Raw genomic sequence first — 72,089 nt, 5'->3', positions numbered from 1 at the left:
CTCCCAACCCTCCTACTTTCCCAGTTTAACTCTTCTACCCCCCCCACACTAACTTTCTTCCACTACCAACTTAACTCTCATTACTATTCCCACCTGACACTCACCCAAAGATGTCCCTGGACAAATTGGTTTGTTCCCAAACCTCATTTATCTGTATGTGGTATTCAGCTAGCAAAACTTCCTAAGCTTTTGGAGATTAACACAGTTGTGCAAGATATCATTGCTATTGCTCTAAAATGTATCTGAAATAGATCTGCTGCAACGTTATGGGTCATATGTACTGTTCAGCTTAAAATCTGATATGTCTAACATAAATTTTACAGTCGAAAAATTATTAACGCTTACTATATTTAATTCTTAGCAGTTTTTGCCATCAGTCTGTTACATCCTCATGCTACAAGTCTTTAGATGTATTTTCAGGCTTTGTGGTGAGAACTTGTTTTCCTTTCTTTAGTACCAAAAATTATCGTTTCAAGTTCCTGTTCAAAAACTTGCAAGTTCTTTTGGATATACATGCATTTTTTCCCTCACACAAAGTGTCCTTTTCTGTGCTTATTGTTCAGGGTTAGTTAAATGCTGGACAATAGTTCATCTTGTTCTTGAAGCCACATATAGTAAAATCATTAATTAAAACAATGTGAGGACTTTGTTCTCCATGTCTATCTACTCTCCATCCTGGATACTCTATTGTAGAATATTTGCAGAACCCTTCCTTTATCAGATCTACTACTTTTACAGCACACACTCTCCTTCAATATAACTAGGCTTTTGAAACTGGACATCCCCCTCTGCTGCTTAACAACATGTGACAGTGGTTTAAATGTTATCCTGAGACCAGCCCCTTCAGGTCATGCTTGTGTAACTTGCTTTCTGAGCTTGACACACTGCATAAGTGTGTATCGCAAGGCTCCTGCTTCAGTCATTTACTATTTATACTCTTCATCAGTAACTTAACTAATGTCCTTCCACACCATAATATATTGTTGTATGATATGTTCATAGAATCCAGAAAATGTATCATATCTACAGCAACAATTCCCTAAGTACTTTCACTGTTCTATGCAAGTAGTCCCATACTAATCAATTCTTGATCAGTCCCAGTAAATCCAGCATCATGTGTTTTTTATTTTTTTGGCATAAGTCAGCAATTACGTAGCATCCACCCTGTTGTGATATTAGGGTAAAAAATGACAATGTTATGTTACCAAATAAGGTATTTGGGCTTGACCTTCATCTCCAGACTAACCTTTGCACAACATACTGATAAGGTTATCAGTAACACTCTGGCACAAATGAAGATATGTTACAGTATTTCCTCATCTTCTCCCATATGAATACGCTAGCAAGAAATTATCTTATCTCCAAAACTAAATATGACCTCCCTTTTGTAACGTTAAGTTGCAGGTCAAATATTCATAAAATATGGACTACTGAAAACAAAATACGTACATTTCATTTGCTTGCAGATTCATGCTTATGCATGCACACATGACTGCAGCCTGTTCAAAGGCTTTGACTGACTGCCTGTACACAGTAGACCCATATCATTCCTTAGCTCACTATCTTTCAGAATCCTTAAACAAGGGCAGTGCCTACCTTTAGATGCAAGCCTTCCAATCAGACAACAAGGTTGTGATAATCTGGACAAAGCCTTTATCCTCACTGATTTAAAACCACTACAGGACAAACAGTATTTTTTAAACTTAGCTCCTCCATTTCGAACCATCTGCTGACAGATGTTAGGCAGCAATAAACACTAGAGACATTCCCCAGGATTTACTAATCTTCCATGTAAGAATAGATTAGTCTTACATGGAAGCACCAGTCGAAGAGTATGACGGCAGTGAGCCATGCATATTAATGAGGGCATGCTGCCTCAACTCTAAAGCTTACACAGAGTGTGGACGAGTGTATGGGTCATGTCGGACTGCCGAGCTGTCCAAAAATTCATGCCCCTGCAATGAAGAAACACCGCAATGTCAAGTTACATGAGCGAGTCCGCTCATATGTGCACAATGTAACACTACACTCCCCCATATGTTAAACAACTGGCAAAATTAAAAATATAAAGTTTTTTTTTTTTTATTTCATCTGATATAGCTGCCTGTATTTGCACGTGTTTGCGTGGGTTTGCCCATTGCTTAGCTACAGTTAGCAGCTTAGACACCAAAAGAGGATAATAAGAAAAATATATGCAAATTAAGCAAAATAGCAATAGTGTAGTGGTTAGAGCCTTCGCACAAAGAGGAGGCATTCCCAGTTCAAGTCCCACTACTGCACATTCCATTTTCTGTTGGAAATCTGTATACAAAAATATTTCCTGACATTTTTTATGTATACGTTTTGTAAAAAGCATTGAAAGGTTAAATGTAGTAGTGAACAAATTATATATATATGAAGGTGAAATGGTTATGCATTCTGAGGCATGAGTACCCTATTTTAAGCAATATAAAGTACTGCTAAGCACATTTTACCAGTATTGAGCATATTTATATCCAATTGCTTGTAGCTGCACACTGCGTTAACCAGCGCAATGTCTTTGCACGTAGCTGCCAATGCACTAACCAGCGCAATCACAATGTATTTGCGCATAGCTGTGCACCATGCTAACCAGCACAATGTCGGACAGCATTGAGCAACGTTGAGCAACGTCGAGCAACGTTGAGCAACATTGGGCAAAGTCGGGCAAAGCTGAGCAAAGTCAGTTAAACACGGCCACACCTCCTTTGCTGTACCTTAACCAGTCAGGTCTGCCCAGTAGGAAAATAAAAAGCAGTGATAGGGCGCGAACTCAGGATACTGTGCACTATAGTCACAGTACTTAACCACAAAGCCATGACAGCATTTCATAAACATGCTCTTTCAACAGACACATATCTATCAAAGGAATTTTAAACATTGCCAACATCAGCTAAGCAGGCGTGCCTACAGCTGAGTATTTCCAAAACTGGCCAATCACAAATAAGTGCAGGAAATGAGGAATATTTAAGCTCCTCAGGCTGGAATACTTGCTATAACTGGTTGCAGCTTCCTTCTGCAGTCATCATGGCTGGTGTTGGAGAAGGAACTCAATTTAGAGTGCAACGCTGGGGCATTGAGGATTCCAAAGTAATTGTTTGGCTCCTTGCCCACAATTATGAGGAAAGACTCCTGTGGGGCCAGTACCAGGGTACCCAATATAAAACAGAGGCCTGGAACAGTGTTGCTCGTGATCTCACCAGTGCCACTGGTGTTCCTCGGACTGGTGAGCAGGTCAGGCACCATTATTCTGACCTGAAGCAACATAGGGAGGATCAACTGGACCAGTGGATCCAGGAATCCCGTGCGATGCCTAATGCCCCAGTACTGAGTAAGTAGCCATTGTATTAAGTAGTTAAGAATTGTTATGCTTGTCTATACTATGGATAGGTATATCTCAATATCACTGCATTTACTTCACAGCTGTAGGTGTCCGGGCTATGAACCAGCAAGCCCATGAAGATAGGCTGCGAAGGCTGCATCATCAGGCAGGTTAGTAATTGTTTTGCATGTACTGTTATATAAAATAAATGAGAGAGCCTTCAAAAAGTGTTTTAACCCAATAAATAAAGGTGTAATAATCCTTTAATAATTGTATAATTCCTACAGTGCGTCTGTGTCATTTTCTTTGATATGTTGTTGTACTGTTGCATTCTACAAATAGTAGTGTTATATTAAGCAGTGTGGCCCATATAACATGGATGAAGGGAGTACCAGTAGCTTTTATGCATATTTACAGCCCTCAAGTGTTGGTTCATGCCCAGCATGTACAGGTTAATCTGGCACATGAGTATCTTGGTATTGTATTTCTCAGAAATGTGAGTGTGCTGCCAGAAATGTAGGGAGCTGTTAACATACAACTGATATTTTCACCTGAACATATCTAGATAAGTATATGAAAGTAAAGCTGTCAGTGTACCATCTTAGCAGTAGTGTGTGTGAGCAACTCTCAAAATATGTTGCAGTAACATCTGCGTATTGGACAGTTTGTATGTAAGATACAGCTCATGTATATAATGATCTAGCAAAATCCAATTGCACAATATAAGGACATTGGGTAGTGTAATAATACATTTAAGGGACATATAACTGCAGTTAATAGGAATGTAATGAAAACTAGAAGGATATATAAGTTGTTAACTGAGCTATCTTTTTCCCCCCTACTGTATGTGCATAAAAATGCAATTCCACACATCAGTCGGTATGTCTAATCTCAAAACATTTGTTGGGACATATGTCCTATTAGTTTATAAATATTTGCATTTATTTCTATGTATGTGCCCTGTTAAAATATCACAATATTGGTGCCCTGTTGCCATCAATTCAACCTGCATGCTGTTGTAATGTCCACTATTGTTCTATATATGCATGTGTTATGCTTGCTTTTCAACTGTTAAAAATCTGGTGTGTTGGGTTAATGGGAATACTTCTGCATGCTGTTATAACTAATTGGGAATGCTGTTGACTGTTACTAACCCATATTGTTATTAAACTCTCCAAAACATAGTTCGTATGGGAAGGCCGGTCCCAGCGGGCACACCTGTCCCACCTCAGCTGGCCATAGCAGATCTGGTGACCAGCCTGGGAACTCCTCCTCCACTGGCCCTGTGCCACCTTTGGGTGGAAGCACTGCAGGGGCTGGGACTCGGCCCCACCGTGCAAGCATGGGCAGAGGAGGGGCACCTAACACCCTTCGAACGGTCTGGGCTGTGGTGCATAGAGAGATTGAATGTTCTGTTGCAGAACCTCTATGGCAGCTTGAGGCCCGCGTGGTGCATCTCCTGGGTCAGGCTGCCCCTCCTACACAGCCCCCAGCACAGCCACCCTCTGGGCCGTGAAGGTGCAATGGTAACTGCCCATGGGTTGGGACCTCAGTCTGACTGTTTCCATCTGGGGGCTCATGGGCTTGTGATTTCCAATCATCCCTCCCCATTAAAGGTGTTCACCCACCACATGTGTCATATACTGCCCCTGTATGCGTCTTTTTTGTCTTGTCTGTTTACCTCCCCAACCTATCTCCCCAAATATACCTACTTCCCCTACACCACATTCCACTCTCAACTGAAAAAAGGGCAATCTGCTCCCAAAAAACAAATTAAGCCCCATACATAACTGCCCATTTTGCACACATGTCCCTGGACACATGAAATGTTATTTAATTGGCATTACAACATACTTTGTTGTCCTCACCCCTCTCTCAGGGGTTGAAGGTTTCATATCTACCTCCAAATTTATTACATATGCACAGCTGTTGCATAAATGGGCAGCTATGGACCTTCCCTACACCCGTCCTGCACAGTCCAAGCTATTTTCCATACTGTCTTTCCCTCTTTGTGCACCTTTTTCACCACTTTCCTATCTCCCCATTTTTCTTTTCTTTCAAAGAAATGAGCTTGGGGGTTAGCGGGAGTAAGCACTATTAAGCAGTAGTTAGTGGGTTTGCGCGATTTTGCACTTGTTTGTGCTTGGCTAAGCAATGCACAGCAATGCGCAAACCCATGCAAACGCACTTACAACTGCTTAAAAGTGCCTTAGTCACTCTGTATGTGAGGGCCCTTGTTCTGCTCAGGAGCAAAATAAAACACCTGTATAAGTCTCGAACCCCGGACTTTGCACACAGTACACAACATAAAGTGCCACTAAGCCATGGTAGATATACATCAAGTTGTTGCTTAAATAAATATATCATGCATCAGAATGAGTGAATGTAAAGGAAAAATAGGAATACCATACCACACAACTTGTTCTGTGGATGTTGACCAACAGTTGTTGTGGGTTTACATTACATGACTGTGATAAGAGGAGCAGCCATTCTAGCAGGAAATAATGTTACACCATCACTTTACAACCCCACACAGTATCACAGCAGGACAAACACTGGCATATCTGTTTAGGGCACATGCCTCCCAACTGTCCCTAATTTTCAGGGATGTCCCTGATTTTGAAAAAAATGAACTCTGTCCCTCTGAATCCCTTCAAAAACTACTGAGTTTGGCCAGAAAGGTTGTGAATTACACTTAATGAATAATGACAACAATTAAGAGTTAGACACTTCTTTTACTTCAGAAAAGGTGTATTAATTCATATGCGCTGATTCTCTCAATGTCTCAACTTAATGGCACTAACATTTTAAAGGTGTCCCTGACTTTTTCTTTACTTTTCCCTGAGTTTGTTCAAATATGCACCTGAGTGGTTGAGAGGTCTGGCAGAGGCAGAAACACAGAGGCATATCAGCCTTTCTGCTGCTACACACTGTGCAAATAGCTTTAGAAGGAGTTTCGGAAGCATACCCTTATGTAGGAATACAACACTAAAATACAAATGGATGTAGCCATGTACTGGTAGCAACCAACTGTAAGAATGCCATTGCTCTATTGCTGAAAAGACCTGTGTGGTGCACAGACAAACAATAACAGGCTATTCTCTGGCTATCATGTGGATAGGTCCACAGTTGGGAGTTACACAGACAGACTACTTGCCTTGATAAACTAACTGTACACAACAACCCTGTAAGTCCAGCAAGATAAAATCCACACAATAGTATTTACAATCTCTGTACTTCTGCAGCCCTACCCAAATGTAGAATATACCTGTGTGTGCAGGGTCTACCAAGGATGTAGGTAAGCATACTCACAGTACTGAAATGTGTCCACTTTTTCTGAGCAGCTTGTGCTAATGTCAACACTAAAAAAGCACAGACTGTTTAGAACTGAGTAAATGAATATTCACAGTATAGCAGTTCACAAACAATTATTGTGCCAAAGGAATACATCTTAATAACTAGCATTGTATGGCAGTTAATTGTAACAGTTGAAAAGAAAGTACATCTTTCCATGTATCTTGGGGTAGCATTTTGAGGGGTGAGTACATTTCTACAGTGACAAGTGGGTACTGGAAGCAGCAACATTAGGTCTGAGTACAAAATGTAAATTTCTGGCTACACCCCTGGATTCTGATATAAGAACTATACCAACCTTCTATCTTAAACAATGATGTCCAGAGCAAACAAGGATGATCTCCATCTTGGAAAGCTGAAAGGACCACGCCTACATGAGTCAGCACATTTATAGTACTGGTTTGTTATGACAGTGATTACTGCAATTACTACACAGCAGGCTGCATGCAATTAGCAAATGGTGGCCATTAATTGGTGCAGAGGCCATCATGCTCATGTGCAAATTCCTACAAAAGCAGGCTGCAATCTCTGCCAACAAACTCAATCACTCTATTACAGAGACTGACAGAGAGAGAGAGAGAGAGAGAGAGAGAGACAGAGAAAAGGAAAAAGAAAAAAATATTATCAAATCCTACAAAGGAAAGGTATGTGACACATATGAATTTACTGGCATGTAGTAGATGTTATTGAAGAATAGTCTACATAATGTGAACCATTCATATGTGGCAGCAGCACTTCTTTATGCACATATGTCCTGCTTAACTACTGCTATGGACAATACTGTGTGTAGCTGTGGGCAGTGGGACATACCTGTGAAACGTGCAGCTCAGCAATAAATGTCAAAGATCTGATCCATGTTATCTGTGTTCTGTACAGTAGTGCGGCCAATGGCTGTTGGGGGATTAGCACTGACATTATAGTGACAGAACAACACATGCATGATAGTCATATTAAAGTGTAGCTTAGCATTGGCAACTGCTGTAGCAGTCTAGTATCCTTATCTAGCATCTGTAGCCATATATACCCCCCTAATGTTAGTGTGTGTTTATATGTGACACCTGTTTCTGTTGCAGCAAGGCCCAATAGTTCAGCTGTGAGGTCCAGGGACTTACAACAGTGTGGACATTGTGTGTGTAGGCCACACACATACAGAGAAATATATATGTGTCATATATATTCATATCTGTATATGTGCATAGAGCAGGGGACATATTGCAACTGTTTGTGAAGGGTGGAGATATATATGTTGGTGAAGGTTAGTATGCGCATATTTGTAAGTAGGTTTTAGTGTGTGACAAACAATACAGCATACAGTGCTGGTATATGGCATGTGGTGGTTAAACACTGTGGATGGTTTGTTCAGTTTGAAATGTTGAAGCCAGTAAGGCCTGCTAAAGCTACCTGGGCTGTGAACACCTTCAATGCATTTATCCCAAGACTGTGCGATTTTATTACATTACTGTACACCTTACATCCATTGTATAATTGATATTCTCACAATGAAAGTTGAAATGTATATGTGCCTACATATATATGTATATGTAGACCAATGGATGTGTATATGTATATATACATATATATAGAGTTATATATACTCATACACACCTACATCTACTTGTTGCAATAGATTCTCTGTACTGTTGACTGACTGTGATGGTCAATATGTTTGTGAATATGTCAAAGATGTGTATCTGTGGGATAGCTTAGTGGGAAACTGTTTATGGCATGGTATTATGGGTCCTTGTTTGATCCTAGCAAAAGCTGTGTATTCTGTTGTTAAGAAGAACAAGTGCTATTGCATACAGTGTGATTACGTCCCTTGGTTTTAACTAGGGTGTGTCATTGGAGACTAAAGCACTACATCTATGATTATTGATTGGTACCGATGTTGAATCCAAATCCTGTGTGTACTGTAGTACTACTTGAAGCTCTGGGCCTGTACAGCAAAGTATGGTGTATGTCCACATTGATTGCATCCACTGTTTTGTGTGGTCCCTGTATTCATCACAGATTACATTTCTCAAGATTAAGGTTGTGTAAGTACTGGCACACAGTACTGTATAGTACACACTGAAAACTTATCTGGGTTGTCCTACCTTGGTGTCCTGTAATTATGTCTGATGTGTGTGTGTGTGGGTATGTCTGTAACATGTCCTTTGACATATATGTGTAAAACATATAACTGTGTATCTAGCAACATTCATAGTGTACTACAGCAGTATGTGACCTATATTCCCAATTGTGCACATATTTTGGCCATGGGTTTGCCATTAACAAGTTGTGTGGTATAATAGTAATACATTTACTGGACCTTACACTGATTGTGATGGATGATATATTTATTTACACATCAGCTTGATGGATATCTGCTGTGGCTAGGTGGTGCATTGTGTTGCATACAGTGTGCCAGGTACTCTTGTATAGTCTTATATAGTGATTTTATTTTGTTGCTGTGCAGAACATGGTTCATTAGATAGAGAGTGAGCAAGGCACTTTCAAGCAGTTGTGGGGTGAACAGTGATAAGTGGCAGTTACAGTGTTTCACTCTTGGTTAGCTTATAGGTTGCTATATATGGCAGTCCAGTGATATCTGTACTGTAGTGCTGAAGATGATATCATTACTAGCAGTATGATTCAGCACTACCATCTCATGTTTTCACTAACCAGCCAGGACCAGCAGGAGCGTACTGCAATGTAGCAAGAAGTTGTCCGCAGGGTAAATAAGGTAGGCCTGCATAACTGGACATATGAGCAGGTGCGCCACCACTGCAGTGATCTTCTCAGACATGTAAGTCATCATGCTGCTGATGTGCGTAGACAACAGCTTGCAACAGGAGGTGGTGTTAATATCCAACCCCCCTCACCAGAGTAGAGGAGCTGCTCCTGAGCCTGGTGGCACCTGCCCAACAACAACAGCAGCAGACATACACCATGATGGAGGTTGGAGCCACCCAGCAAGCACACATGGAGTATGCAGGTAACATTGCATATCTGTAGACTACTGTTATCTGTATTGGTAGATCATGCATATGCAAGATGTGGAGTGTGTCGTTCAAAGATGTGGAGCCTGTTGTTGTGCAATACTGATCATTTGGAACATAATCTGTAGCCCTGTGAATGTAAACTGTTGTTGTACTGTGAGATTGCAAACACACAGTAGCAATGCCACAGTTGTGGCCACTGATAAACTGTCTCATCTCTATGTAGGTCCCTCTGGGGTGACATCAAGGCAGCGGTCAGATGCTGGTGAGTGTGTTCTACATTTATTATTGTAAATAAAAAGTGCATGTCATAGTTAAGGTGTAGGCCATGCACACATGTAACACACCTACCCATAATGCATGCTATGCATGTTTGGTGTAAGAGCACGCACATCTCACTAATGTGATTAGCTGCCTCAAACACATGCAATACCCAGACCATCTCAAACAAATGTGACTAGACTGTAGTGACTATTGGATAGGCAAGGTTGATACTCAACATGCACATAACATACTCATCTATGTCATACACAGAGCATTTTAACATTCTGCACATAAAGGATTCCCAAACCCTCCGTAAAGACACACTCCAGTATCCAAAATCTCATCCAGACATTACACATAATATACCTGAGGGTTAGAGGCCTATCATGGGGCATTTAAGCACTCTGCAACACACTACACATTCATGTCAGGGAATGCCCCTTAATGGCCTCCTTACAAACTCACGTAACAACTGGCTGTGAAATGGTAAATTTAGCCAAGGTAGTACAGTTCCAGCACAGCACGATTAGTGCTGGTTTGGGAAACATTTGTAGCCTTGAGTGACCACCTGATGCTTCATGATGATGGCCTATGGTGCTATACCCCATCCAGTTATTGTAACCACAGTACTACACATAGCTTTCATTGCTATACACCTTAATGTTGCGTGTCTGCACACATATGAACCTCTAAACAGTATGCATACCAGTCACCATTTGCACAACTGACACATATATGTCTTATGATGCTATTGAGTGGCTAGGTCATATGACACACATTGGGTAAGTGTAGTGTTTAAAAATGCAATTGTGTTTTAGCATGCCATGTCATGGATGAGACTGGCATGTCCACAATATGATCTACACTCACCATAAGTACCGTACATTGGTTATGTGGCCGAATGGTATTCCATCAATTATCCATGTACCACTGATGATGTTGTGTGAATACTCATCATGCATGTGCTAAAAATGTGTCCACTATTATTGCTAAAGACACAGAGGCTGTAATCAGCATTGGATACCTATCTGACACACAGATATACATCCAGCAATGGTATGTGCAACTGTGAGTTATGGTGCACAGTACATTACAGGGTTATGAATGCCAGCACAGCAATGTTGTGTCCATGTATGCTTTGTGTTCCAGGAGGAGGGCCATCACCTAATAACAAAACACATGCATCAAAGCCATGTATACTGTTAGTAACAAGGACTGACTACACTTGCACTGCAGGTTGTTGAGCAACACATGTCTTGCTTGTGATACTGTACCACACGATCACCTGCTATTGTGTATGTTCTGTGTGTCTGCTTTAGGGAGGAGTATATTTTTGTGTGTGTGCATGTGTGCATGTGTGCATGTGCACATGTGTGCATGTGTGGATGTGGTCTGAAGTCATTTTCAGATCTTAAAGTGTGTTTCCTGTTTTCCTCTCACAGGTGCTGAGGTGGGGCTAGTTCAGCACAACATGGAACCTGTGTCACTGAGACAGACAGTGATGATGAGGATAGGTGTGTTGAGGCACAGGCAGGTTTGTCAGGGTCTGTTGTTGGGCCACCAATTGACAGTACACAAGTTTCCACCCCATCCATGCACTCAGTCATACTGCCTGTACATCCATCATCACCATTGCCCTTAGCTGAGGGACATTGTATGGTTGGCACTGGCCAGGACAGAGTGGTATCTATAGAACATGTATCAGGACACAGCAGCCATAGCCAGATGTCTGGTATGGTACCACATAGGCAGATGCCCAGGGGTTCTCATCAGAGCACTGCTAGTCATCATGCCCCTGGCAGATGTGCCACTCCTCTTTCTACCACACACATGTTCCAGGCTCTCATGGAGGCACAGACATGAATGGAGCAGTACATCAGACAGGGACTAAGGGCACAGAGGGCTCATAACACCTCTGTAAATGACAGTATCTGTGACCTAGCAGGTGCCATACGTAACTACACTGAGGTCATTGATAGACGCTGGGGTGAGACATTGGATGTCCTCCACAATGTCATGTCCATGTGTCAGGACAGTGTGGGATGGTTGAGAAATCGACGTGGATGTATGCCAGCAACATCAGCAGCTGCAGGTTGCCATGGATGTCCACCAAGTCACAGCTGCTCACGTAGTGCCAGTACCAGCCCCAGCAGTGTTGGGGGGGGGGCTGTCCATAGACTGTTCTAGCAGACCACGTGCACATGGCTCACGCCAATCCCAGCAGGAACATGGATCCAGTGGACATATGTTAACCTCTTCGGATAGTACCCAATCTGGATTAGTACCTGATACTGTCTGTAGCACCTCTGACAGGCACACGTTCCGTATCCATGGCCAGAGACGGTGATCTGTAAAGCCTGCCAGGTACAGTCTGTAGCTGTTTCACAAATCCTTGTATATGGCAGCCACATGGTGGAACTGTGTCCATGCAGACACACACACATAAACCAGAAACCTAGGGCAAACACATACCCGCACACATTACATCAACATTGGCTCATAACAGTACTCATGGCCCTCACACACACACACACTCACACACACATGTCGATTGTATGGCTCAGTGTAGGCCTCTGGCAAACCAACAACACACCCTGTGCATATGATAAAACCTGTGCCACCTCCTGTCATCTGTAACATTGATGCAAGAAAAGGCTAACATGGTGCTGATGTATAGGGTGACTTTAAAAAAGTATAGCAATGGTTGGATGTGTATCATGTTGTCAGCAGTAAAGGGTAATGATATCCTTGAAGGTGTAGCTGAGCAGGCATGATGCACTAAAGCTGTAATTAGCAATGTTGTATTGTTTTCACCAGTGTTTATTCCAAATGTGTTTTGTTTGCCCATGTGCCACTTGGCAGATGTGTGTAGTTGTGTCAGCATGTGTTATACAATGGACAGTAAGTGTGGGGTGTGTGCAACACAGGTCTGCAGGTGTCCATTTGTGAATATGGTGGAGGTGCACTGTCTGCATGTACATGCATATTGGACACATGGGCAGAGTGACATGCCCTGTATTGGCCAGTGTTAACACTCCATAGTTTCTATTGGTGGCCAGTATGCATTGTACTGCACACATTTTGGAACTTGAGTACGCATATGTGTGTATGACATGGGTTGACACTGTGCTATGGGTGATGCTGTTGTTGCTATCTGTCATTGGTTTGCATTACTAAGGTTAACATTGTCCCAGCTGCATAATCCTTTAGTAATGCACACTGTTCACCTACAGGGTTGCATGGACCGTGCTATCACAAACACAAGAAATTCTCACTTATACAGTAAAAGTGCATTAGTCTCATGGACCCCTGCCATAAACTAAATATATTATAGAAGGTGTGAAGTTGTACCAAAAAAGAGTTACATACCAAGAAGGGATAACCTCTCTGGTCAGTATCATTGGGAAAATACAATCCCTCAATAAACATACAAGGCAAGCTTCAAAATACAAAATTGCAAGGATTCCAAAGACAACACTAAAGGTTTCTTTAGTGTTGTTTATAATATACAGGGGAAATCTCAGATCGGGTCACAGTTAATGTAAATGGTCACAAAGTACACTTATCTGACTGACATTACCAATTTCTTGTCAGACAGTTTGAATGCGGATTTCACCACCCTGTCGTTACACAAGGGCCACATTTTCAGACCTGAAGAATTTAAAACCTGATAATTCACAGACATCTCTTTACCAAAGTCCAAACCACAGTGGCAGTGGTACTGGACAGTGTCCCTGGCTGTGTCATACACAAGCTGACATATGAAGTCACCACTCACCTAAACACTCTATCCAGATGCAGCCTCTATACAGGTTACATACTTGTGGAATGACGCACGGTAATGGTGTTCACAGTCCACAAGGGTTGAGCTACAACTTTTTCTTCTTCTCCTTTCAGATGCTCCCATTAGGGGTCACCACAGTAGGTCATCTGTTTCCATTTCTTCCTGCCCTCTGCATCGTGCGCTGTCACACCATCCACCTGCATGCCCTCTCTCACCACAGCCATAAACCTCATCTTAGGCATTCCTCTTTTCCTGTTACCTGGCGGCTTCATCCTTAGCATCTATTTCACAATATACTCTGCATCCCTCCTCAGCACATGTACAAACCAACTTATTCCTGCCTATCTGGCTTGGTCTACTAACCTTCAAACCTGGGCGGACTCTCTAATGTACTTATTCCTAAACCTGTGCACCCTCTTCATGCCCAGTATAAATGTTAACATAAATTGATTAAGGATAGAACTACAACAGATCCTGGAAACTCTCACCCTATAAGCAAGACAAATGTTATCTGGAAGGCTATGGAGCACAGCATTATGGAACTCATTAACAGAGACATTATGAACCTGCAAACACTGCACCATACCCACTTAGGATCTCTAAAGGCCTAGATCTTGGCTCCTACTCCTAGTAGACTTCAAGCCAGTTAACAAGGCTATAGGTGAGGGAGGGGAGGTCCACACAGCCAAGCTATAGCTCACCAGCAATTCATCCCCATCCCACATTCTGGTATTATACATAACCTCAACAGACTGACCATAAACGATTGTTAGATAATGGATTGACAACTGATGCATAAATGTAGGACACACAGTAACATTTGCAGCCTCCATGTACTATTCTATGCCAGTAACAAGTGGTATTTACCTGCACTCAGTCCCGGGACCACTCCTGTTTGGCATATAGCTTTCTTAGGTACAAGCAAAAACAGTAGGGATATGTCTGCCCACATATGATGAAAATGCATATTGTGGGCTTACTTTATTCTCCAGATGACACACACATCCTCCAAAAGGGTATCATAGAGACAGATAACTGGTGTCAAACTCATGCTGTAAAGCTATAAGCCAAAGAAAGCATAGTTATCCACTTTTAGAAAACAAAGTATCCCCAGAGCACCACATAGGTAGTAGCCCCCAAAATGTGGAACAGGTACTAATGTATACATAGAGCCATGTGTTTAGTCATCTCTCCTTTGATAATCACATTACCAAAGGGTTTTGGAAATCTCGCTGTGGAGCACATAAGCAATAAAGGGTTTGCATGCAGATCCACAGAGGTTGTTGCACACCTATAATGATTAGTCATCTTTGCTTGCTTTGGAACAGGATTCAAATATATGTCAAGCATAAACCCTCACTTGCACTCTTCAATAGAAACCGTGATGAGTGGATGCGAAACAGAAGACGTAGCCCAGGGATCACTGCAGTGGCTAAGCTTGTCACAAGCATACAGAAGTGATCTAAGGTTTGGAAAGTGCCAGCACGCTCTGGCAAAGATAACAGATGCGTTCATGGAGAAAGCAGAGTACCCACCATTGAAATAATTGAGGTCACATGTATGTATATGGCTTTGCCCCACAGCTACCTTGCATGTGTAATGGACATACAGTTGTCATTGTGATATGTCATACACTAGAAAAATCAAATCCCACTCCACATTGACCAACGGTGTCACACACCTGGAACACACAGTCAGCAAGTGCGAGATTCAAACTCCTTCATAAGTACATTATGATACTACAGCACTATACATTTACATGATGCTTTATACACATTATTGGGATTTTACCTTTCCACAGGTATATTTGTAGGATGGTGACATCATCAGACTTGTCAAAGATGAGTATACCACTTTTAAGGGGTGTGAGTATTCTCCAAGAAGGTTGCTCTGCTCCAGGGAAACACGCACATACAGTTGGCAAGTGTGGGATTCAAACCCCTACCTAACTATATTATGATATTACAGCAATATGCATTTTCATGATGCACTATACACATTACTGGAGTTACTCCTTTCTGCAGGTATATTTGTAGGATGGTGACATTATCAGACTTGACAAAGATGAGTGTATACTTTTAAGGGGTGTGAGTAGTCTCCAAAAATGTTTTTCCTCCCCAGGGAGACATACACACTCACAAACAGTTAGCAAATGTAGGATTCAAGCCCCTATCTAATTACATTATGCTACTACAGCAGTACACATTTACACGATGTGCTGTACACATTACTGGGATTTCACTTTTCCACAGCTATATTTGTAGGATTGTGACATCATCAGACTTGGCAAAAATGAGTATTTTACTTTTAAAGGGTGTAAGTAGTCTTCACAAAGGTTGCCCCTCCCCTGGGAGACAGACACACACCACACACACTGTTGGCAAGTGCAGGATTCAAACCCCGACCTGACTACATTATGATACTACAGCAGTTAATCATTTACACGACATGCTATACACATTACTAGGATTTCTCCTTTCACAGGTATATTTGTAGGATGGTGACATCATCAGACTTGACAAAGATGAGTATACCACTTTTAAGGGGTGTGAGTAGCCCCCAGAAGGACACACACACTCGGCAAGTGCAGGATTCAAACCCGTACATAACTACATTATGATACTACAGCAGTACACATTTACACAACATGCTATACACATTACTGGTATTTCTCTATTCCACAGGTATATTTGTAGTATGGTGACATCATCAGATTTGACAAAGATGAGTATACCACTTTTAAGGGGTGTGAGTAGTCTCCAAAAAGTTGCTCCTTCCCAGGGGAAACACACACGCTCACAGTTGGTAAGTGCAGGAGTCGAACCCCTACATAACTACATTATGACACTACAGCAGTATGCATATATGATGCACTATACACATTACTGGGATTGCTTCTTTCCACAGGTATATTTGTAGGATGGTGACATTATCAGACTTGACAAAGATGAGCATACCACTTTTAAGGGGTGTGAGTAGTCTCCACAAAGGTTGCGCCTCCTGAGAGAGACACACACATAGTTGACAAGTGCAAGATTCAAACTCTAACCTGACTACATTATAATACTACAGCATTTACTCATTTACACAATGTGCTATACACATTACTGGAATTTCTCCTTTCCACAGGTATATTTGTAGGATGGTGACATCATCAGACTTGACAAAGATGAGTATACCACTTTTAAGGGGTGAGGGGGTGAGTAGTCTTCAAAAAGGTTGCTCTCTCCCCAGGGAGAGACAGACACACTCGCGCGCGCACACACACACACACACACACACACACACACACACACACACACACACACACACACACACACACACACACACACACACACACACACACACACACACACACAGTTGGCAAGTGTGGGGTTCTTAATCCAAACTAAGTACACCTTTACACTTCAGCAAGCAATATGGAGTTACAGGGTGCAATACAGACATTACTTGCTGACAGTTTGCCCAAAGGTTTTTTTCACATTTGCTAACCTCAGCAAGCTTATCATACTAGGTGTATTGTGAGTGTATTGTATGCATAGACCATGACCATATCATATATGGGTTGATGCACCACATGCTGGCACACACATGCTCAAACCGGTGGCTAAGCTCTGTCAACCCAATACTGGACAATACAGTCAGGAGGAGTAGGGTCATACAACCACAACACCAACTGTCTCACATAGACCTACAATATAAGCACCAGCAAAATACACACATAAATACACATTACAATACTCAGAGAATACAAATATTAATCTGAAAAAAGAGAGTGTCCTCCAGAGCAGACAAGCAAGCAACATGCACCTTGAAGCACACGCCAGAAAACACATAATTCACCAAAGCAGTGTGCCTCACAACAGGCCCTAAGGCAAAACAACATACCCAACACACTAGTAATAGGTGGCTTCATAGTCAGGCACACAGATGTTCCACTCACTCAGCTGGACAAGGGGAAGGTTACTGTCAGTTGTCTGTCAGGTGCTATGATCCGCCACATAACACAAGCACTTACATCACTCCAGAACAGGTACATATATGACGTGTTCTTTGTACATGTCAGTGTGAATAATCTGAGACATACCTCCCAGGACAACATGACAAGAAATATATATTAGCTCTATGATCATGTAGCCCAGGCTGGTATGACCCTGACCTTGAGTAGCATCTTACCTTCACCTACATGATATTGCAATATAACAGAAAGATGATAAACTTCAACAATTGGCTGAGCTTCTGGTGTCATTCAAAGGGGATCCAGTCTCTGTCTGCCTGTGATGACATGATAGACAAGCCTCGTTGCTTTGCTACAGATGGTTTGCACCTGTTGCCCCTATGCTTCTGAATACTGGCCAAGGCTCTTGCTGTCCCCATATTACCTTTTTTAGGCAAGGCTCAAAGGTTCATAGGTTCATAGGTAGGTACTAGGCTATCGGCCCTGTGGCCTATACAAGCCCAGCCAAAAAGATACCCTGGCTTTTGCCACCCAAGAAATTTATTTTCCTGTGCCAATGTCGAGCAGAGACACAGAAGTGATCCCCAGGGTGAATTTCTTATTTCCCATCCAATCATCAAGATTTTTCTTGAAGAGTGCTAATGAGGAGCTTTGTTTGATATAGATAGGTAGTTTATTCCGGAATATGGGAAGTCTCTGGGACAGGAATCTATCCCTCCAGCATGTCTTGTTTATTGCTGTGCTGAGGTTTAATTCACTGGAGCGTGTGGCTCTAAGAGATTTGGTTTTCTTGAGGTGGAGCATGTCCATTAATTTCAGGTTGGACATGGCCTTATACATGAGGCATAGATCACCTCTGAGCAGGCAGTAAGCAACCGAGTAGAAATGGAGTTTCTTTAGTCGAGCTGCATAGGGCATCTCTTTGAGGCCCATGATCCTCTTGGTGAGGTACTTCTGTGGTCTTTCCAGCTGTTGCATGTGCTGATTAAGGTACATACCAAATGGGGTATTGTACTCTATTATGGGTCTAATGAGTGATGAATAGAGGGGCACAATGACCTCTCTTGATCTAGAAGTGAACCCTTTCGTGATTAGGTGGATTACATAGAAGGAATTTCTAACCCCTTTGGCAATGCGATTATCAAAGGAGCGGCTATCTACCTGTGTCCCCAGGTCCCTAATTACATTTTCCATACCTAGTGGAGTACCACCTATGTGGTAATTCATGGGCACTTTGTTTTTTTCAAAGGGGATGACTATGCATTTTTTTGCATTCAGCTTGAGGCCATGGTTTTGACACCAGGTATCTGTCTCTGTAAGACCCTTATGGAGGATGTCTGTGTCAGCCGGAGAGTCAATTATGTCCCCCAGTTTGCAGTCATCTGCAAACTTGCTCAGCCATAGTCCTCCTGTGCTTGCCTGTACCTCAGAGAAGTATATACTGAACAGGAGGGGTCCCAAGACCGATCCCCGTTGGACGCCACTTGTGACTGGTTTAGAGTCTGACATGGCACCCACAACTCTGACCATCTGTGTTCTATCCGTGAGCCAATTGGCCACCCATCTCATGACATAGAGGTTAATGTCCAAACTGGTAAGCTTGTCTATGATGCTAGAGTGGGGAATGGTGTTGAAGGCCTTTGCGAGGTCCAGGTAGGCTGTGTGGACTACCTTCCCTTCATCTATGGCCTTAGTAACTATTTCAAAGAAATCAACTAGGTTTAGAAGGCAGGATCTGCCGTTATCAATGCCGAATTGGGTAGGGTCCAGTGTCTGGAGGTTCCCAATGTCTCTGTTTATGAGTTCCATGATAATTCACTCCATAGCTTTGCAGACCAGCCTGGTCAGGCATATAGGATGATAGTTCCCAGGTTCTGTTGTGGCACCACCTTTGTGGAGTGGGATGATTGTTGCTGTATGCCATTCTTTGGGTACATAGCCTGTGGTAAGGCTGAGTCTGATCACTGAATTTAGGTGAGGGTTTAGTTCCTTTTGGAGCTCGTGTAAGATGCGGCCTGGGACACCATCCAGTCCCATTGATGCTGTGTTCTTAGCTTTGGATAGGGCTGTTTTTACCTGCATGCCCGTGATGTCTGGGGCTCTGCATTCTTCTGGGATGGACATGAGCCCTTTTGGAGGTGTGGAGGGGTGAAGTTTGCACTGAACTTGTCCACCAGGATGTTAGCAATGTCAGTTGGTTCAGTGTATTTTTTGCCATTTTGCAGTAGCTCAGAGCATATCTGAGAGTTGCCACCTAAATTTTTGATATAGCTAAAGAAGGCTTTGTGGTTTTTTTTAGATTCCTTGGCAATTTTTCTTTAGAAACTGGCCTTGGATGATTTTATGAGCGATCATAGTTTCTTGCTATTAATGATCAGTGATGCTTTTCCTTTTTGGAATTTTGCTCTATCATGCAGTAGTTTCCTCCTTCTGTTGTATAGCTTATTTATGGCCGGGGACCACCAGACTGGTTTCCTCTTTTTGGAGGAGTGAGTCTTGGTTTTACTTGGGATGGCTCGATCCATGCATCCCTGTAGATGCTCATAGAATGCACTTGTAAAGGATTCTGTGGATTGGATAGCATTATCCTGTAGCAAGGGGGCTTTGAAACTTTCCACTTCGGTCTTGAGAAGTGTGAAGTTTGCTTTTGAAAAGTTTTTCACAGTGGTTTCATTGACTGGGGGTGGGGTCGGGATGTGGATGTCCAGTGTGATTACTTTATGATATGATCTTACCAGTGAAGGGTTTACCTCTGGTGTGGAACATTGATCCCCCATGTTGGTAATGATCAGGTCCAGTATGTTGTCACCTCTAGGAAACATTGGGCAAAGGAGTTTGTACTTGAGTAATTCTCCCAGTCAATGTTTGGGTAGTTGAAATCTCCTAATATCATGGTATTTGGTAGGACCTTTATATTTTCCAGTGCTCTCAGGAATGCTGAGTGAGGGTCCTGAGACAAAGTAGGTGATTTGTAGCAGGCTATGATCTGATCAGCAGCTTTGCCCACAGTTAGTTGCACTTGGAAGGTCTCCGAGGCCTCGTGCTGTGCCACTAACCTGGAGGTGTGGGTATCATTTATGAAAATGGATATACTCCCTCCTTTTGTATTTCAGTCCGGGTTTTGGGGCCGAAGCTCGGAGGGATTGGGATTTTTTTAAGTGGAGCATGTCCAACAGCTCTGTGTTTGACATAGCTTTGTATGTTAGGCAGAGATCACCTCTGAGTAGGTGATATGTGACAGAGTAAAGCTGGAGTGTTTTGAGACAGTCTGTGTAGGGCATGTATTTGAGGCCAGTAATTCTCTTTGTGAGGTATTTCTGCGGGCTTTCCAGTTGTTGTAGATGTCTTGTGAGGTACATACCAAAAGGGACGTTGTACTCTATAATGGATCTAATAAGTGATGAGTAGAGGGAAACAATGACCTCTTTATTTCTGCATGAGAAACCTTTTGTGATGAGGTGTGCCATGTAGAAGGATTTCCTGACTACTGTGGCAATGTGATTATCAAAGGAGAGACTACTCTCCACATGTGTCCCAAGGTCTCTTATCACACTTTCAGTGTTAAGTATACTACCACCTATGTTGTAGTTCATGGGTACAGAGTTTTTACCAAAGAGGATGACAATGCACTTTCTGGCATTGAGCTTGAGGCCATGGCTTTGACACCAGGCATCTGTCTCAGTGAGGCCCTTTTGTAGGATGTCCACATTGTTAGTAGTTTCGATTATGGCTCCTAGTTTGCAGTCATCTGGGAACTTCATTAGCCAAAGACCTTCTGTGTTAGCCTGTACTTCAGGGAAGTAGATACCAAACAGGACAGGACACAGGACTGAACCCTGTGGTACTCCACTTGTCACTGGTCTGAAGTCGGATTTGGAGTCTGCTTCTTTCACAGTGTGGGTTCTTTTAGTGAGCCAGTTGGCAACCCATCTTGTGACATAGGGATTTATACCTAGTTTAGTGAGTTTATCTATAATTCCAGAGTGGGGGACGGTGTTGAAAGCCTTGGCAAGATCTAGATAGGCTGTGTGCATGACCTTACCCTTGTCTATGGCTTGGTGACTGCTTCAAAGAAGTCTATCAGGTTTAGGAGACAGGATCTGCCTTTTACAAACCTGAACTGGTTGTGGTCTAGAGTTTGGAGATTACCAATGTCTTTGTTTATAAGTTCCATGATGGTATGTTCCATGGCCTTGCAGACCAGGCTCATAAGTCTACTGGGATGCTAGTTCCCGGTGACTGTGGTGGCTCCTCCCTTGTGTAATGGGATATCCATCACTGTGCACCATTCAGCAGGCACAAAGCCTGAGGTGAGGCTATGATTGAACATGGTACTTAGGTGTTGTGCCAGTTCATTCTGTAGTTCATGTAGAAAGCAGCCTGGGATGTTGTCTGGTCCCATGGATGCTGTGTTCCTGGCTTTGGAGAGTGGCTTTTACCTGTGCAGCCGTGATGACAGCAACTTTGCATTCTTCTGGTATAGAGATGGGCTCTTTCATGGGTGAAAGGGGGATAAAGTTAGCACTGATCCTATCTGCCAGGATGTTGGCAATATCAGTTGGGTCTGTATATTTAGTGCCATTGTGCTGTAACTGAGAGCAGATCTGAATGTTGCCATTGAGATTCTTGACATAGATATAGAATGCTTTGTGGTTGTCTTTAGAATCATTGGTAATTTTGTTTTTGTAACTAGCTTTGGAGGATTTTATCAGGGATCACAGCTTCTTACTGAGGCTGACCAGGGAGCTCCTCCACTCATGAGATCTTACCCTCTTTTGCAACAGTTTCTTCCTTCTGTTGTACAGTTTGTTTATGGCAGGGGACCACCAGATTGACTTCCATTTCTTGGAGGATAGCGTCTTGGTTTTGTTTGGGATAGCACGATCCATGCACTCATGTAACTCCTTATAAAGTGCAATTGTGTAGGATTCAGTAGTCGTAACTGTATTGTCTATCTGCATGGGTGTCCTGAAGTTCACCACTTCTGTCTTAAGAAGCATGAAGCTGGCTTTGGAGAAATTTTTTAACATGGTTTCCTTAATGCGGTGTGGGGGCAGAATGTGGATATGTAGGGTAATTAGCTTATGGTCAGATCGAACCAATGAGGCATTGACTTCAGGTGTGGAGCACCAGTCACTCAGGACAAACGAAACCCCGTAACCAACACAAATAACCACAAAGTGAGCTAAATGCTACTCATTGCCAGAAGTCTCAGCCTCCAAATGCACACACTCAAGGCACTTCTCAGTATGGAGAATATTGATAACTGTGCAGTAACAGAAACCTAGTTCAAGCATCCAGAGAGCACACCAGCACTACCAGGATACTACTCATTCCATACCTTCCAGCATCAGAACCTGGATCATAGCACATAGGGTGAGGATGTATCCATATTCATCAAGGATACCTACACCTCTCTCTACATCCTCTCTACAGGATATGTACCCATAGAATGTTGTACAGCAACGTTCTTCCCATTCCACAGGGATGGGGCCACAAAAGACCCTTGGCATTCATGCTCTATGAGCCTGATGAGTCTGATCTGCAAGGCAATGGAGCCAATCATAATGGAAGTCAACAATAAAGACATTGGGAACCTTCACACAGCTGAGCACACCCAGTTTGGCTTCGTCAAATGCAGATCATGCCTCTTGAACTGGGTGGATTTCTTTGAGACAGTTACCCAGGCTAGATATGATTGAAATGAGCTCCATGCAGCCTACCTATACCTCGCTAAGGCCTTTGACACCATTCCCCAGTCAGGTATCATAGATGAACTCACCAACCTGGGCATGAATCCATACATCACAAGATGGATTGCAAATTGGCTCACAGATAGATCCCATAAATTAAGAGTTGCTGACTACATGTCAGACTCTACACCAGTAACAACTGGTGTCCCCCAGGGTTCAGTCCTGCATCTCTCCTGTTTGGTATATATTTCTCAAAAGTACAAGCCAATGCAGGAGGGTTGTGGTTGACTAAGTTTGCTGGGAACTGTAAAGTGTTTGCCATAATAGATTTCCCGGATGACACAAATATTCTCCAGAAGGGACTCTATGAGACAGATGTGTGGTGTCAGAATCATGGCCTCAAGCTCAATGTGGAAGAATGCATAATAATCCCCTTTGGTGAAAAGAAAGTACCCACAAATTACCACATATATCGGAGAACAGATTTAGTTTTACCAGTTGTGTTGCATAACATAACTGTTTGAGGCCAGTAATCCTCATGGTGAAGTATCTCTGTGGTCTCTACAGCTGCTGGATATGCGTAGTTGAGTACATCCAAAATGGTGCATTGTACTGTGGCCCATCTTATAATTTTGGTGTAACTCTTATTGCCTTGTTTCAGCTGTTCTCTGCACGTTTTATTATGTAAATTGTACTATGTTTTACCCCATCAAATGTATATGTATTTCCTCTGTACTTGGTACTTTTCTCATGTTGAACCCCATGTAATGTCTATGTATATCCTCATTCTCTGTTAAATATGTATGTGGAGCTTTTCTCCCCAGGACTCCATTGTAAACGGGTTCTTGAGCCCAATGGACTATCCTGGTTAAACAAATGCAAATAAATAAAATAAATAAATAAATATATGTTACCCCCTAAAACTGACAAGGTAATAAGGGATCTGGGAACACAAGTAGATAGTCATCTTTCCTTTGACAACCATGTTGCCAAAATGATTAGGAAATCCTATGTGGCCCATCTAATCAACAAAGGCTTTGCATCAGGATCAAAAGAGGTTAATGGTGGCCCTCTACTCTTAAGTCATCAGACCCATCATTGAGTACAATGCACCATTTTGGATGTACTCAACTACGCATATCCAGCAGCTGTAGAGACCACAGAGATACTTCAACATGAGGATTACTGGCCTCAAACAGTTATGTTATGCAACACAACTGGTAAAACTAAATCTGTTCTCCGTAGCATACCGCCTACTCAGAGGTACACTCTGCCTAATATACAGAGCCATGTCCAACACATAACTGTTGAACATGCTCCATCTACGGATAACAAAATTGAGTCACACTACACACTCCAGGGATATGAACCTCATCACAACAATGAATACAACATGCTGGTGGGATAGAGTACCATCCCAGGCACTTGCCTTACTGTGGAACAGAGTCCCAATGTACATCAGACAGAGCCCCTTATTGACACTCTTCAATTGGAACCTTGATGAGTGGATGGGAAACAGACAATTCACGCCAGGCATCATATCAGCAGCCCCACTAGAAAGGAGCTTAGGGTACTAACTATTAGAACTGCTGCTTAGGATACTACCCAATGGGGTGGTGAAAACTGCACAACTTGCCTAGGCTAATATATGCCTTCGTGAAGATAGTCTACTACATACCTATAAACCTATGTGACAGGTACATGTCTACAGATAGTAGATGTATACTTCATTGTACAGTCATGTTGTACAGCAGGCACATGGACCACATACACTGTAATGCTTACAGATACTGGTGGCTATGTACAGTGGGTGAGATGTGCACTCATGTCTTTTGTGCCATTGGGATGTGTGCTGGGTGGGGCAGTCCTGGATGGCTCCCTGTCATGGCCACCCTCTTACACATCTCTGCCCATCCATCTTTGGCTTATTATACTGTGCCCCCCCCTACATATATATAGGTACATAGGTAGGTAATAGGCTATCTGCCTGAAGGCATATATTAGTATGGCCAGAGTGTGCAGCTATCACCACACATGGAATTAGTTCCTTAGGCCTCTGTGTAGTAGAAATGATGAAGTGATCCATGGTGTGAGAGTTCAGTTTCACATACACTCATCAAGGCTCCTCTGGAAGAGTGTCAGTGAGGGACTCAGCTTAATGTAGGTTGGGAGACTGTTCCAAAGCAAGGGAAGTCTATGAGTTAGTAATGTATCCCTCCAACATGTTCTGTTTATTGTTGTGATGATGATATCCGTAGAGCATGTGGCACAGTGAGCTTGGGTTTAATTCTGTTTAATTCAGTTCTGCATTGGGCATAGACCTGTCTGTTGGGCAGAGATCGCCTGAGTAGACAGTATGCAACAGAGTACAGATTAAGTTAAATTCAGTCTTGTTGCATGGGGCAACTGTTTGAGGCCAGTAATCCTCTTGTTGAGGTACTTCAGTGGTCTTTCCAGCTGCTGAAGGTGCCTAGTCAGATTCATCGCAAGTGTGCCGTGATACTCTCTTATGGGTCTGATGACTGATGAGTAGAGGGAACCTCCTTTGACCTACATGCAAAGACCTTGGCAATTTGTGGGAACACATAGCATGGTTTTCTAACCACTTTGTGAATGTGTTTCTGGAAGTAGAAATGACTATCCATATGTGTCCATAGATCCTTTATTATTATCTCCATATTTAGGATGTTGGCACCTATGTCGTATTTGTATGACTGTAGCTCGAGGCCATAATTTTGACACCACATCTGTCTGACTGAGGCCCTTTTTAAGGATGTCTCTGTTGTCCCAAACATCGATTATGACAACCTTTCTGCAGTCATCCACAAACTTTGCTAACCATAGCCCTCATGTGTTTGACTGTATTTCTGAAATGTATATACCAGACAGGAGGGGTCCCAGGACTGAGCCATGGGGACAGCAGTTGTTACCAGCCTACAGTCCAACAGGGAGACCACAATTCTTACCTTGTGGGATCTATCTGTGCCCTAGTTGGCAATCCATCAGATGACATACATGTTTATGCACAGGTTGTTGATTTTGTGGATATGACATGTGTGTGGGATGTTGGAAAAGGGCTTTTCAAGGTCTATGTAGGCCATGTATAGCTCATTTCATTGATGTGTGTCCTGGGTAACTGCGTTGAAAACTGTCTAGCAGGTGTAGGAACCATGATCTACCCCTGACCAAACCAAAATGTGTAGGTTTGGGTGTTTGTAGGCTCCCAATAGCTCTGTTTATGAGTTCCATAATGATGGACTCCATGGCCTTGCAGATCAGTCTTATTAGGCTTATAAGACAATAGTTCCCATGGTCTGTTGTGCACCAACACTTGTGGAGTGTGTCAAATGTTGCTGTAACCCATTCAACAGTTTCATATCCTGTACAGAGGCTCAACAGACTGTTCAGGTGCAGGGTCTGTTTGTTTTGGAGTTCACATATGACACAACCAGAGAAACCATGTCATCCCATAGATGCCATGTTTTTAGGTTTGGATAGAGCTGTTTAACCATTGTATATGTGATTTCTGGGTTTTCACAATCTCCAGGTGTGGTAATGGGCCATTTTGTCATTGAGAGGGGGATAAATATGTATGAACCTGTCTAACAAGATGTTGGCAATGTCAGCCATGTACACGTATTCATTTACACTTTACACTGACTCAGAACATATATGAGTTTACACTGACATTTATGACATAGCGAAAGAAAGCTTCATAGTTCTCTATGGACTCTTTGGCAATATTTTTGCCAGAACATGGCTTGGATAATGTTAGGAGTGCTCATTGTTTCTTGATGATACTGATCAGAGATTTATTGATCTTCTTTGGATTTTCACTTTCTTTGAACAACTTAAGTACTTGTACTACATAGTTTGATTATGACAGGGGTCCAATATATTATATGGGTCTGTTTTCATATCACTGTGTGCTCAAGGCAGGATTCGTAAATAGTGACAAGTGTCTGGAGTAAGAACTGCAACTGCCATATATGTGTGGCCCACTGCTGTACTCAGACATGGCCTAAGTGTGTGAGCATGCCTAGTATGACCTTTCAGTATGCTGCTGACTGAAATTTGCTAAATTTGTTTAAGTGTGTGAGCATGCCCACTATGGGCATATATACTATATGTGTGTGAAAAATCAAGTTGGTTTTTACTTCAGGGCTTACCTTTGTGTTGTAAATCGACAGGAAGCATGCTGTGCCTGAAGGGCTTCCATGAGTCAATTTGCATAGACTTAACATTTCTAAATACCGGGGGGACAGCTATTATTTGTACATTTCTACCCGGGGTGGGCACACCTGATTGTTACTGTGGGTGTACTTAGGATGAGTGGTACACCTGACACTTATACACATTTACAAGGGCCACACTGCTATGTCAGGTACTCCATTTCAGTCTGTACTATTGTCTATCGTACTGGCTTGAGGCATACCACTGTACTACAGACCTTAGCTTCCAATTACAAGTATATTAGTTTGTGACTTCATAGCCTACCCAACCCACATCACACTGCGTAGACTGCTGTTATCTGTCTGCATAGGCCTGGGGGAGGTTACTCATATGCCTCTTCAGAGGGCATGATACAGCATTTATTTGTGTTTGAGTTTTCTACAATTTTCCTGCTGGCTGCGACTGTTAGGTATGTGACCCCCCAACTGGTATGTGTGAGTGACTTAAGTTGTGTCTGTGCCAGTGAAATGCTGTCATGGCTTAGTGGTTCAGTACTGTGACTATAGTACACAGTATCCTGAGTTTGAGCCCTGTCACTGCTTTTTATTTTCCTGATGGGCAGACCTGACTGGTTAAGGGACAGTAAAGCAGGTGTGAGCATGTTTACCTGACTTTGCTCGACTTTGCCCAACTTTGCCCAACATTGCCCAACATTGCCCAACGTTGCCCGACATTACCCGATGTTCCGCTGGTTATCGCAGTGTGCAGCTACGCGCAATTGTATTTAAATATGCTCAATACTGGTAAAATGTGCTTAGCAGTGCTTTATATTGCTTAAAATAGGGCACTCATGCCTCAGGTGGTGCTGTAGGGCTGCCTATGTTGGATGCACATAATACACTCTCTATACATGTTTGGAAACAGATAGTGTCAAGTTAGGCATCCCTTTTACTGTATGTGTGAGTCAGAGAGAGGTGTCATTTCCAGGTTTCCTACTGAGTCAGTGTATGTGCTATGCGTTGCCTCTTTGCCAAGGCCAGGGCATACTGGGCACACCTCCTTCTGCCTACTGGGGCAGGCTCAGGTTGTTCGTCCTCCAAGTCACACTGTGCCTGTTCAGGCCTTGGCAATGGTGGGGGGCTGCTTGGCCCTGTCCCATGCTGTTCCTGCTTCAGCTGTTTCCACAGGATCATATTTTGTAGCATGGCACATGCCATAACAATTTGGGTACATGTAGTTGATGAGTACTGCAAGGCTCCACCAGATGTCTCCAGGCACTGGAACCATGACTTGAGCATCCGAAACACATGCTCAATTATGTTTCTTGTTTGTGCGTGTTCCTCATTATGGAATTCTTATTCAGGTGTGTGTGCATTTCTGATGGGTGTCATCAGCCACTGCTCCAGTGTGTATCCAGCATCCCTCACTAGGTGACCATCAGGAATGTCCCTATTGGCAAATCTCTGGTATAGCTGCATCAGATGCCAGATGTGTGAATCGTGATAGCTTCCAGGGCAGCCAGCACACACATTCATGATTATGCCCTGGGCATCGCACACGACCTGGCAGTTGATGGAGAGGAGACCCTTGCGGTTGATGTAGACCCTACTTCGCCAACTGGGTGGTGCTTTGATGCATATGTGCATGCAGTCACTTGCACCCACTACCTCAGGGTATTCCGCTATTTGGTGGAAAAGACTCATATTGCTGGCCAATGCCTCAAGGTAATTGGGGAAATATACGTGGTCACCGACATGTACTGACATGGCATCCAGGAACTGGTGGAGTACCTTGGATGCTGATGCCTGTGAAATCCCCATCATATCACCAGTTGGTCTCTGGAAGGTACCTGTAGCTAGTATTCTTATGCCAACACATACCTTGGTATCCACTGGGATGAATTCCCCTCTGTTGGTTTTGTGTGTGAGGCGTGGCCGGCACAGCTCAACAATTTGCTGCAGGAGTTCTCTGTCCACCCTATAGTGCTCCACTATCTCCAGCTCATGTAGCCCCTGGTAGGCCCTGGGTCTGTACATTCTTCTCCGTCTCCTCACTGTGGGTTGCTCAGCAGCATTCACAACATCACTACCCTCAGCACCTTGAACATGTTGGTTTATGATAGCAAGATCAGCCCCTAACATTTTGTCTGACTTAAGCTTTTTAAGCTTTCCCTCTTTGTATACTGCAGTGTTGCAGAGTTCTTGGGAAAAATAGGGGGGATGTTGTTTGCAGAGTTTAAAGTGTTGGGCCGGACTGGGACAGTCTGCTGCCTGTGTAATTGGCTGATTCTGACATATTTCACCTGACAGCTCTGCTAGTTCTCCTTGGTTAACTTCCTACTACTTCTTTTCCTTCCTTTACTCTTTCTGCCCGGGGCAGTGCCGCGCAAACATGCGCACATGCATGCACATGCATGCACACGCCCGCACACGAGCACACACAAGCACACACGCTGTGTGCATGTTTGCAAGAAATTTCCGATCTTTTAACAGTGTGCACCTTTGGTTTCAGGTTTTCAAATAGGACAACTGTAGACATGCCTCTTGCAATCCTGAGCAACACAGGGCAAACACAAGCCACTGTGCACCAATTAGCTTACAGCCTTTCTGACATACCCCTTCATGATGTCACCTATATTCTACTCTACTACTCACCTACTCCTACTCTTACACTGTTGGGGCATGGCTCACATGCTGGGGAAAATTGGGATTCACTATCTTTATCCTCATTTGCATAGGATTGCCTACTAATGCATGGTTACATCTCTCACACTGAGCTTCCCCCCCTTAGCAACCAGTACTCAGTGGCCATGTTGTCTTCAGCCTGCCATTCACCTGCATGGCAGGATAAGTTTTTAGTGAAAATGCCTATTTTTGGCTATTTTTAAATTATTTTCTTGTTTTTTAAAGAGCTGCACGTTTGCGCAGTGTTGCGCTATGCTTAGCTTACATAGTTGAATCCTATTAAAATGCAGTTCACATGTACAGATTAGGGGTGCCGTTTGTATGGCAGAAAGTCAGATGGTGAATTTTAACTTGATTTTGCATTATTTCAAAGTTATTTGGTAAATGTACATAGAATTAAGTGAAAACAGATTATCTGTATGTGTGTTTATGCGAGTGTGAATATGCATGCGTGTTTGTGTATGTGTGTGCCAGGTCAGTTGCTGGCTGTTAGTGTGAGATTGTTATCAGTGGGATATGCCTCTCTAGAAAAAACACTATATATATATATATATATATATATATATATATATATATATATATATATATATAAAATTGGATATACTAGCATCTTGACTACATTTAAGGATAGAGTTTATGTATGATTTCTGTGTTCACAGCTCTGGGACATATTGTTCTTGGATGAGTCTGTTAATAAGGACTGCATTAGGACAGACTATACAGCTGGTTGTCTTACTGAGTTATTCAGAGAAAAGTAGGTCAGAGGCTAATGTGGTAGGCTTTTTTATTTTTAGCACTGTTTTCATTTCTTTAATGGAAATTATATCAAAGGAAGGTGTATGGATGGTGGAGTTATGACTGGTAATAGAAGGAAATATAATGGCTTGATCATGAGGGAAACATTAGAGTTTGGTATCTAAGTAGGGTATACTATTGGCTGAAGTTGAGAATAATGAAATATGCATTCATTCATTTGCAATCTGTATGAAACTGAATCTCAACAGGTATAGGATTTGGTTGCATTTTTTTTGAAGTTTCAAACAGGCTTTAATAGTATGCATAGGTTAGTACTAGGCTAACTGCTCTTGTCAGCCTAGCCAATTATCCCTTGTGAGACTCAAATCCTGCACCTTGTGTTTGTAAGGCAAACAAATGAACCATTAGGCCACCCTCCCAACTCTGAATTGAATTGTTTTTGGATTTTTAGCCCTTGTTATTTCTAATTTGTGTGATGCAGTGGTTAGCATTGCCGCCTTACAGCAAGAGGTTCTCCGGTTCGATCCTCGGCTGGGGTGCCTTCTGTGCAGAGACTGCATGTCCTCCCATGGTCACGTGGGTTTTCTCCGGGTGCTCTGGTTTCCTCCCAAAGACATGCTGCAGGTGGATTGGACACTCTAAATTGGCTCTAGGTGTGATTGTGTGTGTGTGTGTGTGTGTGTGTGTGTGTGTGTGTGTGTGTGTGTGTGTGTGTGTGTGTGTGTGTGTGTGTGTGCCTTCTGTGTTAGGTTGGGCGCCGGGCTGGCAACTCGACACCATAAAACTCCACTGCCAATCATGAGTGGACAGGTGATCCACTGTGGCGACCCCTAACCGGGAAAAGCCGAAAGAAGAAGATAATAGTTTTACTTTTTGCTTTTGTACTAAACTTTTAGATTAATTTTGACAGGCCCTATGTGTTTGAAGTTATGACGCCTCATTGTTTTGCTTATAGATCTTATATACTTGGTACCTCTGACTTATAAAATAAAATATTGAAAAGTCTACATCTGTGTTTTTTCTAAATTCTTTTACTATTATTCCTCATTTTGATGAAATGATGCAACAATAAAGTAACATCATGGAAATAATTGACATGCCTTTAGCATTATCATTTTAAATCTGTACATAACATCCATTAGTTGCCTATGCAGAGAGAAAGATTTTCTGTGCATTGTTTAACACTGCACTCGCATTTCAGGAATTAATCTCAGTTAGTATCTCAATACTCTGGATAAAAGGTGGTAAGTCTGCTGTCAGGAACTCAAGAGTTTTACCCCTCCTGTTCACTTAGTTTGTGTCTCCATTACCTCAACTACTGCTAACATGTGCCCATGTGTTTTAGTAAAAAAATCTTCTTTTTAAACTGTAGCAAACTGATTGCTACAAATGTTGCAAACATTTGATACAGTTTATACCCTGCCTGCATGGAGCGCTAAATGCTCAGATTTTCATTAAATATATATATTTTTTTAAACTGTAGCAAACCACTTGCTACAATGTGGCAAGCATTTGCTACAGTTTAGACAAAATATAGAGCATTCAGGTTTGATTGCAAATTCAATACCAGCTTTTAAAAGCTGGAATTGCATTAAGACAGATTGTGATTGATTGATTACACTCAACCAGTACTTTCTGCCTGGGACTTATCTCTCTCACCCCACTTGTGCTACATTGCTGCATCTTCCCCACAGAAATGGCACTTTGCATCTTGCCGCCATCTTTTCCTCTTCAGTCTCATAATGGTTTTAAACCATCAGTAAAAGAACAACAGCCCCTGCAAGTAAGACAACTGCCAGGTCCCAAAATAGTATTCAGAAACCGCATTGACCAGCAGACAGTGATGCAGAAATCAAATATTATTATTTTTTATTGCATATCTGTGCTAAAAAGCACATTCCATAGAGAGAGAGAAAAGAATCAGACCAGTTTCGGCCAATACAGTGCAGCCTTTTTCAGTGTAGAAACTATAACACCCCACTGACAAAACTTCTGATATATTCTCAATCTACAATTTGCTATGCATCCCCAACTTAACTCTTATTCTATTAGTGCAAGGAATATGAACAAAGCCTATAATAATGGGGGGACAAAATAGGGACAGTTTTTAAATATTTCTCTTATATGCTTAGACAGTAGTTTGAATAATGGGATTTGTGTTAGCATGTATTCTATGAAAGATACAAAGTGTGAAACTCAGATGTATATCATTATTTATGACTTCTGTCCTTGGTAATTTGCCAGAAAACCATAAATATCATGAGGAACAGACCAAAATATGAGGCAAAAATATGAGCATTGTGACAGTTGAGAGTAATGATCTCCAAGTCTCCTTTCATATAAACACATCACATATACTCTGAATACTTCTTGTAATATTATTGTGTGGTCTAGTGGTTAGATGTTTCAGTGGATAGAATACTAATGTTAATATTATACACTAGCTCATTTCATCCTCCCAGACCACCTATCACATGACCACCTTATATTTTCCTTCAGTCCTACACAATTTCCTACCATTTTTTCTCAAAATGAAGACTATGGCCGGGATTCACTAATCCACCATGTAAGACTAACTAGGTCTTACATAGAAACTGCAGTGTAAGAGTATGATGTCAGCGAGTCATGCATATTCATGAGGGCACAGTGACTCAACTCTAAGGCTAGCACGGAGCGTGCACAAGTGCAGGGGGCATGTCAGACTGCCGAGCAGTCCAAATATCCACGCTCCTGCAAGTGCCTACATATACAAATGTCAGCAGATATGAGCAAGTCCGTTCAAATGTGTATACCCCCAACACTACACTCCCCCACATTCAAACCCCCTGTACAAATGAAATAAAAGTTAAAACAATATTTTTTTATCATTCCCGAAATAGCTGCCCGTATTTGCGCGTGTATACGTGGGTGTGCCCATTGCTTAGCTACAGTAAGCAGTGTAGACATCAAAGAGGATAATAAACTACTAATATGCAAATTAAGCCAAATTGCAATAGTGTAGTGGTAGAGCCTTCACAGAAAGAGGAGGCATTCCCGGTTCGTGTCCCACTACTCCCCTTTCCATTTTCATTAGGAAATCTATGCATAAAAATAATTCCTGACATTTACCTTTTAAATTCTATTAAAATGCATTTAAATGGCCTATGTAGTAGTGAACGATATTTTAAATATATATAAGAAGGTGAAACAGTCATGCATAATAATGAATGCATTTATGTTAAGCAATGTGAAGCACTGCTAAGCAACATTTACCAGTATTAAGCACATTTAAGAATAATTGCCCATAGCCAAGCACTGCTTTAACTAGCACAATATAATTGCCCATAGCTAAGCACTGCTTTAACTAGCACAATATAATTGCCCATAGCTAAGCACTGCTTTACCTAGTGCAACGGCTTTGCGCATAGCTGTGCAATGTGCCAACTAGCGCAACACTGGGCAACGTAGATCAACATTGGGCAAAATAGAGCAAAGTCGGCTAAACATAGCTACACCTTCTAGCCGGTCAGGCCAGTAGTAAAATAAAACGCAATGACAGGCTTCAAACCTGGTATACTGTGCATCATAATCAAAGTATAGAACCACTAAGCCATGACAGCTTTCGCTGTTCATGCACTGTCAACATACATATACATATTAATGAACGTTTACTCAGTGCTAAGCAAGTATGCACTCAGCTGAGAATTTTCCAAACCAGCCAATCACAAATAAGTGCGGGAAATAAGCCATATTTAAGCCCCATAGTTGGGAATAATTGCCATAACTGGTTTTAGCTCCCATCTGCAGACAGAATGGCTGGTGCCGGAGAGGGCTATCATTTTCGTGCGCAACGGTGGGACATTGAGGAGTCAAAACTGATGGTTTGGCTCCTTGTCCATCATCATGATGCAAGACTCCTGCAGGGCCAGTTCCAAGGCATGGAGTACAAAGTAGAGGCATGGAACCGTCTAGCACATGATCTCACCAGTGCCACAGGCATCCCTCGGACTGGGGAGCAGGTCAGACATCACCATGCAGACCTAAAGAGACGCAAGGAGGACCAACTGAACCACTGGATACAGGAGGCCTGTGGAATTCCAAATGCCCCACTACTGAGTATGTAGCCATGGAATGAAGTATGTAAGAATTGCTATTGTAGTCTATATTATGGATAGGTATGTCTCAATACCCTGCAGGTGTCCATGCTGTGAATCAGCAGGCCTATGCAGATAGGCTGCTAAGGCTGTGCCACCAGGCAGTTTAGTAAATATTCTGCATGTGTGGTCATATAAAAGAAGTGAGAGAGCCTGAAAAAGAGTGTTGTAACCCATTATTAAAGGTATAAAAATGTGGAATAACTTCTTTGCATGTACTGTTATATAAAATAAGTGAGACAGTGTGAAAATGTGTTGTAACCTATTAATAAAGGTATAAAAGTATTGAATAAAAGACCTCTGAATGCACTGATATATCAAATAATTGAGAAAGCCACTAGAAAAGTGTGTAATGTAATTAATAAAGGTATAATTCCAGGAGTGTGTCTGTGTCACTTTCTGTGATATGTTGTTGTACCCTTGCATAATAAAAACAGTGCTGTTGTATTAAGTGCAGTCAACCCACATATGAGTAGGCCCATATAAAGTGGATGAAGGGAGTGCCAGTAGCTGTTAAGCATATATACAGTCCTCAACTGTCGGTTAATGGCCGGCATGTACAGGTTAATCTGGCACATGAGTAGCTTGTTAATGTGTTCCCCAGAAATGTCAGTATGCTGCTAGAAATGTAGGGGGCTGTTAACATATACCTGATAATGTCACCTGAACACATCTAGATATTAGATACCTAAATATAAATGAAAAATATAAATATATAGCAGTAACATCTGCATCCAAGACAGTTTGTATGTCAGATACAGGTCAGGTATATCAAGAACTAGCAAAACCCATTTCACAATTTAACGGACATTGCCTAGTGTAATAATACATGTAGGGGATATTTAACTGCAGTCAATAGGAATGTAGTGTAAACTATAAGTATAGATACGTTGTTAATGGAGGTATCTTTTTACACCCTACTGTATGTGCATAAACAATGCAATTCCACACTTCAATGGGTATGTCTAATCTCATAACATTTGTTGGGACACATGTCCTATTGTTATATAAATATCTGCATGTACTTCGATGCATGTGCCCTGTTCACATACCACAATCTTGGTGGGCTGTTGCCACCAATCAATCCTGCATGCTGTTGGAATGTCCACTGTTGTTCTATATATGCATGTGTTATGCTTGCTGTTCAACTGTTGGAACTCTGGTGTGTTGGGTTAATGGGAATACTACTGTATGCTGTTACAACTAAACTGGAATGCTGTTGGCTATTACTAACCCATATTGTCATTAAATCCTCCTAAACATAGAATGTATGGGAAGGCTGGTCCCAGTGGACCCACCTGTCCCACCTCAGCTGGCGATGGCACCTGGCACCAGCAGTTCCGGTGCCCAGCCAGGGACCCCCTCCTCCATTGGTCCTGTGCCACCTTCGGGTGGAAGCGCTGCAGGGGATGGGGATCACCCCCATGCAAGTATGGGTGGAGGATGGCCACCTATCACCCTCCGAATGGTCCAGGCTGTGGTGCGTAGGGAGATCCAGCGTTCAGTTGCTGGTCTTCTACGCCAGCTTGAGGCAAGAATGGCATGACTCACGGGTGAGTCTGCCCCTCCTACGCAGCCCCCAGCACAGCCACCCTCCGGGCTGTGAAGGTGCAGTGATGACTGCCCATGGGTGGGGATCCCAGTTCCACTGTTGCCATCTGTGGGCTCATGGGCTTGCGATTTCCAAACACCCTTCCCCGTCAATGGTGTTCAACTACCCCATGTGTCATACTCTGCCCCTGTAATGCGTCTTGTTTGTCTTGTCTGTTTACCTCTGTACCTCTTAGCTAAGCATCGCACAAACCCATGCAAACCCACTTACAACTGCTTAAAAGTGCCTTAGTCACTCTGTATGTCAGGGCCCTTGTTCTGCTCAGCAGCAAAATAAAACACCTCTGCTAGTCTCGAACCCCGGACCTTGTACACATAAGACTGCATGAAGTACAACTGTGCCATGGTAAACATACAACAAATTGGTGGAAAAATCAATATATCATGCATCAGAATATGTGAATGTAAAGGATAAATAGGAATGCCATAACACAAATCCTGTTCTGTGGATCTTTATCAGCAGTTCTTGTGGAATTGCATTACATGACTGTGAAAAGAGAACCAGCCATTCTAGCAGGAAATAATGTTACAGCAGCACTTTACAACCCCCACACAGTGTTATAGCAGGACAAACACTAGCATATCTGATTAGGGCAAAGGCCATACTTCCCAACTGTGACTAGTTTTCAGGCATGTCCCTGATTCTGAGACAGATTTTAGCTGTGCCCCTCTAAATCCCACTGAAAGCTACTGAAGTTAGGCAGAAAGGTGGTGAATTACACTTAATGAATAATGACAAAAATTAAGAGTTAGACACCACTTGTACTCCAGGAAATGTGTATTAATCCATATGCTCTGGTTCTCTCAAAGTCTCAACCTAATGTTTCTGATATTGTAAAGGTGTACCTCACTTCAACCTACTTTACCCTGAGTCTGTTCAAATATGTACATGAGTGTTTGAGAGGCCTGGCAGAGGCAGAAACACACAGGCATATCAGCTATTCTGCTGTTACACACAGTGCAAATAGCTTTGGAAGGAGTTCCAGAAGCATACCCTTATGTAGGAGTACAACACTGAAATACCAAGGGATGTAGCCATGTACTGGTAGCAACCAACTGTGACAATGCCATTGTTCCAGTGCTGAAAAGACCAGTGGGGTGCACAAAGAATAACAAGCTAAGCTCTGGCTACCATCTGGATAGGTCCACAGTTGGGAGCTACGCAGAAAGACTACTTGGCTTGGTAAACTAACAGGTACACAGCAACCCTTTAAGTCCAGCAAGATAAAGTTTACACATTAATACATAATGCTCTCTGTCCTACTGCACCCCTACCCAAATGTACAATAAACCTGTGTGTTCAGGGTCTACCAAGGATGTAGGTAGGCATACGCAGTACAGAAATTTGTACAGTTTTCCTGAGCAGCCTGTGCTAATGTCAACACTAAAAAAGCACAAACTGTTTAAAAGTGAGTGAATAAATATTCACAGTATAGCAGTTCATAAACAGTACATGTGCCAAATGAATACATCTCAATAACTACTTTTGTATGGCAGAAAATTGTAGAAGTAGAAAAGAAACTACATACTCACATGTATCTTGTGTTAGCATATGTAGGGGTGAGAACAATTCTACACTGACAACTGTGTAGTGGAAGTGGCAACATTCAGGTCTGAGTACAACAATAATATCAATGGCTACACCCCTAGCTTCAGATATAAGAACTATACCAACCTTCTGACTTACACAACAGTGTCCACAGCAAACAAGCATAGGCCCCACTCTGGAAAGCTGAAAGGGCTACGCCTACCTGACATAGCAATTTATAGCATTGGGTTGCTATGACAGTGAGTACTGCAATTACCACACATCAGGCTGCATGCAATTACCAAATGGTGGCCACCAATTGGTGCAGAGGCCATCACATGCACATGTGCAGATACCTATAAAAGCAGGCTGTACCTGCTGGCCACACATGCATTCACCCCATTGCAGATGGTGAGAGAGAGAGAGAGAGAGAGACACACAGACACAGAGACAGAGCGAGAGAGACGTACACCCCCACCCACAGCAGTGGGAAACAAAAAAAAAAAATAATAATAATAAACTAAGAAAAAAAAATTAAAACATAAAAACAAAATAATTACATTAAGCCAAAGGTACTGCTAACTGCAAACTACGAACTCATACAAAGGAAAGGTATGTAACAGATATGTATTTACTGGCATGTAGTAGATGTATTTGAAGACCACTCTACATACGTTGAAACATCAGTATGTGGCAGCAGTACGTATCTATGCACAGATGCCCTGCATAACCAGTGCCATGGACAAATCAGTGTGTAGCTGTGTGCAGTGGGACATAACTGTGATATATGTAGCTCAGCATTAAATGTCAAACATCTGAACCATGTTATCTGTGTTCTGTACAGTAGTGTGGACAATGGCTGTTTGGGGGAGTAGCGCATACAGCTATATAACCATGGATGTGACAGAGTAACACATGCATGATAGTCATATAAACATGTAGCTTAGCATTGGCAACTGCTGTACCAGGCTAGTATGCTAATCTAGCATTTGCAGCTATGTATACACCCTCTAATATTACTGTGTGCTCAAACGTGACACCTGTTCATGTTGCAGCAAGGCCCAACAGGTCAGCCGTGAGGTCCAGGGACTTACAACAGTGTGGACCTTGTGTGTGTATGGCACACACATATGGAGAGATATATCAGTGTTAGATATATTAGCATCTGTACATCTGCATAGAGCATGGGACATACTGCAACTGTTTCTGAAGGGAGGTCATATACATGTTGGGGAAGGTTGTTATGTGCATATTTGTATGTAGGTAGCAGTGTGTGGCAAACAAGCCAGCATACATTGCTGGTATATGACATGTGGTGATTAAACGCTGTGGGTGTGATTTGTTAGGTTTGCAGTGTTGCAGCCAGTGAGGCCTGCTAAAGCCACATGAGCTGAGAACACCTTCAATGCATTTCGCACAAGACTGTGCAATATCATTACATAACTGTATACCTCACATACTTCGCATAACTGATATTCCCACCATGAAAGGTGGACTGTATATGTGCCTATATGTATATCTATATGTACACCAATGGATGTTTTATATATATATATATATATATATATATATATATATATATATACATACATATATATATATATATATATATATATATATATATATATGTATATATATGTATATATATACATACACATCTAGAGAGAGAGAGAGAGGGAGAGACTGAGTAATATTTACTGTGACAGATGCCTGGTGACAAAGCCATGGCTTCAAGCTCAATGTCTGAAATTCATTGGCATCCCTTTTGCTAAATACTCTGTACCCATGAACTACCACATAGGTGGTAGTCGACAATACCGAAAGTGTGATAAGAGATCATGGGGCACAGGTGGACAGTAGTCTCCCCCTTGATAATCACAGTGCCACACTAGTCATGTAATCTGTCTACATGGCACACCTCATCACAAAAGCTGTGTCATCTAGGGAAAAAGAGGTCAGTGTTCCCCTTTGCTTATCACTCACAAAACCCATTATAGAGTACAATGGCCCTTCTGGTATGTACCTCACAAGACATCTACAGCAACTGGAAAGGCCACAGACATACCTCACAAAGAGTAATACTGTCCTCAAACAGATGCCCTGTGCAGACCGTCTCACAAAACCACAGCTAGACTGTGTCGCATACCGGCAACTAAGAGGTGACCTCTGCCTAACATACAAAGCAATGTCAAACCCAGAGCTGTTGGACATGCTCCACGTAAACAGATCACAATCCCTACGAGCTACATGCTCTAGGGACCTAAACCTTGTCACCTCAATAAACAGAACATGCTGGAGGGATAGATTCCTATCTCAGAGACATCCCATACTCTGGAACAAACTGCGTATCAATAGCAAACAAAGCCCTTTTGTAGCACTCATCATGAATAGTCTTGATGATTGGATGGGAGATAGGAAATACACCCGGGAATCACCTTTGTGGCTCTGCTTGACAGGGACACATGAAAGGAAATTACTTGGGTGTCAAAGGCCAAGGTACCGTCTGGCTAGGCTTCTATAGGCCCTAGGGCCAATAGCCTATTACCTAGTTATGAACCAATACACACCCACATGTACTTGTTGCAATAATTGCTATGTGAGTTTGACTGAGTGTGATGCTGAATGTGTTGGTGAATGTGTCACAGTTGTGTATATGTGGGATAGCTTAGTGGGGAACTGTTTCTGCCATGGTATTATGTGTCCTAGCTCTGATCCCAGCAAAAGATGTGTATGCTATTGCTAGCCAGAAAAAAGCAGTATGGCATACGGTCTGACGTAGTCCCTTTGTGTTAACTGGGGTGTGCCATTGGAGGATAAAGCAGTACATGTATGCTCATTGATTGTTACTGCTGGTGAATCATACCCCTGTATGAACTGTAGTACTACTTGAAGCTGTAGGCCTAAACAGCACATTATGGTGTATGTCCACATTGCTTGGAACCACCGTTTTGTGTGTTCCCTGTAGTCCTCATAGATTACATACCTCAGGCATAAGGGCTTGTAAGTACTGACACACAGTACTCTATGGTACACATGTAAAGCTCATCTGGGTTGCCATACCTCTGTGTCCTGTATGTATGTCTGATGTGTGTCTGGGTATTCCTGTAACATGCCCTCGATCATATGTATGTTACAGGATATAAGTGCGTATCTAGCAACATGTATAGTCTAGTTCAGCAGTATGCCACCTATAGTCACGAATGTGCACATATTGTAGGCAGGGGTTTTCCATTAACAACTAGTGTGGTATAGTGGTAATACTGTAACTGGTCTTTACAATCATTGCAATGGATTACATATTTCATTATGCATTAGCTTGATATATACCTCCTGTGGCTAGGTGGTGCATTGTGTCGCATACAGTGTGCCATGTACTGTTGCATAGTCTTACATAGTGGTTTATTTATTATTTATTTTATTTTATTTATTTGCAGTTGGTTTACCAGGATAGTCCATTGGGCCAAAAGAACCCGTTTTCAATGGAGTCCTGGGGAGAAAAGCTCCAACGTAGACAAATTAGATACATACAAAACTACAAGATAATTATACAGAGTAGAGATAAAAATTAATACATTAAGGCTTAAATTTGAAAAACATTCATAGATGGGGAGAAAAGCTGAGATGTAGACAGAATTAGGAAGATGCTATAACTACAAGTCAATTATAGAGAGTACAGATAAAACATTAATACATTTAGGCATAAATTTGAGAAACATTTCAAAAATAAAAACAGTATTGAGATATGCAGTCAGGGAAGTTATTGAAGAAGAAATTCAGAAGGTCTTTATTAAATAACTATAGTGAGGGAACATAAGCTTTAATAGGATAAAAGTGAGGGGATGGAGTGTTATAGATCTATGAGGGGAGGGAGCAAGAACAGTCCCATTGGGATCTTAGATATATATGAAGTGATTTTTTGAACATGTATTTGTTAGTGATGGTACGAATGGATGGAGGAAGTGAGTTCCAGAGACGGGCAAGGTTAAAAGATAGTAAGTGTTTGCCTGGGGGATAACATGGTTTGTGTACTATTAATAGGTTTTGATTATTAGACCTTAGGACTCTGTTTGGTAGGTGCATTTTGAAGGCAGAAGACAATGAGGGACAAAGAGAAGGACTGAAAATGAGCTTGTGAGCGAAAGTTAGCTGAATATATGTAAGCTGATTTGGTAATTCAAGCCAATTTAATTTTTGAAGAGAAGAACAATGGTGGGTAGAGGACCTGTGGCTGTTGGCGAATTTGGCTATCTTGTTATAGCAAGAAGAAAGTTGTTTTTTTAGGGAGGCCTGAAGATTAGTCAGTAATGGAGCACCATAGAGAAGGGAGGGGATGAGAAAAGAGGGACCGAGTGTGACTCTGCAGGAGCTTGTAAGGTATTTGTTCTGTGGTAGAGCATGCCTAGTTTTTGATGAGTTTTTTTTATATTTAATAGTAGATGGGAATTGTAACTAAGTCGATTGTCAATTAGTACTCCTAATAGCTTAGTTTCAGAGACTAGTTCTAGGGGTGTGTTATTTAGGCTGGTAATTAAGAAGGAGTTGGTATTGAAGGAGGTAGCTTTGGAAGGGGTGAATACCATAAGTTTTGTTTTGGAGGCATTGAGTGCTAAGTGATTCATTTTCATCCAATGTTCAGTTATTGAAAAGGCTTGCTGAGTAAGTTTTTGGAGCATTGAGGGGGAGATGGCAGAGCAGATAATGGTGGAATCATCTGCATATTGGATGATGTCTGCAAAAGGGATAGATTTATGAAAGTCATTGACAAATATATTGAAGGAGGGGCCCCAGTATAGATCCTTGGGGAACTCCAGTGGGGGTGCAAAGGAATGGGGAAGTGGCCTTCTTCCAAATAACTGCTTGGTGTCTATTTGACAGATAGCTAGAAAACCAATTTATGGAAGAGGGAGAAAGGTTAAGTTTTGACAGTTTAGTTAATAGCAGATTGTGTGAGATCGTGTCAAAGGCCTTGGATAGGTCAAGAAGTAGGGAAGAGACAATTTGTCCAGAATCACGTGCATTATTGACAGTCTCGAGAAAGGATAAGAGGGCAGTCATAGTACTGTGGTTTGGCCTGAATCCATGTTGAGTAGGGGTTAGCAGGTTGTTATCTAAGAGATGTGGCAAGAGTTGGAGGTGAACACACTTTTCCAGAAGTTTTGAAATGGGGATAGAATAGCAATAGGACGAAAATTATTGACGTTGCAGTTGTTGCCTCCTTTATGAAGGGGGATAATGAATGCTTGCTTCCACAGTTGAGGCACGGTACATTCTTGGATAGAACGGTTTATTAGAATGCTAATGGGATAGGCAATGGCATCTGCAGCTATATGTAGGAAATAAGAGGGAATGTTATCAGGGGCATTAGTACACGGCTTTAATTTCTGGAGGAGTTTCTTAATAGTGGTAGTAGATACAGGTTTTAAAGTAAATGGAGAGGGAAATAGAGATGGTGAATTTGAGGAGGGTTCAGTTGATGGGGAAGTAATAGTAGTGGAAGAGGTGGAAGATGGGCTATGTGAAGTAGAAATGGGGTTAGAGTTGATTGTGGTAGAAGGAGGGGGTGTGTTAGGTGGTGGGGGGGAGCATGAGAAGGAAGAGGTGAGTTTGCTAATAGAGTCGATGAAAAAGGAGTTAAACTGAATAGCTAAGTCCAAGTCTTGGATGTTTGAGTCTGGGGTTGGGGTCTGTGGTTTGCTGGGGTTGAGGAGGGTGGAAATTCCCTTCCAGAATCTTTGGGGGTTAGTTTTATTATTGTTCTGGAGTGTGAAGAAATATGTTTGTCTATCAGAGATTATTAGCTTTTTTACTTTATTTCGAAGGGTTTTATATGCAATGTGCTTGTCTGGTGTCTTGTTTTTCAGATAGAGTCCCCAGGCTTTGTCTCTAAGCCTCATGGTAGAGAGAGTAGTTTTGGTTAACCAGGGGGCTGAGTTAGTTTTTATTCTTTTTGTTCGTAGAGGGGCTTGGGAATCAAGTATTCTTAGAAATGTGGAGTTAAAGTGGGCAACTGCTTCTTCTAGGGGCAGTGTTTTCAAAATGTTCCAGTTAATTGTTTTCAGGGATTCAATGAAAATTGAAGGGTTAAAGTTTTTGTCATTGCGGGTAGTGATGTAGTTGTGGGTGCGATTAGAGATGCAGGGGAGTCGGTGGGTGTAAGTGGGCAGGTGATCACCAAGAGGGTCGGAAGAGTACCGCTGCTTGTAAAATAGTGGGGGTGAGACACTAGAACCCAGTCAAGGATGGTGCCACTGGAGGGGTCTTTAGAAGGGCGAGTTATGGAGTTGATTAGCTGGGAGAAGTTGAATAGATTGATGTTAATAGGGTTGGTTGGAGACTGGATGGAGGCCCAGTTAATATTGACATCTCCTAGAATTATGGTTTCATTGCTAATATTGTCAGAGAGCCAGGAGAGGATATTTTCAAGTGTTGAAATATTGTCCCCTGGAGGAATGTAGAGGGACGCTAGGCAAATGTGTTTGTGTTTATTAACTTGGAGGAGAGAGAGGAGCAATTCAGCATTGTTAAATGATGGGGTAGGTTTGTTATATGGGGTAACTAGCAAGGAAGAGGAATAAAGGAGGGCAACTCCACCGCCTTTCTTTTGGGTCCTGTCTTTTCTAATAATTGAGTAGCTGGGTGGAGTTATTTCAGAATCTTTTATGGAGGGCTTTAACCAAGTTTCTGAAATAGATAGTATATCAGGTTTGTTATGTGTAAGCCATGCATGAAGGATAGGGACTTTATTCACTATGCTTTGTGAGTTTAGAAGTAAAGTATATAGGCTTTTGTGGGGGAGGAGGAGGAGGAGGGGCCGGGTTAGGATGGATATCACCAGATAAAAGGCAGGTAAAGAGATGGAAGATGGGGTTTGAAAGATAGTTGATTAGAGTATGAAAATGGATTGGGTCAGCTGAAATGATTAAGGGTGTTTATTTGTGATGGGGATGGAGTATTTCTGAGGGTAAGGAGTTTAAAGGAGAAGGTGAGGAGCTGAGTTATTGGGTGAAGGTGGGGAGAGATTGGAAAGTGTGATTGTGAGAGTGGGGTATTCAGATGGTAGGTTGTGTGGTAAAGTTGTGGATGGTAAGAAATTTCAGGTTGGGTGAGGTGATACAGGTATGATAGTTTAAGGAAAGTGATAGAAGACATAGGATGGAATAAGAGTATGTAGGCATGTTGAGAAGGTTACTTAGTATTGAGTGTTGTAATTGTCTAATATGTATTATGTTGTGTAGGGGATATGAAATTTTAGCTGAGGTAGTGTAGAAAGAAAGAGATGTGAGAGTAGGGCTGAATGTAAATAGGATAGGTAGGTGATTGAGTGTATTAGAAGTGGGATGTATTGAAGATGTAGTGCTTGTGGGAGTGGTTTGAAATTGGATAATAAGCTAATGTGGGTGTGTCAGGGTGTTGCAGGGTGATTGGTGTAGGGAAAAGTGGGTGTGGAAACTAGAGGGATATAGCTAGATGCACTGGGGCGGGTGGGAATTGGGGGCAGGGTAGGGGAGCGGAGTGAGCCCGAGGCGAGCAGATGAAGAACAGGAGAGGATCGAGAGCCAATCAGTGGAGCAAAGATTAAAGGAGAGTGAGTAGTGGGAGGGTAAGTAAGGAATACTATGTGTAATATGGATGGGAAAGTAAAATGTAGATATAGGCAGAGTAAAAGCAAGAAATAAGTGAGGGAAAAGTAATGACAGAGGGAAGGAGACGCCTCTAGTGGTCAATGCAGAGAATGCACTAGGCCAACTAGGTAGGTCTAGGGGCTGAGTAAGATAAAATAAGGAAGAGCTGGTGAAAACTAAGGAAGAGATGGGAGAGAAGTGGATGGGAGAAAAGAGAAGTGTCTAGGCTGCTGGCTGACCTGGCAGGGAGATAACTTGCATAGCTAACAGATAAATAGAGTTTGAAGCAGTGGAGGCCCAAGTAGTATCACACACACATACTTTCTTAGTATCCTCTGGGAGACTTTGTTCCAATGTCCAAGTGGGATTTGAGGCAGCAGAGCAGTATATTGCCTAAGCAAAATGTATGGATGAGGTAGGTGACCTTAGTTCATTGAATGTATCCACCCAGGCAAGGTCCCAAGGGAAGAACAGGGCAAAAACAACTGGAGACAGGAAGAAAGATGAGTAAGAGTTAGTCACAGAGTAACAGAGACACACTGCAATACATAAAAGTGTTACTAAGCATGTAAAATGATGTTCTAATAGTATTAACAATCTGCAAAAAGAGTAATACTATATTCAGAATACAACAGGCTCAGTTAAACTGGGTTACAAACATTTAATGCCTAGCGGAGCTACTCGCAGACAAGTGCATAACTGGCTGAGTCAATGACTAGGGAAACTACTCAAAGCAATATGGAAGAGAGTAGTGTCGTCTGGAGATAAAAATCCCCTCCAAGGACACTAAAACAAGTCAGATAATCTATGACTAAATACAAGCTAAAACTAAGCAGATATCAACTATTACCACTGCAGAAAGCAGAATAACAATGTGTTCATAGAGCACCATACGGTAGCGACTGGCAGGGCAATGAGAAGTAGCACAGACACGTGCAGTTGGCGTATTACACCAGCGTTTGTTAGGGCTAAAGCGAGGTGCAAACAGCTACAGACAGTTCAGGAAGCTAGCACGAACAGTTCCCTTTGACTGAATGTCGCACTAATGTAGACAATGTAGCTATAACAAACAAACAGAATAGTCCATTTGCAATGTAAAAACAATGTAGCTATAAAAACAAACAGAATAGTCCATTTGCAATGTCCAGACAAGTAATGCAAATGGCCTCTAGAGCAAATGGTGTGTTAACTGGCCCTACCAGGTAATATCGGCAACATAATCAAGCTGTTAAAGAGTTGCGATAATTACAAATACTGATGCGTCAGCTTCCCAGAGCAGATAGAGTATTATCAAGTCAGGAGCGAGCAGGGCAATGTCGCACCACAGTCGGTAGCGACTGTAGAGACTTAGGCTCGAGCTAGTCTAACTGTAGGACTTACTTATAATCACAGTAATGCAAACTACGTTCCATCAAGCAAGGAAGTAATACATGAAGTCTACGTTCAGGAGGAACAGAGTGGGTAGTGGAATTGTATGGCAAACTTAAAGCGGCAGTCGCTTGCAAGTAAAGAGCTCTTAGACTCTGTAATCAGCAGTCATTGTAACCAATACGCTCATAAACACTCTAAACAGTAGTCGTATTAAGCAATGCACAATAAATCAAAACACATGCGTGATACATTCAATAGCAGCAGACTATAGTGTACAATTGGAAATACAAGTATAGAGTGTCCAACATATTCCTGTACCATGACCAATGCACTTTAAGTTCTCTAAACAGCAGTCGTAAGATAGCAATTTATTTAAACAAAACACATGCTTGTTACAGTCTATATCAGCAAATGACAATGTACAAATAGAAATACAAGCATAATATGACCAACAAGTTCCTATGCCATGACAGATAAGGGGAAAAACCTCGATAATAGTGTTACGATATGTTCAGGATCTACTTTCACAAGGAGCGCCTCTAACCAGGCACCTGCAGCAGCGAAATGGAGTTTGAAAATGGCCTAAGGAGAGGGTATAAATAACTTCCAGGGGGAAGTAAAAGGGAGGTGGGGAGGGGCAAGGGATACAAGCTAGTAGGGACAAGCCGGAAGGTCCACAGTCATATGATACAAGAGGTAAGGATGTGCTAAGGATCGCAGAGTCTAAGGGGAGGGAGAGAATTAAGGATACACTAGTAAGCTAGAAGTGTGGGACAGAGTTAGCATGAGCAGTATGTCATAGTAGATAGAGGCGGGAAAGCAGGGAGAGGGAAGGGAGAAAGGGAAGGAGAGTGAATGGGAGATGCAATGGTAGGTGAAGAGAGTAGGGTAGAGATAGCGTGAATAGTGTATTCAGATAATGAGAAGGGAAAAGCAGGGAGAGAAGGGAAAAGGTAGCAAGTAATGGAGCGTAGTGTGAAGGAGACTGGATAGACCAACAAGTGATAGGCAAGATGAAGTGGTAGACAGGGTGTAACAGAACAGGAGAGGATCGAGAGCCAATCAGTGGAGCAAAGATTAAAGGAGAGTGAGTAGTGGGAGGGTAAGTAAGGAATACTATGTGTAATATGGATGGGAAAGTAAAATGTAGATATAGGCAGAGTAAAAGCAAAAAATAAGTGAGGGAAAAGTAATGACAGAGGGAAGGAGACGCCCTCTAGTGGTCAATGCAGAGAATGCACTAGGCCAACTAGGTAGGTCTAGGGGCTGAGTAAGATAAAATAAGGAAGAGCTGGTGAAAACTAAGGAAGAGATGGGAGAGAAGTGGATGGGAGAAAAGAGAAGTGTCTAGGCTGCTGGCTGACCTGGCAGGGAGATAACTTGCATAGCTAACAGATAAATAGAGTTTGAAGCAGTGGAGGCCCAAGTAGTATCACACACACATACTTTCTTAGTATCCTCTGGGAGACTTTGTTCCAATGTCCAAGTGGGATTTGAGGCAGCAGAGCAGTATATTGCCTAAGCAAAATGTATGGATGAGGTAGGTGACCTTAGTTCATTGAATGTATCCACCCAGGCAAGGTCCCAAGGGAAGAACAGGGCAAAAACAATTTCTTAGTATCCTCTGGGAGACTTTGTTCCAATGTCCAAGTGGGATTTGAGGCAGCAGAGCAGTATATTGCCTAAGCAAAATGTATGGATGAGGTAGGTGACCTTAGTTCATTGAATGTATCCCAGGCAAGGTCCCAAGGGAAGAACAGGGCAAAAACAATTTCTTAGTATCCTCTGGGAGACTTTGTTCCAATGTCCAAGTGGGATTTGAGGCAGCAGAGCAGTATATTGCCTAAGCAAAATGTATGGATGAGGTAGGTGACCTTAGTTCATTGAATGTATCCACCCAGGCAAGGTCCCAAGGGAAGAACAGGGCAAAAACAATTTCTTAGTATCCTCTGGGAGACTTTGTTCCAATGTCCAAGTGGGATTTGAGGCAGCAGAGCAGTATATTGCCTAAGCAAAATGTATGGATGAGGTAGGTGACCTTAGTTCATTGAATGTATCCACCCAGGCAAGGTCCCAAGGGAAGAACAGGGCAAAAACAAACAAGGAGCGCACTCCTAACCAGGCACCAGCAGCAGCCGAAATGGAGTTTCGAAAATGGCGCCTAAGGAGAGGGGGTATAAATAACTTCCAGGCGGAAGTAAAAGGGAGGTGGGGAGGGGCAAGGGTTACAAGCTAGTAGGGACAAGCCGGAAGGTCCACAGTCATATGATACAAGAGGTAAGGATGTGCGAAGGATCGCAGAGTCTAAGGGGAGGGAGAGAGAATTAAGGATACACTAGTAAGCTAGAAGTGTGGGACAGAGTTAGCATGAGCAGTATGTCATAGTAGATAGAGGCGGGGAAAGCAGGGAGAGAGGGGAAGGGAGAAAGGGAAGGAGAGTGAATGGGAGATGCAATGGTAGGTGAAGAGAGTAGGGTAGAGATAGCGTGAATAGTGTATTCAGATACGTAGAAAGGGAAAAGCAGGGAGAGAAGGGAAAAGGTAGCAAGTAATGGAGCGTAGTGTGAAGGAGACTGGATAGACCAACAGAAACCAACTTTCTCTTACCTCTTTTCTCTTACTTCTCAACCAAGGTTTCTCTTAGTTGCTGTGCAGAAAATGTTTTAATATATAGACCGTGTCAGGCACTGTCAGGCAGTTGTGGGTTGGGCACCAATATGTGGTATTGAAAGTGTGTATCCTCTGACAGACAATAGTTTGCTATTGATGGCAGTTCAGTGATATCTGTATTGTAGAATGTTAAGTGTGCCACATGACGTGCTCACACATATTGTTTTATTGTCTTCCAGGGTCATGTCCCACCATCGCAATCCAGCCTATAGCCATGCAGAGGATGAGATTCTAACCAACTGTCTCATCCAACAGTACACCCTGCTGTTTTCAAGAACCAGCCAGGACCAGCATGAGCGGACTGCGCTGTGGCAAGATGTTGTCCATAGGATAAATGAAATAGGCATGCATAACCGGACTTATGAGCAGGTACGACATCACTGCAGTGATTTACTTAGACATGTCTGGCAGCATGTGTCTGATGTCCGTAGGCAACAGCTTGCCACAGGTGGTGGGGTTGCCACCCACCCTCCCCTCACTAGAGTGGAGGAGCTGCTGCTGAGCCTGGGGGCTCCCGGCCAACAACAACAGCACAAATACATCATGATGGAGGCCAGAGCCCCCCAGCAAGTTCACATGGAGCGTGCAGGTAAGATGCCATATCTGTAGACTACTGTTACCTCTATTGTTAGATCATGCATATGTGAGATGTGTACTGTGTAGTTAGAAGATGTGGAACCTGGTGTTGTTCAAGACTGATAATTTGCAACATGATGTGTAGGCCTGTGACTGTCAATCATTGTGCTACTGTAAGATTGCAAACCCACAGTAGCAATGCCACAGTTGTTGCCACTGACAAATTGTTTCATATCCTTGTAGGTCCCTCTGGTGTGACAGCAAGGCAACAGACCCATGCTGGTGAGTGTGTTCTACATTCAATATTGCTAACAAAATGTGCATGTCATAGGTTCATAGGTGAGGTGTAGGCTATGTACATATGTAACACACCTACGCATAATGCATGCTGTGCATGTTTGCTGTGAGACTATGCACATCTCAGTAACGTGAGTGGCTGCCTCAAACACATGCAATACGCTGAGCATCCCAAACAATTGTGGCTACACTATAGTGGACATTGGATAGGCAGTTGATACACATGCACAAGACATACACAACTCCATCATACGCAGTACATGTTAATATGCTACACATGGCGTACTCAGACACACGCTGTAAGGTCACACTCCAGTATCCCAAATGTTATCCACACAGCACACATAATATACCTGAGGGGTAGAGGCCTATCATGGGGCAGTGCGAAACTCTCCAACATACAACACATTCATGTTAGGCAATGCTCTTTATTGGGCACCTTACAAACCCATGTAACAACTGGCTGTGAAATGGTGAATGTAGTCATGGTACTGCGGTTCAGGTACAGCATGATAGGTGCCAGTCTGGCACACATAAGTAGCCTTGAGTGACCACATGATGCTGCATGATGATGGCTCATGGTACAACACGCCATCCAGTTACAGTAACCACAGTACTACACATAGAATTCATTGCTATGCACCTCAATGTTGTGTGTGTGCAAACATATGCACCTATACACAATATGCATAGCAATCACCATTTGCACAAAGTAACACATATATGTCTTGTAATGCTATTGAGTGTATAGGTCACATGACACACATTGGGTATGTGTAATGCTTAATGTTGCAGTTGTGTTGTAGCATGCCATGTCATGGCTGGCACTGGCATGTCCACAATATGTTCTACACTCACCATAACTACTGTACAATGGCTATGTTGGCAATGGTATTTCATTAGGTATACATGCACCACTCATCCTGTGTGTATACATAGCATGCATGTGCTAAACCTGTGTCCACAATTATCTGCTAAAGACACAGATGCTCTAATCAGAAATGGATATCTATGTGACAAACTGATACACATTAAGCCATGGTATGTATACCTGTGAGTGATGGTGCACAGGACATTGCAGAGCTTGTAATACTTGCACAGCAATGTTGTGTCCATGTACACATTGCGTTCCAGGGTGAGGCCAATCACTGAACAAAACACACATGCATCAAAGCCATGTATACTGTTATTAGCAAGGGCTGTCTACACTCACACTGCTTGCTGTTGAGAAACACATGTCCTGCATGCTGTCACGTTCGATATAAATGTTTGGCTTGTGGTGCTGTACCCCACCATCAGACATTATTGAGTATGTTCTGGATTGCTGGTGGTGGTGTGTGTGTGTGTGTGTGTGTGTGTGTGTGTGTGTGTGTGTGTGTGTGTGTGTCTGTCTGTCTGTTGTGAAGAGTGTATTTGTGTGCATGTGTGCATGTGTGCATGTGTTCATGTGTGCATGTGGGCATGTGTTCAGGTGTGCATGTGTTCAGGTGTGCATGTGTTCATGTGTGCATGTGTGCATGTGTGTGCGTGTGTGCATGTGTTCATGTGTGCATGTGTGCATGTGTTCATGTGTGCATGTGTTCATGTGTGCATGTGTTCATGTGTGCATGTGTGCATGTGTTCATGTGTGCATGTGTGCATGTGTGCATGTGTGCAGACATCATGTACAGGTTGTAAAGTGTATTTCCTGTCTCCCTTTCACAGGTGCTGATTATGGACTCATTCACTGCAGCAGGGAAACTGATGTCACTGAGCATGATAGTGATAATGATGATAGGTGTGTTGAGGCACAGACATGTTTGCCAGAGTCTGTCATTGGGCCAACAATCAGCAGTACACAAGTGTCCACCCCATCCATGCACACAGTCATACTGCCAATACATTCATCACCAATGCCCTTAGCTGAGGGACAGCGTACAGCCGGCATTGGCCAGGACAGTGTGGTATCTATGGCACATGCATCCCAACACAGCAGCCATACCCAGATGTCTGGAAGGGTACCACATAGGCAGATGTCCAGGGGTTCTCGTTGGAGCACTGCTGCTCGTCATGCCACTGGCAGATGTGCCACAGGTCTTACAGCCTCACGCATGTTGCAGGCTGTCATGGAGGCACAGGCACGTATGGAACGGTACACCAGACAGGGACTAAGGGCACAGAGGGCACATAACACCACTTTAAATGACAGTGTCCATGACCTAGCAGGTGCCATCCGTAATTACACTGAGGTCATTGATAGACATTGGGGTGAGACATTAGATGTCCTCCACAATGTCATGTCCATGTCTCAGGACAGTGCAGGATGGGTGAGACGTCAACGTGGTTGTATGCCAGCAACATCAGCAGCTGGCAGTCGCCGCGGACATCCCTCAAGTCACAGCCGCTCCAGTAGGGCCAGTACCAGCCCCAGCAATGTTGGAGGTGGGCTGTCCATAGACTGTCCTAGAAAACCATGTGCACGTGGCTCTGTACAGTCCCAGCAGGGACCTGGGTCCAGTGTCCATCCATCTACCTCTGGGGATAGTACCCAGTCAAGCTTAGTACCTGGTAGTGTCAGTAGCACCCCTGCCAGGCACAGGTACCATATCCATGGCCAGAGACGGTGATCTGTAAAGCCTGGCAGGTGCAGTCTGTGGCTGTCCCACAAATACCCGTATATGGCAGCCACATGGTGGAACTGTGTGCATGCAGACACACACACACATAAACAAGACACCTAGGGCTACCACATACATGCACACATTACATCAACATTGGCCCATAGCAGTACTCTTGGCCCTCACAAACACACACACACACACACACACACACACACACACACACACACACACACACACACACATATGTCAATTGTATGGCTCACTGTAGGCCTCTGACAAACCAACAACACACCCTGTGCATATGATGAATCCTGTGCCACCTCCTGTCATCTGTAACATCGATGCAGGAACAGGCTACCATGGTGCTGATGCACAGGGTGACTTTATAGCAGTATAGCAATGTTAGCATGTTGTCAGCAGTAGAGTGTAATGATATGCTTGAAGGTGTAGCTGAGCAGGCATGATGCATGTAAGTTATGATTGTCAAGATAGTAATGTTTACACCAGGGTTAGTTCCAATGGTGCATTGTCCACCCATGTGCAACTTGGCTGATGTGTGTAGTATTGGCAGCATGTGTTAGAGAGTGGACAGTATGTGTGGGATGTGTGTGGCACAGATTTGCAGGTGTACATTTGTGAACATGGTGGAGGTGCACTGTCTGCATGTACATGCATAGTGGACACATGGGCAGGGTGACATGCCCTGTATTACACAGTAACACTCCATAGTCTCGATTGGTGGCCAGTATGCATTGTACTCCACACATTTCGGAACTTGACTACACATGTGTGTATGACATGGTTTGACACTGTTCTGTGGGTGATACTGTTACTATCTGTCATTGTTTTGCATTCTGGTAGTATACACAACTTCATCAACCTGACCATAACCAATCGTTAGATGATGTCTTGACAACTGACACACAGATGTAGGACACACAGTAACATTTGGACACTTCAGGTACTATACTATGCCAGTAACCAGTGGTATTCATCTGCACCCATTACTAAGACCACTCCTGTTTGGCATATAGCTCTCTTAGGTGCAAGCAATCACAGTAGGGATATGTCTGTCCATGTGTGGTAATGTATACTGTGGCCTATTATGCATTCTCCAGATGACACACACATCCTCTACAAGGGTATCACACAGACAGATCCCTGTTGTCAAACCCATGCTGTAAAGCTATAAGCCAACCAAAGCATAGTCATCCACCTTTACAGAACATAGTATCCCCATGGTACCACATAGGTAGTAGCCACCACCATGAAGAACAGGTACAGATGTGTACATGCAACCAAGTAGTACATCATCTGTCCTTTGATAATCACATTTCCAAAGGTATGTTTGAGTCCCTCAGTGGATCACATAAGCAATAAGGGGTCTGCATTCATATCCACAAAGGTTGTTGTACACCTATAATGAATAGCCATCATTGATAGATCCTGCTGCATTTGAACAGGTCTGACATATACCTCGGCCATAAACCCTCACTCACACAATTCTATAGAAACCGTAATGAGTGTGTGTGACACAGTTGACCTAGGCCAGGGATCACTGCAGTGGCTGGCCTTGTCACAAGCATACAGATGTGACCTAAGGTCTGGAAAGCAGCAGCACACTCTTGAAAAGATGTCAGATGTGTTCTTGGAGAAAGCAGGGTTCCCACACATGCAATAATTGAGGTCACATGTACGTATATGTATTTGCCACACAGCTAACTCACATGTGCAATGCACATACTGGTGTCATACTGATATGTCATACAGTAGTAAAAGCAAAACCCACAACCCAACAGTGTCAAACACACACACTCACCAAGTGCAGGATTTAAACCACTATCTAACTATTTCATGATACGAGAAGAGTATGTATTAACACAACATGCTATACACATTATTGAGTGTTCTCTCTTCCACAGGTATATTTGTAGGATGGTGACATCATAAGACCTGACAACGATTAGCATACCACATTTAAGGTGTTTGAGTACTCTCCAAAAAGGTTGTTCCTCTCCAAGGAGATCACACACAAACAGACACACACTTGTCAAGTGCAGGATTCAAACCCCTACCTAGTTGCTTTTTGTTACTACAGGAGTACGCATTTACATGACGCGCTATACACATTACTGTGAGTTCGCTTTTCCACAGGTATATTTGTAGGATGGTGACATCATCAGACCTGACAACCATTAGTATACCACTTTTAAGGTGTTTGAGTACTCTCCAAAAATGTTGCTCCTCTCCAAGGAGATCACACACAAACACTTGTCAAGTGCAAGATTCAAACCCCTACCCAACTGCTTGATAGTCCTACAGGAGTACGCATTTACACGACGTGCTATACACATTACGGTGAGTTCTTTTTTCCACAGGTATATTTGTAAGATGGTGACATCATCAGACCTGACAAAGATTAGTATACTACTTTTAAGGTGTTCGAGTACTCTCCAAAAAGGTTGTTCCTCTCCAAGGAGATCACACACACTTGTCAAGTGCAGGATTTAAACTCCTACTTAACTGCTTTATGTTACTACAGGATTACGCATTTACACAACGTGCTATACACATTACTGTGAGTTCTTTTTTCCACAAGTATACTTGTAGGATGATGACATCATCAGACCTGACAAAGATTAGTATACCACTTTTAAGGTGTTTGAGTACTCTCCATAAAGGTTGCGTTTCTCCGAGGAGATCACACACAAACAGACACACACACTTGTTAAGTGCAGGATTCAAACCCCTATTTAACTGCTTTATGTTACTACAGGAGTACGTACTTACACAGCACACTAATCACATTACTGTGAATTTTAATTTCCACAGGTATATCTGTAGGATGATGACATCATCAGACCTGAGAAAGATGAGTATACCACTTTTCAGGTGTTGTAGTTGTCTCCAAAAGGTTGCTCCTCTACTAAGCGATACACACACACACACACACAGTAGCCAAGTGTGGGATTCCAACCCCTAGCTAACTATCTCATGATATTAGAAGAGTATGCATTTCCACGACGCGCTATACACATTACTGGGGGGGTCTTTTTCCACAGGTATATTTGTAGGATGGTGACATCATCAGACTTGACAAAGATGAGTATACCACTTTTAAGGTGTTGTAGTTGTCTCCAAAAAGGTTGCTCTTCTACAAGGAAATACACACACTCTCATACAGTTGTCAAGTGCAGGATTTAAACCCCTACCTACCTACTTAATGATACTAGAGGAATACACATTTACACGACACGCTATACACGTTACTGGGAGTTTACTTTTCCACAGGTATATTTGTTGGATGGTGACATCATCAGAATAGACAAAGTGGGTTACATTAGGTGACATTAGGTGGGCTACATAGAAGGCATTTGTAGACACTTTGGCAATGTGATCATCAAAGGAGAGTTTACCGTATTCCTGGGTCCCCAGGGCCATAATTACATTCTCCGTACATACTGGATTCCCACCTATGTGGTAATTTGTGTGCACTTTGTTTTATCCAAAGGGGATGACTATGCATTCTTTGGCATTCTGCTTGAGGGCATTGTTTTGACAACAGGTATCTGTCTTTGTAAAACCCTTCTGTAGGATGTCTGTGTCAGCCATGGAGTTGATTATGGACCACAGTTATCAGTCATCTGCAAACTTGTTCAGCCATACTCCTCCCATGCTTTCCTGTACCTCTGAGCAGTATCTACTGAACAGGCGGGGTCCCAGGACCAATACCTGTGGGATGCCATTTGTGACTGGTTTAGAGTTGGACATGGCACCCGCAACTCTGAACATGTGTGTTTGATCTGTGAGCCAGTTGGACACCCATCCTGTGACATAGCTGTTAACGTTCAAGGTGATAAGCTTGTCCATGATGCCAGAGTGGGGAATGGTGTTGAAAGGCCTTACTGAGGTCCCGGTGGGCTGTGTGGACTACATTCACCCCCATTTATGTCCTTGGTAACTGTTTCAAATAAGTCAACTAGGTTTAGGAGCCAGGACCTACCTTTAACAATGCCAAGTTGGGTAGAGTCCAGTGTCTGGAGGTCCCCAATGTCTCTGTTTGTGGGTTCCATGATTATTTGCTCCATAGCTTTGCAGACCAGGCTGAGTAGGCCTATAGGGCAATGGATTTCTGGTTCTGTTGTGGCACCCCCTTTGTGGAGCTGGATGAATGTTGCTATATGCCATTCTCTGGGTACATAGCCTGTGGTAAGGTTGAGTCTGGACAGTGAATGTAGGTGAGGGTGTAGTTCCTTTTGGGGCTGGTGTAAGTCGCAGCCTGGGACACCATTCAGTCCCATTGATGCTTTGTTCTTAGCTTTGGAGAGGGCTGTTTTGACCTGCATGTCCATGAAGTCTGGTGCTCTGCATTCTTCTGGGATGGACACAGGCCCTTTTGGGGGTGATGGGGGGGGGGTTTGCACTGAACTTGTCACCTAGGATGTGGGCAATGTAAGTTGGTTCAGTGCATTTTTTTTCCATTTTGCAGTAGCTGACAGCATATTTGAGAGTTGCCACCTAAATGTTTGGTATAGCTAACAAAGGCTTTGTGGTTGTTATTCTTACATTCCTTGGCAATTTGTCTTTAGAAACTGGCCTTGGATTATTTTATGAGCGATCATTGTTTCTTCCTAATGATGATCAGTGATGCCTTTCCTTTTGTGAAGTTTGCTCTATGATGTGTTCATTTCCTCCTTCTGTGTCTAGCTTATTTATGTGCGACAACCACCAGATTGGTTTCCTATTTTTGGAGGAGTGCATCTTGGTTTCATTTGGCATGTCTCGATCCATGCATCCCTGTAGATGCACATAGAATGCACTTGTAAATGATTCTGCAGATTGTATAGCATTATCCTATAGCAAGGGTGCTTTTGAACTTTCCACTTTGGTCTTGAGAAGAGTGCTGTTTGCTTTAGAAACTTTCTTCACAGTGGTTTCCTTGACTGTGGGGGGGCATGATGTGGATGTCCCGTGTGATTACTTTATGATCTGATATTACCAGTGAGGGGTTTATCTCTGTTGTGGAACACTGGTACCCCATGTTGGTGATGATCAGGTCCAGTATGTTGTCACCTCTAGTGGGCATGGTGGCCAGCTGTTCCAGAGCATTTGAGTTTTTAAACTCTAGGAAGCATTGGGCAGAGGACGTTGTACACGAGTGATTCTCCCAGTCAGTGTTTTGGTAGTTGTAATCTCCTCATATAATGGTGTTTGGTAGGACCTTTAGATTTTCCACTGTTCTCGGGAATACTGAGTGAGGTTCCTGAGACAAGGTAGGTGATCTGTAGCAGGCTACAATCTGATAAGCAGCTTTGCCCAATGTTAGTTGCACTTGCATGGTCTCCAAGGCCTCATGCTGTGCCACTAACCTGAAGGTGTAGGTATCCATAAGGTAAATGGATACACCACTTCCTTTTGTATTTCACTCTGGGTTTTGGGGCCGGAGATCAGAGGGATTATGAGTATTTTACATGGAGCATGTCCAACAGATCTTTGTTTGACATAGCTTTGTATGTTAGGCAGAGATTACCTCTGAGTAGGCGATATGCGAGAGAGTACAGCTGGAGCATTTTGAGATGGTCTGTGTATGGCATGTATTTCAGGCCACTAATGCTATTTGTGAGGTATTTCTGCAGGCTTTCCAGTTGTTGTAGATGTTTTGTGAGGTACATAGCAAAAGGGGCGTTGTACTCTATTATGGATCTAGTGAGTGATGAGTAGAGGGGAACAATGTCCTCATCTATTCTGCATGATACACCTTTTGTGATGAGGTGTGCCATGTAGAAAGATTTTCTGACTACTGCGGGGATGTGATTAGCACAGGTGTGTCCACTGTCCACCTGTGACCCAAGGTCTCTTATTACACTTTCAGTGTTAAGTATACTACTGCCTATGTCGTAGTTCATGACTACAGAGTTTTTATCAATGGGGATAACAATGCACATTTTGGCATTGACCTTGAGGCCATGGCTTTGAAACCAGGCATCTGTCTCAGTGAGGCCCTTTTGTAGGATGTCCACATCTTCAGTAGTTTCGATTATGGCTCCTAGTTTGTAGTCATCTGGAAACTTCATTAGCCACAGACCTTCCATGTTAAAGTTTACTTCAGGGAAGTAGATACCAGATAGGACAGGACCCAGGACTGAACCCTGTGGTACTTCTTTTGTCCCTGGTCCAAAGTCGTACTTGGTGTCTGCCACTTTCACAGTGTGTGTTCTGTCAGTTAGCCTGTTGGCAACCCATCTTGTGACATAGCGATTTATACCTAGTTTAGTGGATGTATCTATAATTCCAGTTTGGGGGATGGTGTTGAAAGCCGTGACAAGATCTACATAGGCTGTGTGAACCACTTCACCCTTGTCTACAGTTCTGGTGACTGCTTCAATGACATCTATCAGGTTTAGGAGACATGATCTGCCTTTTACAAACCCAACATGGTTGCGGTCCAGAGTTTGGAGATTACCAATGTCTTTTTTTATAAGTTATATGATGATACATTCCATGGCCTTGTAGAGCAAGCTCATCAGGCTAATGTGGCACTAGTTCCTGGGGTCCATGGTGGCTCTCCCCTTGTGTAGTGGGACAACCATCGCTGTGCGCTATTCAGCAGGCACAATGCCTGAGGTGAGGCTATGACTTAACATGGTATGTAGGTGTGGTGCCTGTTTGTTCTGTAGTTTGTGTAGAACACAGCCTGGGATGTTATCTGGTCCTATGGATGCTGTGTTCCTGGCTTTGGAGAGTGTGTTTTACCTGTGCAGCCGTGATGACAGCAACTTTGCAGTCTTCCGTTATAGAGATGTGCTCTTTCATGGTTGAGAGGGGGGTAAAGTTAGCACTGATCCTATCTGCCAGGATGTTGGCAATATCAGTTGAGTCTGTATATTCCATGCCACTGTGCTGCAACTCAGAGCAGATCTGAGTGTTGCCACTGAGATTCTTGACATAGCTATAGAATGCTTTGTGGTTGTCTTTATGATCAGTGATGATTTTGTTTTCAGAACCAGCTTTGGAGGATTTCATCATGGATCACAGCTTCTTACTGATGTTGACCATGGAGCTCCTCCCCTCATGGGATTATACCCTCTTTTGCAACAGTATTTTCCTTCTGTTGTGCAGTTTGTTTATGGCAGGGGAATACCAGATTGGCTTGCTTTTCTTGGAGGATAGCGTCTTGATTTTGGTTGTGATAGCACGATGCATGCAGTCATGTAAGTGCTTATAAAGTGCAATTGAGAAAGGATTCAGTAGTTGTAACTGTATTGTTCATCTGCATGGGTGTCCTGTAGTTCAGCACTTCTGTCTTAAGAAGCATGAAGTTGGCTTTGGAGACATTTATTAATATGTTTTCCTTAATGGGGGTGTGGGTCCAGGATGTGGATATGTAGTGTAATTATCTTATGGCCAGATGGGACCAATGAGGCGCTGACATCAGGTGTGGAACACCGGTCAAACAGGATAAACCAAACCCCATAACCAACACAAATAACCACAAAGTGAGCTAAATGCTACTCATTGCCTGAAGTCTCAGCCTCAAGATGCACACACTCAAGGCACTTCTCATTATGGAGAATATTGATATCTGTGCAGTATCAGTAACCTAGTTCAAGGCTCCAGACAGCACACCAGCACTACCAGGATACTACTGATTCTATACCTTCCAGCATCAGAACCTGAATCAAAGCACATAGGGTGAGGATGTATCCATATTCATCAGGGATATCTACACTTCTCTCTACATTCTCTCTATAGGATATGTGCCCATAGAATGTTGCACAACAACGTTCTACATACTCCACAGGTGTGGGGCCACAAAAAGCCCTTGGCAGTCATGCTCTATGAGCCTGACAAGTGTGTTCTGCAAGGCAATGGAGACAATCATAATGGAAGTCAACAATACAGAGATTGGTAACCTTCACACGGTTGAGCACACCCAGTTTGGCTTCGTCAAATGCAGACTGTGCCTCCTGAACTGGGAGGATTTGTTTGAAAGTTACCCAGGCTACAGATGATTGAAATGAGCTCCACACAGCCTACCTATACCTCGCTAAGGCCTTTGACACCATTCCCCAGTCAGGTATCATAGATGAACCCACCAACCTGGCCATGAATCCATACATCACAAAATGGATTGCAAACTGGCTCACAGATAGATCCCACACATCATGAGTTGCTGGCTACATGTCAGACTCTACACCTGTAATGACTGGTGTCCCCCAGGGTTCAGTCCAGGGTCCCTCCTGTTTAGTATAGACTTCTCAAATGTACATGCCAACACAGGAGAGTTGTGATTGACTAAGTTTGCTGGGAAGTGTAAAGTGTTTGCCATAATAGATTCCCCGGAAAACAGACATATTCTCCAGAAGGGACTCTATGAGACAGATGTGCGGTGTCAGTATCATGGCCTCAAGCTCACTGTGGAGGAATGCATAGTGATCCTCTTTGTTGAAAACAACATACCCATGAACCACCACATGGGTGTTACCCCCTTGAAAATGACAAGGTGATAAGGGATCTGGGGACACATGTACATAGTCATCTTTCCTTTGACAACCATGTTGCCAAAGTGATTGGGAGATCCTATGTGGCCCACCTAATAAACAAAGGGTTTGCATCAGGATCCAAAGAGGTAGTGTTGGCACTCTACTCTTACATCATCAGACCCATCATTGAGTACAGTGCACCATTATGGATGTACTCGACTTAGCATATCCAGGAGCTGTAGAGACCACATATGTACCTCACCAAGAGGATTACTGGCCTTGAACAGTTGTGTTATGCAACACAACTGGTAAAACTAAATCTGTTCTTCGTTGCGTACCGCCTACTCAGAGGCACACTCTGCCTAACATACAGAGCCATGTCCAACACATAACTGTTAAACATGCTCCATCTACACATAACAACATTGAGTCACCCTACACATTACAGGGATATGAACCTCATCAGAACGATGAATACAACATGCTGGTGGGATAGAGTACCATCCCAGACACTTGCCTTACTGTGGAACAGAGTCCCAATGTACATCAGACAGAACCCCTCGCTGACACTCTTCAATTGGAACCTTGATGAGTGGATGGGAAACAGACAATTCATGCCAGGCATCACATCAGCAGCCCCACTAGAAAGGGGCTTAGGGTACTAACTATTAGAACTAGGCCTTGGGAGACTACCCAATGGTGTGGTGAAAGCTGCACAACTTGTGTAGGCTGATATATGCCTTCGTGGAGGTAGTCTACTACATACCTATGAACCTATGTGACGGATACATGACTACAGATAGTAGATGTGTACTTCATTGTACAGTCATGTTGTACAGCAGGCACATGGACCACATACACTGTAATGCTTACAGGTACTGGTGGCAGTTATGTACAGTGGGAGAGATGTGCACCTCATGTCTTTCATGTCATTGGGATGTGTGCTGGGTGGGACAGTCCTGGATGGCTCCCTGTCATGGTCACCCTCTTACACACATCTCTGCCCATCCATCTTTGGCTTATTATACTGTGTTCCCCCTACATCTATATAGATGTACATAGGTAGGTAATAGGTTATCTGCCTGAAGGCATATATTAGTATGGCCAGAGTGTGCAGCTATCACCACCCATGGAGTTAGTTGCCTAGGCCTCTGTGTAATAGAGCTGATGAAGTGATCCATGGTGTGACAGTTCAGTTTCACATACACTCATCAAGGCTCCTCTGGAAGTGTGTCAGTGAGGGGCTCAGCTTAATGTTGGTTGGGAGCCTGTTCCAAAGCAAGAGAAGTCTGTGAGTTAGTAATGTATCCCTCCAACATATTCTATTTAGTGTTGTGATGATGATATCCATAGAGCATGTGGTACAGTGAGCTTGGGATTACTTCAGATAGCGCATGTACTTCAGTTCTGCATTGGACATGGACCTGTCTGCTGGGCAGTGATCTTCTGAGTAGACAGTATGCAACAGTGTACAGATTGAGTTAAATTCAGTCTTGTTGCATGGGGCACCTGTATGAGGCCAGTAATCCTCTTGTTGAGGTACTTCACTGGTCTTTCCAGCTGCTGAGGGTGCATAGTCAGATTCATTGCAAGTGTGTTGTGGTACTCTCTAATGGGTCTGATGACTGATGTGTGGAGGGAACCTCCTTTGACCTACATGCAAAGACTTTGGCAGTTTGTGGGAACACATAGCATGATTTTCTAACCACTTTGTGAATATGTTTATGGAAGTGGAGATGACTATCCACATGTGTCCATAGATTCCTTATTATCACCTACATATTTAGGGTATTGGCACCTATGTGGAAATTGTATGACTGTAGCTCGAGGTCATGAATTTTATACCACATATGTCTGACTGAGACCCTTTTTAAGGATGTCTCTGTTGTCCTAAACATTGATTATGACAACGTTTTTCCAGTCATCCACAAACTTTGCTAAACATAGCCCTCGTGTGTTTGACTGTATTTCTGAAAAGTATACACCGGACAGGAGGGGTCCCGGGACTGAGCCATGGGGGACAGCAGTTGTTACCAGATTGAACAAGAGACCACAATTGTTACCTTGTGGGATCTATCTGTGCCCCAGTTGGCAATCCATCAGATGACCTACATATTTATGCACTGGTTGTTGATTTTATGGATACAACATGTGTAAGCTCACAATAGCTCTGTTTATGAGTTCCATCATGATGGACTCCATGGCCTTGAAGATCAGGCTTAATAGGTTTATAAGACAATAGTTCCTATGGTCTGTTGTGCAACAACACTTGTGGAGTGTGCCAAATTTTGCTGTAAAGCATTCAACAGTTTCATATCCTGTACAGAGGGTGAGTCTCAACAGACTATTCAGGTGCAGGGTCTATTTGTTTTGGAGTTCACATATGACACAGCTAGGGAAACCATGTCATCCTATAGATGCAGTGTTTTTAGGTTTGGAAAGTGCTGTTTAACCATTGTATATGTGATTTCTGGGTTTTCACAATTTCCAGGTATGGTAATGGGCCCTTTTGTCAGTGAGAGGGGGGTATATATGTATGAACCTGTCTGACAAGATGGTGGCAGTGTCAGTCATGTACATCTTTACAGTTTGCACTGACTCGGAACATATATGTGTTTACATTGATATATATGACAATGCGAACGAAAGCTTCATGATTCTCTATGGACTCTTTGACAATATTTTTTCCAGAACATGGATTGGATAATGCTAGGAGTGCTCATTGTTTATTGATGATACTGATCGGAGATTTATTGATCTTCTTTGAATTTCCACTTTCTTTGAACAACTTAAGTGCTTGTAGTACATAGTTTGATTATGACAGGAGTCCGATATATTATGTGGGTCTGTTTTCATATAACTGTGTGCGCAAGGCAGGATTGGTGAATAGTGACAAGTTTCTGGGGAATGAACTGAAACTGCCAGATATGTGTGGCCCACTGCTGTACTCAGACATGGCCTAAGTGTGTGAGCATGCCCAGTATGACCTTTCAGTATGTTGTTGACTGACATTTGCTATATTTGTTGAAGTGTGTAAGCATGCCCAGTATGGACATATATACTATATGTGTGTGTGAAAAATCAAGTTGGTTTTTACTTCAGGGCTCACCTTTGTGTTGTACATCAACAGGAAGCATGCTGTGCCTGCAGGGCTTCCATGAGTCCCTTTGCATAGACTTATCAACATTTCTACATATAGGAGGGACAGACAGCTATTATTTGTACATTTCTACCCAGGGGGCACACCTGATAGTTACTGTTGGTGTACATAGGATGAGGGGTTCACCTGAAACTTATACACATTTGCTAGGCCTGCACTGCTATGTCAGGTACTCCATTTCAGTCTGTGCTATTGCCTATCATACTGGCCTGAGGCATACTACTGTACTACAGAACTTAGCATCCCATTTCACGTATCTTAGTTTGTGACTTCATAGCCTACACAACCCACATCACACTGCCTGGCCTGCTGTTATCTGTCTGCATAGGCCTGGGGGGGAGTTCAGAGGGCATGTTACAGCATTTGTTTGTGTTTGTATTAGTCTACAATTGCCCTGCTGTGTCTGTGCCAGTGAAATGCTGTCATGGCATAGTGGTTCAGTACTGTGACTATAATGCACAGTGTCCTGGGTTCGAGCCCTGTCACTGCTTTTTATTTTCCTGCTGGGCAGACCTGACTGATTAAGGAACAGTAAAGCAGGTGTGAGTGTGTTTAGCTGGCTTTGCTTGACTTTGCCCAACATTGCCCAACATTGCACTTGTTTGTGCTGCACGCAGCTCCATGCAATTATGCTTAAATATGCTTAAATATGCTAAATAGTGGTAAAATGTGCTTAACACTGCTTTATATTGCTTAATATAGGGCAATCATGCCTCAGGTGGCGCTGCAGGGCTGCCTATGTTGGATGTACATAATACACTCCCTATACATGTTTGAAACAGATAGTGTCAAGTTAGGCATCCCTTTTATTGTATGTGCGAGTCAGAGAGAGGTATAATTTCCAGGGTTCCTACTGAGTCAGTGTATGTGCTATGCGCTGCCTCTTTGCCAAGGCCAGGGCATACAGGGGATGCCTCCTTCTGCCTACTGGGGCAGGCTCAGAGTGTTCCTCCTCCGAGTAACGCTACGCCTGTGCAGGCCTTGGCAATGGTGGGGGGCTGTTTGGCCCTGCCCCATGCTGTTCCTGCTGGAGCTGTTTTCACAGGATCATATTGTGTAGCATGGCACATACCATGACAATTTGGGTACATGTAGTTGGTGAGTACTGCAAGGCTAAACCAGATGTGTCCAGGCACCAGAACCGTGACTTGAACATCCTAAACACACGCTCAATAATGTTTCTTGTTTGTGCGTGTGCCTCATTATGGAGTTCTTGTTCGGGTGTGTGTGCATTTCTGATGGGTGTCATCAGCCACGGCTCCAGTGCATATCCAGGATCCCCCACTAGGTGACCGTCAGGGATGTCCCCATTGGCAAATATCTGGTACAGCTGTGTCAGATGCCAGATATGGGAGTCATGGTAGCTTCCAGGGCAGCCAGCACACACATTCAGTATTATGCTCTGGGCATCACACACAACCTGGCAGTTGATGGAGTGGAAGCCCTTGCGGTTGATGTAGGCCCTACCCCGCTCACCGGCTGGTGCTTTGATGTGTATGTGCATGCAGTCAATTGCACCCACTACCTCAGGGTATTCTGCTATTTACTGGAAGAGACGCATATTGCTGGCCAATACCTCATGGGAATTGGGGAAATATACATGATCACCGACATGTGCTGCCATGGCATTCAGGAACTGGTGCAGTACCCTGGATGCTGATGCCTGTGAAATCCCCATCATATCACCAGTTGGTCTCTGGAAGGTACCTGTTGCTAGTATTCTTAGGCCAACACATACCTTGGTTTCCACTGGGATGGGTTCCCCTCTGTTGGTTCTGTGTGTGAGACTTGGCCTGCACAGCTCAACAATTTGCTGCAGGAGCTCTCTGTCCACTCTATAGCGCTCCACTATCTCCAACTCATGTAGCCCCTGGTAGGCTACCCTGGGTTTGTACACTCTTCTCCATCTCCTCACTTTGGGTTGCTCAGCAACATTCGCAATGGCACCACCCTCAGCATCTTGCACATGTTGCCTTATAATAGCAATGGCAGCCCCTAACATTTTTTTGTCTCAGTTTAAGCTTTTTAAGTTTTCACTTCTCTTTGTAGACTGCAGTTTTGCAGTGTTTCTGAGAAAAACATGGGGGAATGCTGTTTGCAGAGTTTTAAATGCTGTGCTGGGCTGGGCTAGTGTACTGCCTGTGTAATTGGCTGATTTTGATTGGTTTCACCTGGCAGCTCTGCTAGTTCTCCTTGGTTAACTTCCTACTACTGCTTTTCCTTCCTTTTCCCTTTCTGTTTCCACAGGGGGCAGCACCACTCAAAGAAGTGCAAACACATGCACACAAGCGCACACGCATGCACACAGCCTTACACAGGCTTACACAGGCTTAGGCGGGTGCACATCCACGGACACAGGCTTACACAGCCTTTCACCGGCTTACATGGGTGCACACACGTGTACACAGGCTTATATGGGTTTACAGGCACGCACACACAGTGTAAGCATCTTTGCAAGAAACTTTGGTTGTAGCCACAGCATACGCCATCGGTTTCTGGGTTTCAGTTTAGACAACTGTAGACACGCCTCTTCCAGTTCTGAGTAACTCACAGCAAACACATGCCACTCTGCTCCAATAAGCTTACAGTCTTTGATACATACCCCCCTCATGATGTCACCTATCTTCTACTCTGTTACTCCCCTAATCCTACTCTTACACTCTAGGGACATGGTTCACATGGCAGGGGAAACTGGGATTCACTATCCTTATACTCATTTGCATAGGATTGCCTACTAATGCTTGGTTACATCTCTCACACTGAACTTCCCCCCTTAGCAACCACTACTCAGTAGCCATGTTGTCTTCAGCCTGCCATTCACTTGCATGGCAGATGGATATTTTTAATTAAATACCTATTTTTGGCTTTTTTTTTTCTTCTGGTTTTTAGAGTGCCGCATGTTTGTGCGGCGCTGCGCTACGCTTAAACATCGGAGATCGGGAGTGAAAAAAAAAAGATTTTTTATTATTTTGCAACACATCTAAATGCCAATGGATTTATATTTGGCCATTGGCATGCTTCCTCAACTGGATGCATCCTTTATTCGGAGCTGTCATGGCTCCGTTTTGCTATTTGCAGAATGCTACTCAGTTGCCAACCGAGTACATTTCTGCAAGTAACACTACTCTTACTCGGACAGGTTAGTGTTTCCTGGATTGCAAATTTACCTCATTTGAATAGCTTTCAGCAGCAAATGAGGTAATTTGCATAAACTAAACCTGTCCGTGCCAGAGTCGTTTTAGGAACTCTCTTGCATGCCCCAGCCGGCTGTTCCTGGATCGCTCGGCAGACATGTTGGCTGCATGGAGTCTTACTCTACTCTTAGACTCCGTGCAAGCCTTCGTAAATTTGGCCCTATGTCTCTTTCCCATATGAATATATATCCACTCAGAAGGAAGAAGTGCCCAGTAAAATCCATCTGTATTCTAGTGAGTGTAGCCACTGATTTATGTAGATGAAAATACAGTACATATTCTCTATGATGCTTTAATTTTTTTCTCTCTACTTCTAGTAAAAATAACTTGACATCCTTCCATTAATAGCTTGCAATCATATGCAAACATATTTATTCTGCTCACTCTTAACATTTTATTAAACTTCTGTGCATCATCTCCTCTATAGTCAGCATAAACTTGGACAGTTAATCTTAACACTTTACCCTTCTCAAATGTATTTTCAAATGTATTTTCTTTGATAAACTCCATTAAACATTATTCAGACCCAAAGGTTGATATACAAAGTCCTTATCCCTGAATGCTGACACCTTCCCCGGGATTCATGAAGCTCGGCACAAGGACGGCGTTAGCCTTGTTCCGACCGTGCGGCGCAGAGATGGCGCAGGAAATGTGTATGAGTGCAGGGGGTGTGTCCAAGCGCTGCACGGAGGCGTGAACATGTGAGCTGCATACGCACAACCTAAAATGCTGACTAGTACAGCCTGCCTCTAATAGTAATCACTCCTGTCAGTGTCCGTGGATAGTGAAATGTATGCAAAGCATACAAGACATCGTTGCGAACACCACAATAAGAAGTAAACACAAAGGCATATAGCTGAATATTGAGTCCCCGTCCCTCGAACAATTGATATTTAAAACCCCGTGCCCATATTCCATTGTAGTGTTGCTAGTTATACCAAGTGGAAGTGAAATGCATCATGTTAGCGCACCACCAATTGCTAAGCCTAGCCCAATGGTTAGGGTAACCACCTGTCCTACATTGTGAGGGACAGTTGCCCTCTAGGCAGGTGTGTCCATATCAAAACCATTATAAATGTGAAATGTCCTGTGATAGTAGGACATAATTATGTCCCATGTTTTATGTAATAGTCCCATACAATATGTATGTCTGTATATAAAATACCTATATGTTACAAGAAACAGAATAAGCAAGTAAACAAAACAGAATAGGCAACTACACCGCTACACCAATAAAAGCTTATATGTAGGCTTAAAACTAAAGTACTATCCTTTGTAATGACCGTGGGTATTTGTTGGCCTGTAAACTCAGATGTGTGTCCCGAAAATGTCCCATCCAGGTCTATGAAAAGGTGGCAACTCTACCAATGGTCAGAGCATTCGTCCAATATCTGCCCATTCACAGTCCAAGTCATCCTTATCAGGACGGCCCATAGATTAACGGGTATTACCCGGGTCTAACTACCATGTCATGAAAGTATTTATGTGTACCTATGTGTGTGAAATACAGCATGTGGGTGATCAAAAATGCTAGGGTAGTCCTCACAACCATATTTGTCCCAGAGATATGTAGTGTACGCAATGTGTTCTGTTGACTGTGCCATGGACCATCAACTAGAGAAGGTATGAATGGTGTCTGTGGAATATGGGGGTGGGGGGTGATGGGTAACGTAATAATTCGCCAAGGGGAGACTGGGTTGGATGCACAATAGGTGAACTGGAGGTCTATGAGGGAGCAGTGGGTGAATCAGGAAGATAACCAAAGAACAAATATACACATCCGCAATACAATCCCTCAAACATGTGAACATTAAAAAGTGCAATACACATGTACAGTAGCGTTACCAGCACATACCCACATAATGGTCTGGCCTGAACTGAGCCATCCAACCCTAACACACCTGAATACATAATTGAATACCCATCATCCCCTTCACAGCACCCCCCCCCTTCCTGAACATCCACCAAAACCACCCATACTCGGGCTGCTAGACAGGCGCAGCCATTTCTGCACATAGTGACCCCTACCGATGTCTAGAAGGCAGTCTCACCCTAGGCAGTCCCAGGATTGCAAACTATGTATCCCTTGCATGTATAACCCTACCTTATAGCCATAAAGCAAAGAAGGTCATCGGTCCCCACAATTTTTGGATATCCCTCATGGGATATGTATCTGTTCTAAACATTAGACTTGGTGTCACGACACAATGTCCAGTCCTGTATACATCTGGACACAAGTTGTATGAGCAGAAGTTGTCCATAAGACTGCTCAGCCTCCAGCCGGTCCTGCAGAACCTATGACCCAGGATTAAACACCTGACTGTGATGCACATCTCCCCACGTGCATTATCGGGAATATATACCTTGCACATTCGCATAGTGGCAGTCGGATATAGGGTGCTTAAGGTGCTTTAAAGCAGACGTAAGTAGAGTTACCATGTGCCCCCAACTTGCGAGGGGCAGTCCCTTTTTGTTCAGTTGTGTCCAGACCAAATATAATACAATGGCAAATGTCCTGTGATTGTAGGAAATACTTATGTTCCATATTTCATGTAACAGTTGCATAAAACAGTTATTTCTGTATGTAAAATACTTAAAGTTACAAGAAACAGATTAAGCAACTAAACTGCTATGAGAATAAGCTTTCATTTAGGCAAATAAGTAAAGTTCTAACCTTTGTACTGACCATGGGTATATGTCAGCCTGTATAATCTGATGTGTGTCCCAAAAATGCCCCACTTTGGCCATATGAAAAGGTGGCAACCCTAGACGTAAGCGGGTATGCAAGCGTGTATGCATGACGGTAAGTGGTGGTGATTCAATGGTATGGGAAATGAAAACGAGCATGTAGGTGTATTTGCATGTGTATGTACAGACCAATATATACACATACAAATATATATATATATATATATATATATATATATATATATATATGTAGATATGAAGAATGAACATGGTCACAATATAGCAGTCATAATGAATGTGAAAGGAAACAGCAGCGGAAATCCCTGTAATAGTTAGTGCTGTTATATATCAGGATGGCCATAGGTGAGCACACCTCTGCATCCCCAACCACAGGTAGGATGCTAAAAGTGGAACGAATGGAACGTATATATATATATATATATATATATATACAGATACACACACACACGCACATATATATGTGTGTATAGATATATATCTACATACATTTAAAAAAAAAAATATATATATATATATATATATATATATATATATATATATATATATATGGGTCTACCTGACATCATCGACAGCGGAAAACACCGACAAGCGAATCGCGAGTGCCAGAAGATCGACAAGCAGAAGACCGACGCGATGGATGAAAACACCGACGCCGAGGGTGCCGACATGGGAAAAGGCTGTGTAAGTATGCGGTAGTGACGGACGTTAGTGTGCGAGTAAGGTAAGTGTGGATATTGACGGTCTGTGGGGATAGGGGTGGGTTAAGTGAGTTAGGGTTAGGGACTGGGTTAGGTAAGTGTGCGGTAGTGATAGTCTTTGGGTTAGGGGCGGGTTAAGTGAGTTAGGGTTAGGGCGCGGGTTAGGTAAGTGTGTGGTAGTGATAGCATTTGGGTTAGGGGTGGGTTAAGTGAGTTAGGGTTAGGGACTGGGTTAGGTAAGTGTGCGCTAGTGATAGTCTTTGGGTTAGGCGGTTAAGTGAGTTAGGTTAGGCCGGCGGTTAGCTGAGTATGCGATAGTGACAGACCTTAGGGTTAGGGTTTGGGTTAGGGTTGTAGATAGTTGTGTATGTGTGGTTTAGTGTGGGTTTGTAGGGATTTTGGTGTGCTTGTGTTGTGTGTGTGGTTTTTGGACAGGGGATGTGTTTTGTT

This window comes from Protopterus annectens, chromosome 2.part2 (genome assembly GCF_019279795.1).
Source record: "Protopterus annectens isolate FY-2018-M chromosome 2.part2, PAN1.0, whole genome shotgun sequence".
Classification (NCBI taxonomy): domain Eukaryota; kingdom Metazoa; phylum Chordata; order Ceratodontiformes; family Protopteridae; genus Protopterus; species Protopterus annectens.
The sequence above is the reverse complement of the archived record's forward strand: the minus strand, read 5'-3'. Positions refer to the sequence as shown.